The sequence below is a fragment of the Myotis myotis genome, unplaced genomic scaffold (genome assembly GCF_014108235.1).
Source record: "Myotis myotis isolate mMyoMyo1 unplaced genomic scaffold, mMyoMyo1.p scaffold_m19_p_12, whole genome shotgun sequence".
Taxonomy (NCBI): Eukaryota; Metazoa; Chordata; class Mammalia; order Chiroptera; family Vespertilionidae; genus Myotis; species Myotis myotis.
This window is the reverse complement of record NW_023416316.1, coordinates 51,415,876-51,487,964: the sequence shown is the minus strand read 5'-3', so window position 1 is coordinate 51,487,964 and position 72,089 is coordinate 51,415,876. Positions and strand designations below refer to the sequence as shown.

The 72,089-nt window shown below is 38.7% G+C and overlaps 1 pseudogene; it reads left to right on the top strand.

Annotated features, from left to right (window-relative positions):
- The first annotated feature begins 26,365 nt into the window (after window positions 1-26,365).
- LOC118666826 lies at window positions 26,366-35,242 on the top strand (annotated as a pseudogene).
- Window positions 35,243-72,089: the final 36,847 nt, after the last annotated feature.

Sequence of the window (72,089 nt, the reverse complement as noted above, 5' to 3'; positions counted from 1 at the left end):
TTAATTTTATAGGGCTGGTGGCCAGTGAGAGGAAGCACCCATGGATCCATTGACTAACACTGTGCAACTCTGCACCAGTTATTTTGGATTAGAGTTGTGTTCTCAGGCAGCAAACGAGAAATGATGAGTTTCTGGATCCCTGCAAAGCATCTTTTATTTAAAAAAAAAAAATCCAAATCACGGCAGCATATTAAGCAGAAGAATTCATTTGGAAATGTACGGAGACAGTGCTGCATTCTAGGGAAGGCACATGATTGTGTATATTTGGAAACATCTTTTTATACCTAATTGGATTTCTCTGGTTCTTAATTAAATGTTACAATTCAAGCCAGCTATTGGCTGCCTAAACTCTAAGTTTGAGGGAAGTAATTGTGGAGCTATAATTTCAGTTTAGCATTCGTATTTAGTATGTAGGACACTGTCCTAGAACTTGAAATAGCAGATCAAGCTTTTTTGTCTCGTGGTTGTTGTGGACTAACTGCTTAATGTCTTTGAAGCTTGTTTTTTCCTTTAGGAGAGAGAGGGTGTTCAGGAGAATATTAAGACCGAACTTACTGTGACCTCCTTGGAGAGAGACAAGCCTTTGACTGAAATGAGTTTAAATTCACTGGAAAAATAACAAAGCAAGACAGCAAAACACAGATATCAAGGATAAATATACAGGGTGTACCCCCAAAATGTATATACACTATGAAAAGGTATTCATTCCAATGGGTTAAATCTGAAAAGAAAGGAACATCAATTGAGCTATCAGCTGTTAGGTGTGTATACATTTTGGGGGTTACCCTATATTTTCCCCTTTTCAGAGATAATGAGAGAACAGGAAAGTATTCACACATGTGACTGTTCACTGGTTCCTGTGTTCGTTCTCTCTCTCTCTCACTCTCTCTCTCTCCTTATGTATTTAATAATAATATTACCATAGTTTTTGTTATTTTGAGGTTAGTTAGGTTTTGTAATATCTATTATTTAAATTCATTAAACATTTATTGTACAATTAATTAAGTTTCAAGTACTCAATTTTGCCCAGACCTAAGAGATTCCTCCTCTCAAAAAACTCACATAGAGAGTTAGTAATAAATATTTAAATGGCTCATTGTTGTACCCTGTGAGAGGCTTCTGGTCAAGATGGCAGCATGGGTAAATGTGGTCCTCACATCCCCCCACAACCACCTAAAAATGCCGCTAGGGGGCGCTCTCCCTCCGGGGAGCAGGCCTGTGCCTTTCCCTTCTCCCACTTCTGTCCCCCATGTGCCTTACTTTGTCCTTCTCTCTCCTAAGCCCCCAGGGCCCTTCTTCTGCCTCTGTAACTTGTTTTCTGAGCCCATGCAGCCCAGCTGGTTCACTTCTACTACCTCTGGAACTTTCCAAGTCATCCAGAAGCCCCCTTACAAATGGAGATGCCCCTTAAAAATGTAAATTTCTCCTACAAAAGAGTAATTTCTGCTTGAATTTTAGAGCTTCTCCTTTGCGTGCTCTTGGAAAGAATCCTTACGCTCAAGAGTCAGATATTGGGGTGGCAAATTCTGTTCCCCCTCACAACTCTATTGCACTTTATTACTCTTTCCTCTGTGATAGATGCTTTAAAGACACAATTAAACCCAATTTGGTATTGACAGCTATTATTAAATGGAACATTTGTTTCTTCAAGAATGAGAAATACATTTTTTTCTCTCCAGTTGACAGGTTCAGTTTTATAATTTGAGTACCTATGTCAGTGTGAATTTGTTAACACTTTGACAGAAGTGGAGCAGTTGAATTTTGCTGAATTTACACAATTCTTTTCAGTCCTTGACCTTATTACATACAATAACATATCAGGATCCTTGCTTTATTTGCCTGATTGACTTTACATGGTAGATTCCTATGGCACATTTAGCAGAATTTCTCTGCCCTGCAGATAATCTGCAAATGATACTAATGTAGTTGTAGAGATCAAAATATGTTTTAGAATGTAATAAAGAATAAAAACGCATTTTTCTTTTTTTAGCAAAAGGTGCTGCAGCCTGGAGACACAAATTAAGGTAGCGACCTAAATTGGGTTCCATTGAGACAAAGGGGAAGCCACCTTTTATGGCAAAAGTTCCCACCCAGGTTGTTAATTAGGTCCATTTTATGCAAATAAAGTATCCAAATTGTGCAGTTTTGATTGGGTGCAGCAGGTCTCAGTCCATTGATAGAAAGACAAAACCAGGTTTCCCTGCAGTGGTCAACTCAGATGGCATAATCAAGACAGCACAGTGCAGGAAGCTAAGAGGGTAGTCTGAGGCTCTTCCCAGTATACAGATTACATGGCCTTTTGACTCTTGTTATATAAAAAAGGTGGCCCTGCCGTAACCGGTTTGGCTCAGTGGATAGAGCGTCCGCCTGTGGACTGAAAGGTCCCAGTTTCGATTCCGGTCAAGGGCTTGTACCTTGGTTGCGGGCACATCTCCAGTAGGAGTGTGCAGGAGGCAGCTGATCAATGTTTCTCTCTCATGGATGTTTCTAACTCTCTATCTCTCTCCCTTCCTCTCTGTAAAAAAATCAATAAAATATATTTTTTTAAAAAAAGGTGGCCCTTGTTTGACCATGGGGAGTCTATCTCAGCAGATAAATTCCTTCTTGGCATTCATATCAAATGAATTGTTCTTCAGGTCCACAGTTGCTACACTAAAATTTCAGAATACCACCTGGGATCCTATTTCCACAATTATCTCTCAACATACTTATTCTTAGCACATTAAAATGCTCAGATGGTACCCACAAGGAAAACATTATTTAATCTATCTCATTCCCACATTCTCTCAGAATGTAGTGATAGTGGAGGTTAATTGGGAGTAAATCTGAGCCAAGGAGAGGCATAAAAATGGCACTTTGTGTTGAGATGACTCAGAATCCCCAAATGAAAGATTTTTAACCATCCTTAGCTTACAGAGGGACTAAGCTGTCAGGAAAATATATATATAAAAGACTTTGAAATGAGCAAAATAAAAAAATATGCAGGGTGACATAGATTGAGGCATAAACTCAAATAGCGCCCACTTCCCGTCCCACAGCAGAGGAAGGGGTCAGGGCTTTTATGGGAAAAGGGGAGGAAGGTGATGTAAGCTGAAGTAAAGAAGAGTTTATTGGTGCTTGATAATCAGGTAAAAGGATAGGTTTGTACTTCCTTGTTTGGTTAGCAATTTGGTCATCAGTAAAGTCCAATTTCATCAATCCTTACAAACAGGATATTCTTGTTCCTACTGACTTTTTGAATGTGGGCAGTTTGGCGCAGTTCGGAAGATGAAGAAAACAGAAGGCATAGGGCAGTTCCTCTGAAATGACTCCGATGGCTTCATTTTATTTTTTTAAATATATTTTTTATTGATTTTTTACAGAGAGGAAGGGAGAGAGATAGAGAGTTAGAAACATCCATGAGAGAGAAACATTGATCAGCTGCCTTCTGTGCACTCCCTACTGGGGATGTGCCCACAACCAAGGTACATGCCCTTAGCCGGAATCGAACCTGGGACCCTTCAGTCCACAGGCCGATGCTCTATCCACTGAGCCAAACTGGTTAGGGCCCAATGGCTTCATTTTAATCTGACTCCACTAGTTTCATATTTCACACCAATAATCATACAAATGATCCATAGAGAAGCAGATGGATGTGCTTGATGGAATGCAAGTGATTATTGCCCAGAGATGAAGTAGTCTTACATTATTTGTAAGTTTGTTTCAGCATTTTTGATTACCTAGGTATCTGTAGTTATTTGAATTCTCCTTTAAACAGGTTATAACATCTTACCACTCTTCTCATTGATAAGTTAAAGAAATTGACACGTGATTATTTAAAATGGTATGAGATTTATGATTGTATCTTTTTGTCAAAAATTCTTTAACAAGTGTAACGCATTGGTTCCAAATTCTGGTGTGCATTACAGTCCCCTGCGGGGTGAGGTGCTTGTTCAGACACAGAGCACTGGGCTCCCTTTCCAGCGGTTCTGAATCAGTATTCCTGGGTGTGGCCCAAGAATTTGCATTTCAGCGAGTACCAGGTGACAGTGATGCTGCTGGCCCAGAGATTATCCAGCCGTGGGCAAACTATGGCCCGCAGGCCAGATCCGGCCTGTTTGAAATGAATAAAACTAAAAAAAAAAAAAAGACCGTACCCTTTTATGTAATGATGTTAACTTTGAATTTATATTAGTTCACACAAACACCCCATCCATGCTTTTGTTCCGGCCCTCCGGTCCAGTTTAAGGACGCATTGTGGCCCTCGAGTCAAAAAGTTTGCCCACCCCTGGATTATACTATCAGAACCCCTGGTATGAATGTAGTCACCTGGCTGGCGATGACAGTCCTAAGAAACTTTCATGTTACCTAAGCAGAAAGATACCCATTCTAAAACCTCATTTGCAGCCCTAAACCATCTTCAGGTCCCTATGTGAGAAGAATGTTTCTAGTCCTTTCATTGCTTTCCCCCTATGCCTGGATAAATCACCCTCTTAAATTTCCTGATTTGAGCATTAGAAATAGTGGCAGCTTCTATTAAGTGATGTGATGGGGAACACGAAGGTATCATAGGAGACAATATAAGATTCACTCTAGACCAATTAGGTAGTTAATTACTGTAGTGTGTGAACTTAGACTTCAAAACTATCTCATTTGGGCTGAGCAAAAAGCTACTACAGACACTATTGAGGTGTGTGTGGTGTCAGAAAGGGAAGACACAGCTCTTGTTGGAGGAACAGTATAAATGCTGAGCAGTGTAATCTGGTATAAACATAAGTGGAACTGTGTTTTCCCTGAACTGTAGTCTTCATTGCATAATAGGTTCTTCCATTCTAATTTCCATGATTCATTTGCTCATTGGGATGTTATATATATATTTCCTCTTTTTCCTCCTTTTCTGTTGCAAGATATGCATTCTCCTTCCCTTTGGTGGCTGTAGAATTCACTATGTATTATCATTGTTAGGCAGGAGAGTAGCAGTGGAGAGTAATTTAAATCAGCAAACATCTTTTTTTCTGTTTAAATCGAAAGGAAAGCCTGATACCCCTGAGTGGACACCATATACCTGACCTAAAGATGTGACCATTGTTTTTCTTTGTATTCTCACATTCCATAAAAAAAAGTAAAAGCCCTGCCATAGGTATGCTGATAATGGCCAAAACACAGACACAACTTTCAAATCCTTATAAGTGGCTTTTTAAAAAGCCTTTTGTGAACCTGTAAAAGATAAGGTAAAGTAAATCTAATTTGCATGCAATTTGTCATGTATTTATAGGTTGATGGCAATTAAGAATTGTAATTTATTTTTTAACATTGTATTTCTTTTTTATGTCCATTAAAATGCATCAATACTTTTATATTGTATTCATGAGATTACAATGGTGCACTCTAGTGGACAAACTGAACACTTGAAATTATACATTAAATTTTTGTAAGGCTTCCTGAATTTTATACACATGAACTGACCTGAATTTAATTCAAATAGAAGAAACCCAGTACATTGTACTTTGAGTAATAGAAGACAATGCATTATTTTTAAGGGGAGGGAATTTGTGGATGGGAAAATGTCTGAGACAATTTAGATTTAGAAAGTAGGTTTTGCCCAGAAAGAGGTCCCTGGTTCAATTCCCCATCAGTTCACATGCCCAGGTTGCAGGCTGATCCCCAGGAGGGGGTGTGCAGGAGGCAGCTGATCCATGTCTCTCTCCAATCTATGTTCCTATTTTCCTCTCTCTCTCTTCCTTCCTCTCGCTCTAAAATCAATAAAGACATACTTAAAAAAAAATTTAAAGAAAATAGGTTTCTTTTCCCTTATTCTCTCTCCTTTTCATTTTATTTTAAACAGTAAACCCTGGGTTCAATATTATAAAGAAAATTCAAAGTTGGGACTTAAGCTGTGGGCATAAATGAAATGTGTTATCATCATCACTTTTATGGCCATTTTAGGAGTTTTTCACTTTGATGGAGAAAGCTATTTTTGTAAAGACATTATGTAGTGGTACCTGTTCATAGTCATTGAATATAGGTTGTCAGGCAAACACATATCAAAAGCATCTAATATAGGTACTTTATAAAGACTTTTCAATTGGTTGATACTCAACACTTGTATTAGAAGGAGTAAAACTATTTGTGTAATACCTTAAACTTCAGTGTTTTATTTTTCCCTGAATGCATTGATATTTTGAGTGATATATAATATTTTGATATTAAGATTTTGGGCTCTCTTACTCTGCTATCTAGTAATGATGCATACTTTAACATAAATCTTCTAAAGTAATTTTCATATTACTCATATTCTTTAAAAATAGAAACAGGTGAAGTTTAGTGTACTTTTTAAAATTTCTAACATTATCACAGAGTTATTAACAAAGTATTTTTATGTTTATGTTACATACAAATACACAGTAATTTGTTTATCCTCATATCTAATGTTGTACCCACAGCTAAAGTATTAGAAGAAGAAATATTGGAAAAAGAAAAGACAAGGGTATAATCTTTCTAAATTCTAAACACTTAAACTCTATAATTCAACGTAAGATCATACTTCTATGAATAAAACCATTTTTCTTGAATCTTTATTAGTTAAAGGAGCTATCAACTAAGAGGTTATTTATTAACTAGAAGCCCGGTGCACAAAAATTTTTGCACTTGGGGGGTCCCTCAGCCCAGCCTGTGCCCTCTCACAGTCTGGGACCCCTCAGTGGATGTCCACCTGCTGGCTTAGGCCTGCTCCCTGGGGGACCGGGCCTAAGCTGGCAGTCAGACATTCCTCTGGCAGCCTGGGAGCCCTTGGGGGATGTCCACTTGCCAGAGGGGAAGAGGCCTAAGCTGCAGATGGACATCCTTAGTGCTGCTGAGGAGGCAGGAGAGGCTCCCACCACCACCGCTGTACTGGCAGCCATCAGCCTGGCTTATGGCTGAGCAGAGCGCCCCCTGTGGGAGTGCACTGACCACCAGGGGGCAGCTCCTGCATTGAGTGTCTGCCCCCTGGTGGTCAGTGTGTGTAATAGTGACCAGTCATTACCAGTCATTCTGCTGTTAGGGTCAATTTGCATATTACCCTTTTATTATATAGGATAGAGGCCTGGTGCATGGGTGGGGACCAGCTGGTTTGCCCTGAAGGGTGTCCCGGATCAGGGTGGGGGTCCCGCTTGGTTGCCTGGCAGTCTGGGTGAGGGGCTGAGGGCCGTTTCCAGGCTGCCCACAGCCCCTTCAGAGTGGGGGAGTCCCACTGGGGTGCCTGGCCAGCCTGGGTGAGGGCCTGATGGCTGTTTTCAGGCTGGTCACACCCCCTGGGGACCGAAGCTCCCAGCCTCTCCTTTTTTCTTTTTCTTTTTTTCTGGGATTTATTTATCTTCTATAATTGAAACTTTGTAGCCTTGAGCGGAGCCCATGGCCGGCCAGGGCAGGCAGGAAGCTTGGCTTCCTCCATCACCAGGGGCAACCCAAGCCTCCTGCTCCCTCCAGCTCCATGGCCGCCGCCATCTTATTTAGGTTAATTTGCATACTCACTCCTGATTGGCTTGTGGGCGTGGCTTGAGCATAGCGGAGGGAAGGTTAATTTGAATGTTTCTCTTTTATTATATAGGATAAGAGCTATCCAATAAACATAATACACCCTGAGTGACTTTGTGTATATTGTAAGGAATGGTTAAGATAAACAACTGACTTGTTATAATGGAATTGCCTGATAGCTGTTTACACTTTAACTGCCTTTTAGTAGAACATGTCGTGTGTTTATCTTAAATTTCCTTGATGGTTGCCATGCAAATCCTTGAGAAGCCCCATGAGCATTCTTCAATATGGACGTTATGAATATCAGCAGGCTGTGGAACATGAGTGTGTAAAGTACATTTCTAATCAAATCCCTTATTCCAGTTCTGGCTAATTTATGAGACTCAGCTGGCCCTTAAAATAATCTTAAATTTGGACTTACTGCTTCAGGATAATACAGAATACTTTTAGCAAGATGATTGAGGCTACAGGAGTTACCCCTATTCATTTGCTATGGTCCAGTTAGAATTTTGTTACATTCGACTGAGCATGTACATACATGTCAAAGTAAATAAACTTATTTTACTTTAGTCAGTTATTTATTTTTTGTCTTTAAAGCAGCTATAATACTGAAACAGACAAAAAGAACTACAACCTATCATGAAACAGAGAACCAGACACTGTGCTAGATATGGTCTCAAACATTCTTTCATTTCAAACAACAGGAAAAAAAGGCAACAAAAACTTTGAATATCTAAATCCAAAATGAGATGGATAATGGAGTAGCTCACAAATCTAAAGAAAGATGTGCACAATCAATGCCTGGGAAGTACAGGTGTTGTTAATGTGCAGGAGATGTTACAATTATAGATGTGTAGACCTCTCCAATGTTCCATCAGAGAACTCAGCCTAAGAATATTTGATCTGTTGAAAAATTTTAAATTCCCAAAGGAAATAAACTGGCCTATATTTGTTCAAATATTAAGGTTTTACTCAAATCCCTCTGACCCATTTTATAGCAAGAACTTGATAGTCTGCTTCCTGGGAATTACTTCATTCAAAAGGGTACTGTGAGTAGGAGGAGAGAAGGGATGTTGAGTAGCTCAAACAATCAAATATTCATTACATTCTGACTCATCTTCTTAGTCCTACTCACATACCCGTATACTAAAATTTCATGAGTATAGTCTTGTAACAAATGCAATTATCTTACATGTAATGCCCCCTCACCCCACCCCCAAACAAAAACAAAAACAAAAACAAAAACTGACCCTTTCCGAATGAGAACAGACTGAAGTCACATTTTATTTTTACATTTATATCACCAGCATGGGGCATGGGTATACTTCTCCTGAATTATTCTTCTACTTATATTGTACTTTCTTATCGATATTATGCAAGTTGTCAATAATACCCCAAATATTTAGTGAGCAATTGGGATGAGGATTAATTCTGAAATAGCATTGTCCAGCCCATAGTCCTATAATGCTAGTTGCATCTGTACTATGTAATAGGCATTTGTTATTTTTCTAAAATATCTTTTATTTGATATTTACTTTTTTATTATTCCATGTGGTGTTCTATCCCCATTCAGGATGAGCATGAAAACCAGATAAAACAGTAAAGTACATACCCTTGGCAGATCTATTCAACCCTGGATGAAGAGAACACCCAAATAAGGACAAATGGTGTTGCCTATGTTAGGGAGGAAAAATATTATCTCTACCTTTCTAGGTTCTTGGCTGGATCCCCTTGTAATTAAAAACAGATTAACAGGAGAAAACTAAACAGAAGTAGACCTCCTGCGTACATGGGAGATATCCAGGAAACCTGGGTACTATTTCAATGGCTCAAGCCACCACCTTAAATAAAAGATGTGTGTGTGTGTGTGTGTGTGTGTGTGTGTGTGTGTGTGTGTGTGAAGTGGGGAGTGGGGGATGGAGCCAGTTATCCAGAGGAGGCTATCCGGAAAGGCACAGTAAGCAAGGATAAGGTTGTTATTCAGATTGAGGTCATTACCTTCTCCATTGATAAGACTTTTCAGAGATTTAGTCATTCTCCTCTTCCTGGCACAGACAGGGAGACACCTTTACAAATGCAGGTTCCCTTTATGAATACAACTGTCCCTTACAAAAGGGTAATTTCTCCTTGGTTTTTAGAGATTTTTTCCTTTGTCTGCTATTTCTTAAATAACAACCAGCTCAAGACAATCCTTATGCCAAAGAGACATATTACAGAGCAGCAAATTCTATTCCGGTCACCTGTAACAATATCTAGCTTCCTAATAAGATTGCATACCTGTCATTGTGATTCACTGTGAATGGAAAATTTAGAAGTCCCCCATGGTTAGAAAGAGCCCATTTTGTTAACCTTTGCATAGACTTGGTATTAATTAAAGACTGTGGGCTGTAAGTAACTGAAAACCAAGACTTGGATAAATTAAATTAATATGTTCTCTTTGAATACTAGAACATTCAAAGGTAAGGTGTATTTGTGTCCCCTCCCCCCAAAATATATGTTGACATTCTAACCCCTAGTTCCTCAAAATGTAATGTTATTTGGAAATAGGTTCTTTACAGATGTAGTCAAGTGAAAATGAAATTCTGTTATTGAACTAAAAGGGTTCATGTGCTCGTGTGCATCAAAGCCCAATAGCACACAAACAGGAGTTAGCAGTAAAGAAAGTGAAGGTTTGTTTAAGGAAATGGCACCAAAACCAGAGGCACAGGTGAACTAATGCTCTAAAACCTGGCTCTCTGATAGCCCACCCAAGGATCGATTATATATGAGAAAAAGTATTAATCAGGGTGCTTAATGGAATTGGAGTCGGGCTCACTGATTGGTTGGGGCCAGGGTATGGAGTAGTTGATTTGTCTCAGGTCCTGAAGTCAACCATGGCATCATCTTTCTGTCTAGTTTTGTGAGGGTGTGGTTGGTAGGGTTGGTCTGCTTTCTTGGGCTTTGGGCTGTAACACAACTGAGTTCAAGATGTTATCTTTAGTTTGACTAACACCTGCCTCCTTTGATCAACAGACCTGAGGCTTTTTTATAAAGACAATTTTATGCTGACCAGAATCTGAGGTCTCAAGGCTTAATGCTTAAGGAAGAGAGTGGAAGAATAGAAAGGAGAAAAGGTCATGTTAAAGAAAGGCGTTTCTACTGGGTTACAATTATTAGTGTGAGCGCAAATCCAACATGATTGGTGTCTTTATATAAAAGGAAACTTTGCCACAGAGAGATAGACACCCAGAGATGTAAGTAGACATAGGGAAAAGACAACTGTCTACTAGCCAAAACACACTTGAGACTACCAGAATCTGAGAGAGAGGCCTGAAAGAGATCATTCCCAAGTGTCTTCAGAGGGAGCATGGCACTGCCTATGCCTTGATTTGGGGCTTTGGCCTCCAGCAATGTGCTACCGTAAGTTCTTATGGGTTTAAGCCATCCATTTATGGTACTTCGTTATGACAGCCCTAAGAAATGAATACTGGTGGAATCTTCATGTGTTATAATCAGGGCACTGGTACATATCCCTAAAGTTCTCTTGATTCTGCCATCTTTGGTATAGCAGCTTTGAGTGTAGGCTAGCTACATCATGTCACCAAGAGCATTGCAGCAAGATTGAGCCTTTTTATACACAGAAAGGCAAGAAGAGAGAAAGCTTCTCAATTGTGGAGAAAAACAGTTGTTTGATTTGGCTGATAATGTGTCACTTTGGGACCAATCCAATGGCCTTGGTGCCAGATGATTGGATTAAACCTCAGTTCCTGAATCACTCATCTGCAAACTGGGAAGGAAAGGAAGGGGTTACTATATATATCTTTGCCTAATCAGGATCTAACTCTAGAATTCAAATTGGCATCCCAAATTGCATTAATTTTACGGGGAGGGAAGTCTACCTGAAAAGTCCAGTGTCCTTTCAGGAAGGAACGTAGAGGGTGATTCCATGGTTCTCCTGTATCCTCCATCATTTCTACCATGGCAGCCACTGGAATAGCTGGAAACTATAATTGAAAGCCTCATCTATAGTGGAGTCCTTCTGGTGACCATCCAATTAGATGTAAATATTTGAGCGTTGTAGGATCTATTTTAAGAAGTTTTGTCAACATATCCTTAATAAATCATTTTTTTTCTAGGTATCCTTCGATCTTATTCTGTATAAGTCCTTGACCTTGTGCCAATCTTTGTCATTGCCTGGGAGCCAGTATAGATCCTGACCTCAGACCCTATCTCTGCAAGCAAAGTGGGACATAACGTTTATTGCTTGCTGCCTGTTGGGAGGATTTTTTTTCTTCTTCAATGTTCTTAGGACCATGCAAGAGGGCATGTGATCCTTTAGAAGTTCACAGTAGCTGATGCTGACATAAAACAGCCAATGCTTTTGCTAATGTCTTGCCTTCCTTCCATTTCTTGGTTGGCTTTTCCCCTCTTCACCCATTTTGTACCTCTTTTCTGCATTAAGTTACTTCTATAAACTGCCTGTCATGCCCTCTGTGTTCCTGACTGGACCCAGACGGATATAGTGTATCCAGTTATTTGTCATATTTGTAGACAGTGATTGATATCAGTGTAAATGTGCAGATTCCTTATTGTAGGGAGTGGCTCTAGGGCAGGGGTGGGCAAACTTTTTGACTCGAGGGCCACAATGGGTTCTTAAACTGGACCGGAGGGCCTGAACAAAAGCATGGATGGAGTGTTTGTGTGAACTAATAGAAATTCAAAGTAAACATAATTACATAAAAGGGTACGGTCTTTTTTTTTTTTTTTAGTTTTATTCATTTCAAAGGGGCCGGATCCGGCCCTTGGGCCGTAGTTTGCACACGACTGCTCTAGGGTCAAGCCTCGGGCTGACCTGTGGCAGGGCCACAAATAGGTCCCAGCCTGGTGGGCAGAGCTCTCCTAGAATAATTAAGCCTGACTTGTAGCCCTTCCTAATTCCTCTCTAAGTAGCTAATGGGCTGTGAGAGGTGCAGCAAGTGTTGCCAAAACAAGAACATTTGTATACATGTTAATCTACCCTTGTTTTAATCAGACTGTAAAATAAAGCATCAGCTTACAGGCTGAGTCTTTTGTGTCCTCATCCAGGCACAGGAGATCCACAAAGCCCTAGCTGTATTCTCCTATCTGTCTTTTCTTCAATCCTTCACTGCCCCTCCTCAGATTCATCCTTGGCCATGCTGGTGTGGCACACCTTATAATTATTGTACAATCTTTAAGATCTTTCTGACTTAAATTACAGCATCTCAGAAATATGAAAACTAAATTGAAGAACATTTAAGGGGCTCACCCTAGTAATATATCTGAGGATAGAGATTGAGCTAGGAATCAGCTCTCCTGACTTCCTATTGAGTATCTTTTTATCTTCACACTAGAGACCCAGTACACGAAATTTGTGCACTCGGGGTGGGGGGGGGTGTCCCTCAGGCTGGCCTATACCCTCTTGCAGTCTGGGAGCCCTTGGGATGTCCAACTGACGGGTTAGGCCCCCTCCAAACTAAGCAAGCAGTTTGGCATTCTTAGCTCTGAGCAGAGGCAGGAGAGTCTCCTGCCACTGTGGCAGGGCTAGTCAGCCATGAACCCAGCTTCTGTCTGAGCAGCGCACTGACCACCAGGGGGGCAGCTCCTACGTTGAGTGTCTGCCCCCTGGTGGTCAGTGCGGGTCATAGTGATCGGTCATTCTGCTATTCAGTCGATTTGCATGTTAGCCTTTTATTATATAGGATTACTTTATATTTTATATCTATTTCTGCTTATGCTCACAATTCTCCATCAGATACAAATTCACCTATGTTTATGACCAGAAGTAGTATAATCCCAAACTGAGCACCTAGGCAAAATTTTCAAGGTTCAATAATTTATAAATTTTAAGAGAGATTGTCTGCAAGGCACTACTTTAGTGCATTAAATAATACTCAAGTTAATTCAGCCTGCAAAAGAGCTTAATTCATTCCTAAGGCATAGCCCATAGACAGGGAGAATACGGCCCATTAAATCCCTTTCAAAGACTCCAATAGAGAAGTGTGTTTTTGGATCAATATTATGTTTCCATGGACTTAACTGAATCACAATTACTCTTGGGAGGAGGCTAGCTTTACCTTTGGGGTTTGGAACTTTTCAAAGATGGATGTTGTACCTGTGGTCATTCAGAATTCTGTTTAAAAAGTGAACTGAGTTACTATTTTTATAAAAAGACTAAGAATTATGTAATTCCTTATTCAATAGTGTTGTTGTATTTTTGTTTGTTTGTTTTTTCTTTCCAGCGGCCAATAAAATAGGTCACCCTTCAGTCGGTGTTTTGTTTTGTTTTGCTCTTTGCACCTGCAGACTTCAGCTCGTCAGATTCTCTAATAAAAACATCGTACTGCAGGGCGCTCTCATAGCAAGTACTTCTCAGGGGTCAGAAACAGCAGCATAAGAAGATGTTTCCTTCCTTAGGTGGTTCTTTCCCCACATTATATACATGCTACATCTCATGACAAAGCAAAATGGTGTGTATATGATGTTGGGCAATTGGATGAAATCTCAGAAGTTATGATAGTTCTGCCATATAACATAGTCAAATGATTAGGAGTGAGGACTTGGAATTAGTTTCCTCGACTTAAATCCCGGCTCCGCCACTTATGGCCACATGCATATTACTTGAAGTCTCCTAGTATCAGTTTCGTCATCTGTATACTGAGTAAAAAAGTAGCTTCCTAATTAGAACAGAGGTGAGTGGACTTAATTAAGTGAAAAATTATATGCTCCCTAGACAGTTTGGCTCAGTGGATAGAGTGTTGACCTTTGGACTGAAGGGTCTCGGTTCAATTCTGGTCAAGGGCATGCGCTTCAGTTGTAGGATTGATCCCCAGCCCTGGTCAGGGTGCTTTCGGGGAGGCAACCAATCGATGTGTCTCTCTCACATCGATGTGTGTCTCTCTCTGTCTCTCCCTCTCCCCACTCTCTCTAAAAATCAATGGAAAAATATCCTCAGGTGAGGATTAACAACAAAAACAAAAATAGTATACGTGAAAGTCTGATATTAGTAAGTATTCAATAAATATTAGCTCTAATTATTACATGATTATTTGCAAATATATATTATTTTTAAATATTCAAGTAGAAGTTTAAAAAATGTCATTGCCCAATATTATCATAGTTACCTCATTTTTAAAGGCAAATCTTGCATATCTTAGAGATTGTAAAGTCTTTGTGAACAGAGACACATAAAATGTCTGCCAGCATCTATTGACTATGTGTTCAAATTATTTACAAATATTACCTATAGATTATTAAGCACAACATCATATGTATGATCCCTATGTATCCATGAAATATTTTTCTCTCACTGCTAGCTAGGAGAGTTTCTGGTATAGTTCCCCTGACTGGTTTTAAATGGAGTAGACTGGAGATAAGCTTATACTTTTGAACAGTTCAATAAACCAAGGAGTTTCCAAATTATTCACACCCAAATTATTTTCAGCTGTATGACATTTGTCCTATGTTCAGTAAAAAGGCAGGGATAATAACAGCATTTTATTATGTGCTCTGGCTCCTCTACTAAGTTCATGAATTAGAATGGTAAAATGTATAAAGTATTGCTGTGATGACCAAAATATATATGAGATACTACCTAAAAATCTCAATGAGGTGTAAAAAAAGTGGCCACTGCTCAATTGCTATTCATTTAAAGAGTCATTGTTTCTGTACAGTGTACCCAAGCATGTTTTCTTCCTATATTCACCCACAGAGAACATCCGTGATTACAGCCTCCTTTAATTACAGTCCAGTGCATTCACAATGAGATATTCAGACACCTGGCCAGAAGCTTCAGTTCTTTCCTCTTCCTTCTGAAAAGCCACTGGTGTAGCATGAGCAGCAAAAATAGCCTACTAAGGACTAAAGGGGGAAAACTAATGGTAGAGAAATAAGATATTGAGCTGCCTTGTTTTCTCACTTGGGCAGCTAAAATATTAAATGTCAAATACCTTTTAAGGCTTATTGTATATTTAAAAGTAAGTTCAGCTTTGGTTAATTAAAAACAAATCATTTTAAGCACACGTAAGTCATAAGGCAATCATTTTCGAGTTTTATGTAGTTTGTTTCTTGATATTTTGCTTAATCATCTGAAGTCAAACAATGTTTGCTTTATCTATTTTCTTCGCAAGGAAACTTATTAATATGCCATGCACTCTCACTCATTAAACACACTATGCACATTTTATGTTGGTGTAAGATGTAGGCAGCTATGTAGAAGTTAGCTGTAAAGTATGGTTAAAATATAGTATGAAAAGCAAAGTATATACTCTTCAAAGTTAGTAACATAGTTCATTATTCTAGAGATCTCGCATAGTGATTGGTACAGAGTAAATGCTGAGTCTGTTTATTAGAGGAAGGAAGAGGAGGAGGAGGAAGAAAGGAGGAGTAGATATCTGGCCAGCTGGATGAGGAAAGGAAGAATTTGGAAGAAAGAAGAAGGCCTGTGATATTTAAATAGGAAAAACATAGACTTCGAGTGAGAAATATTTGCTTTAGAGCCCAGATCTTTTTAGCTGTGACCTTAGTGTTAGTTCCGTACCTGTAACAAACACAAAGGAAAAAAGAAAAGCAGGGGGAGGTGGGTCAGGGAATCCCACCTCCCTGTATGTTGAGAATTAAATCCAATAACGTGTGCAAAATGCTTGCTTTTACAAGACCTGCAATGTACTAGGTGCTCCCTAAGTGCCACTGCCCTCTCTTTTGCGCAGCTGGCCTGATCTCACCTTAAATGCATGTTTCTCAGTGTTTTCAAGTGAGAGTGGAGCAGATGATTTGAAGGTGGGGAATGACACCGTTCCAACTCTCAGCACACCTCCCTCCTGTGCCACTTCTTTTGGGAGCTTGCCACTAAGCAGGCTCCGTTTTTAACCTCACTCTGAATGAGCTCATCCTTAAAGAAAGTTTCCTTCTTGTGCTCGACTTTATTCCATCAATAGGAGCGATTGATTCGCGAGGCCCGGTGGAGCAGCCCGGAGGCATAGGATGATACCATCTGAAGATGGCGTTGCCATGTGAATAATCTCAGAGAGAAGTCTACGCAATGAACTAAGTACAATATGTGTTCACCGTGCTATATCTTTAGGCTACGTGTGAATTTCAAAATTAGAATACTTTCAGCGTTTCTTGTGTGAATAAAAGGAGAATTAAAACAAATCTATTTGAAAGGGAAGAAAAATTGAATGTGTTCACTAACGGGTAAAAGATTATTCTCTTTTGACTAGAGAAAAGCAGTTACAGGGAACCTGGCACGGAAGAGACAAACAGCGTCCCTTGACAAGGGAAAAGAAAGATCCTAACGTCACTGGCATCATGGAGGAAAAGTCACATTATGACTAAAAACAGGAGAAGATGAATTAAAATGTACTGCCTGGGAGAAGGCTCATGGTGGGAGATGGATGAGCACTGGTTAATATTTCTAATACTTTAAGGGGAAGAGTACAGAATGATAATTACCAAATTATAATGAAGCGATGTTTTCCCGAAACAGAACTCTTTTCTTCCAAATTATAAATATTCTTTTCCTTTGTCCTAATATACAAAATGAGCGCTTTGCTTGAAAATATAAATGACTTCATTCTGTGCTTGTAGAGAATAATACACTAGGCACATAGCGTTCAGTGGCTTTTGCATTTTTCCTCTTTCATGTGGCTGTCAAATCTGCTGTGAGAATGTAGCAGATTTTACTATGCTTAAAGTACATTTAATATAGCACGGGATGATTTACACTGATTTAGGAAGTTTTAATATTTATGAAAAGCAAGCATTGCATAGGCTTACCCTTTTCTTAGAGTTGAAGCAGGCAAGGAAGTGAATCAACGTTTGACTTTATGTAATTTTCCAATCAATAGAGCATTATTCAGAGTTCAGAATTCATGATAAACCACAACTCCCCAAATACTGAATAGGAAGTTTAAGGTTAAGACTGAAAAATGAAATAAAATAAAAAATAAAATAAGGCAAGAATATGCATTTGAGAGGATACCATAGCGATTTTTTAAATTGTTGTTTTATTAGATCGCTATTCATTGAAAACATAATTTTACTTAATCAGAACATTTCTGCCAGGTTTTGCCAATTTATTGCACCAAGAAAAGTTAATGTTTATATTGACACAGAGTTATAGTTTCTTTAGTGTCATTGCAACAACCGATAGTGTGGCCAAGAACATCCCACCATTACAGCAACAGCCCATACGTGTGGCCAAGAACCTCTCCACCCTTGCAGCATAGCCTGCCGTGTTTGCTACTCTTCTTACAGCCACCTCATTCTTGGGAACCTAGCTCAGACCCCATGCTACAATCTTCTTGAATTCCCATTGTTCCTCTGGTTCAACAGGTATTTATTTAGAAGCTGCTATTCCAGATACTTGGAATGAAGACTGGACTTAACACATGGTATGTAAGTCTTCACAAGAACCTACCTTCTGATGGACAAGTAAATAAGTAAATAAGAGTATATGATAAGTGCAGTAACCAGATTGTGATAAGGGCCAAGGAATTTACTCGATTTTGAGACAGGTCATGTACTATAATAAACCTTGACTAATTAGTTCACTGAAACAGCTTCATTAGCTGTAAACATTGTGCTATTTTAAGTAAATATATAGACTCATTCAACCAGCCTTTCTTCTCTTCTATAATGAAATCGACACTAGGTTATTCACATGTATGCGATAAAAAGTACTTTATATAAAACCACCCCTTCTTGGAACATACTGCTTTGTTGTTGTTATTTTTCCTATTCAGAGTATCTGGGGATCCATACATAACTGTAGGAAATTACTGTTGGAAAACTGAGTATCCCTCACAATATGTAATAACTTGACTTTCCGTTCAAAAGATTTTCCTCATATCTCTGACTATGAATATAGGACCCAAAAGCTTTGGCAGCATTGCATCACTGGATATAAAAAAGGGAACCTGGCTTAAACTGGGAAAGGAACAGATGGCAAAGTGTATTCCACGCACACACATGTAGGTTTTTTTGCTGTGGAAGCTGCTTCTCCTTTTAAATCAGCTCAGTGTGTTCTAAGGCAGCTACTATTTCTGAAAGCATTGAACATGCAGGGCAAAAGTTTCTAAGTACGGACCAGCAAGAGGCAGGAAGGAAATGATGCATGCTAAACATCTTGGAAAAATGAGGAGGCTACCATAGACGGTTGCAAAAATCCCACAGTCGTATTTTAAAAAGTAAAAAGGAATCATATGAAATTATTTTAATACACAATATTTATTAAATTCAATGTATTAAAATATTATTTTGACATGCAATCAATGTAAATTTATTGAGGGTTTTTTTTTTAAATCCCTTCCATCTTAGACACCCTGTGATTCTGTCTTCTTCACATGAAAATGGTATCAGAACCTCATTGCAATGCTTTACTTTCCTCATTTCTTTTTGCCACTTATGTTATACACTTGGACCTACTTATCAGACCTCATCCATGTCCTGTTCAAGGTCTGCAGCTCTCTCTTGCTCTTGAACTGACATACTGTTGAACCTCCACCCTAATGACTCAAATGGCTCCCATTCTCTGGATAATTCAAGGCATCCTGACCCTAAGTAATCATCCCATGACCATCTTTTTGCTTTCTGCCTACTGAATGCGACTCTCTTAAAAAGTAGAGATGCTTTGAAGATTTACTATTTAAGTTAATATAAGTTGTTCATATTTTAGTAAAAGGAACACTTGAAAATAGGGCTTTGGGGGGTGAAAGGTGGATATTAATGGTCACTCCTAGTTTCCTGGTGCCGTGGACCTCGTGAGCTAAGAGGGTTAACTGTGAGAACCGGTGATTATGTGAAACTCCTTTATTTGCTTTTGCAAATGCTAATCAGTCCTAGATCCCACCTTCTTATAATAAGCTTCCCAAACACACACCCGTTTCCAGTGTGGCTATAAGTAATGAGTCTCAATGAAATTAAGAGTATAAAAAATAAGAATCAATCAATGATAGAGTGAGGATTCAAGATATGCAATAAAACTGGAAGCCAAAACACAGCAGCGGGTGCAAAGACGAGAAGACAGCTGGAGTAATTCCAAATGGCAGAGGTCAGGCAGCAGCACAGGTCAAAGATGGCAGGAGAAGCCTGAATCCAGAATGTAGATAAAAATCAAAGGCCCCCCTGAGGCCATGAATGTAAAGTAGATAAGGAATCAGTCAGCAGAGCTGAGTACTGAAGCCCAGAGGATCCTGAGTGCTTGTTGACCAGATGAAATGGAGGTTGTAATAATTTAAGAAGCTGAGGGCAGCAGGTCAGGACAAGGATCATGAAGAGATGAGGTCTCAGGTAAGGAAAACAGTACAACAAATAGGAAGGTCAAGAAGGTAGCGGCCAGGAGCATGTAGAAAACACAGCAGCACGGCAAACATCTGTCTCACCAAAGAACCTTTTTATATATTTCCTAGCTGTAGCAAGAGATAGATCAATTTAGCAGAGCTACCACACAACCTGGAGGCAGCTAATGATTGTGTTAGGAAACTAGGACGTTTACTTGGTTGTAATAGGAACTATCAGAAATGAGGATTATTGGGCAATTTGGCTGGGAAAACACAAAAATAAATAGGATAAAGTAGGTGGTGAGAAGGAGCTACATATCTGTGCTAGGCTTTTTACTTGTATTAGTTCGTTTAACCATTCTTGCAATAATTTAGAGAGATTGACAGTAGTCTTTGATAAATGAAACAACTAAGTACAGTTAAATGAATGGCCCATGGTCAAACAACAGATCAAGTACTCAGATTAAAATACACATGTTGACAGTGTTGAATAAAACCCAATTGTCCAGTGTTATCCTACTTTATATTAAAGCCGTGTGCCATGTGAAAAATGAAATTTCAGTGTTTTCATGCTTATGGCCAAAACAAGATTTTGGCGGCCAAAACAAGATTTTGGCAGTGGTGTAAATGCGGGGACCTCAATAGTGGGGGGGAAAATGTATGTGTGCAGTGTTAAGACAAAAGTCCAGAGATGCTAACTTGCAAACATAGGAGGATGTTTTCTTGGGCTGCATTTTATAAAACCCGATTTTCTCTGAGTAATTTTATTTCCTCAAACTATTACATGAAATTAATAATAGTAATGCATACCCAGCAGCCACTCCATGTAAAGTAATTGTTTGGTATGCTAAATGTTTACAGGCATAATCATATCTATAATAATAAAAGGGTAATATGCTAATTAGACCAGACATCCTTCCGGACATCCTTCCTTCCAGACAAAGCCACAGTGGGTGGGGGCCGAGGCTGCGGTAGTGATGGGTGGGGGCCGCCGCAAAGGCTGCAGAGGCCCCCGGTTGCAGTGGCAGTGGGCGGAGCCGAGGCCAAGGCCCTTGCACGAATTTTGTGCATCAGGCCTCTAGTTATACAGATACGTTTCATAGGAACAGTGTAAGGTGGTTACTCTTATTATCATCATCGTATTTTATAGAGGAGGAACCTGAGATACAGACAGTTTAGAACATTAGCCCAGGCCCACATACTTATTAAAAATTTGGAGCATGGCCCTAGCCAGTGTGCTCATTGGTTAGAGCGTCAGCCCACCCACAGAAGGGCCTTGGGTTCTATTCCTGGTCAAGGTCATGTACCTGGGTTGCAGGTTCAATCCCCATCCCCTGTTGGGTTGAGTACAAGAGAAAGCCAAATTCTCTCTCTCTCTCTCTCTCTCTCTCTCTCTCTCTCTCTCTCTCTCCTTCTCCCCCCTCCCTCTTACTCCCTCCCTTCTACTCTCTTAAAAATCAATGAAAAAAGTATCCTTGAGTGAGGATTAACAATAAAAATTGGATAAACGATTCACACATGAGTGCCACTCTTCCATGTTTGTAGTCTTCAGACATTCTAATTTTATGTTCACAAAATAATATATTTAACTTACATGTGTTATAGGCGGCTATATTCAAACTGCTGCTGTCATAAAATTATTTCCTTAAACACATTATTCTGCCTAAACAATAAGTGTTATTTCTTATACATCATAGCAAATTCTGTTTGAGTAGTAAAACATCCATGGCAACAAAATGTCCATGGCATTTAATATTGAGTTACAAATTTTCATGTATATTTGATCAGTTTATTAACTACAAGATATTCTGGTTTGTTTTTCATTGAGCATGCAAACAGATTTTTCTCTTTTTTTAATTTATTGGGGGAGAAATTGGTTCATAAGACCATACTGGTTTCAAGTGTACAACTCAAGAAAATAGCATCAGCACACTCATCATGCTCTCACCACGCAAGCGAAGTCTCTTCCATCTTTTATATGCCAGTTGTACAGGTGTTTCGAGACTATTACAGTTTTTGTGGTATTTCCACTTTTAAACAAGGTGGGAGTTTAGTTAAATTATCTTGCTTTCAATATAGAAATATTATCCATAATAACAGCATATACTTGTTCATCTTCACTAATTGAGTGGGAGATATTAATTGCTCTCTACATGTAGTCATCCATCATATCTTTTCAGATAAATGGTGCATATTCGATGAAGTACATTTTTTCTCTGGTACAAACCATTGCACTGTTACAAACAAATAACCTCTATATTTAGATCTACTTTGTTTTCGGAGGAACATTGAAGCATTTTTCGACAACTTTTGATACACTTTGACCTTTCTCATTCTGATTTTCAAGGTCACGTACTTAGAGAAATCAATTTAGGGCACTTTGAAACAGCATTTAGTAAAGGTACAACAGAGTTTACAATATTGCTTTTATTTGGAAATGTCATTTTCTCCAAATTCTGAAACAATTTTGAGTGTTGTGCTATAATGTAACAGTTCCTCAAATTTCTCAGTGAAGTATAAGAAACATGTTGAAGATAAAATGCAAAGATATAATTGTGTTTTGACAAGCAAGACTGAAAACATTATGGGTAACTGAGAAAACAATTACATAAAACAATACAATATAAAAATATCACTAATGTATGTACTTTAGCCTATTTATCTAAAATCTCTAATGAGGCCATCTACAAAGCTATTTGTGATGGTTTATGATATGTGCAGACAAATTATTGATCATTAGCAAAATCCAGCTGCTAGAACACTTTTGTATAGCACATCCAATTAAAGGAAGCTGTTATTTCATATCTTAATATACTTCATATTTCATCAATTATCAATAGATTAATACTTAAAATATTAAGTCCTTGAATTTAGAAAAAGAGAGGGAACCACTGCCTTATACAATTTTAATTAAATATTTCCCCAATATTGACTTGTCATATCATATGTTACAGAATATTACGAGTATGACCTGAGATACGATACAATTGTTTCTTAACACACACACACAAAAAGGGAGCTAGCTCCTTTTAGAAATAATTTAATGAAAATAAATATTTCTTATGCAACAGCACAGACTAGTGGCCATGTGTTTAAAGCAAATGTTTGCCTTATTGTGGGACATGTTATTTCAGGTAGTGTATGTATTATGAAGTCTCATTAAATAAACTACATATTTAAATAGTAATTATAATACAATATAGTCTAATGGAGCTTAACAGTACATTATCCACATCTTTTTTAATCATTCTATTCTTTAAATTGCCTAGAAATTGTTCTTAAAATGATAGATAAAAAATATACACATACATGCTCTCAGAAATGATAAATTTAAGAATATCTAGTTATTGAAATGAATATTTCCGTTATCTGTATTTTTTGTTTTAAGCTTACCAGGTAACTAGTCCTCTATAAGCAAGGCTATATTCATTTAGGATATTGACATTAATAATACTGTAGTCACTCTTCATAAATGCTAACTCACTTGTCCCAAGAATCTCCATTTACATGAATTCATTGAATAATATGGTGTTCATTTTATATTTAAACATTATTTCTTAATTATAAGTGTTTTTCCAGTTATTAAAATGTTATTCAAAATTCTACTTTTTTATTTCTAAAATTTCTTAACAAATTTGTCTTCAGGTAAACAAAAAGGTGCTTCTTGGGCCAAAGAAAAGTCATGCATAGTTTCTGAACTGTCTCTTAATAATGTGTGTAGAAGAAAAGGATGAGAAAATTATTTCAAATACCTCATTTTGATCTCTAAATCTTGATAAATGTACTACTTTCCCCTAATACATAGACCTTCCTGAATTGATCGTATCAACTATCTGCAATAGTACAGAAAGAGATAGGAAACTTCACATTAAGATCTGAAGCAGATTCTGGAACATAATTATTAGTTGGCTGTTACTGAAATGTCTCAGATCGATAGCAAAAGGGGAGGTAGAATATTGAATAGCCCCAAATAATCAGTATAGTGGATAATAAGCCTGAGGTAATTTAAAATCCTGTCTATTCCTTTAAAGGCATAAAACCTTTCCTAAAATACCTGAAAGGTTGCCCAGCCGGCATGGCTCAGTGGTTAAGCATTGACCTATGAACCAGGAAGTCACAGTTCGATTCCGGTCATGGCATATGCCCGGGTTGTGGACTCCATCCCCAGTGGGGGACACGCAGGAGATAGCCAATCAATGATTCTCTCTCGTCATTGATGTTTCTATCTCTCTCTCCCTCTCTCTTCCTCTCTGAAATCCACAAAAATATTTTTAAAAATATCTGAAAGGTTTACATTGGCCTGTGATTTAAAAAATATCAATTTGAATTCCAGTTCCAGCTCTATTATTTAGTAGCTCTACAAACTTTGAGAAAATTTGTTAGTCTTCTGAGCTTTAATTTATTTTTTAATCTATAAATTGAGTATTAATGATCTAACAGACTGATGGACAAATGAGATAACATTTTTGAACATTGAGAAATGCAAAACAAGAGCAAATTATTTGAGTATTCCAATAATAGATTCTCAGTCTGCATTTGTGGCTATTTTGGGTTCGTTTAGTTATTTCTATAACCATTCTTTAAACATCGCTCTCTAATCTCTTTTATAAGGAAAGATCATAACTATTAATCAAGTGTGATTCTATTTGTATAGCTGAAATCATATTCTCCTTGCATGTAGAGCTAACGCAGTAATTTAAAACAAAGACTTCATTATTGTACTTTTTTATTTTGTAGCATAGTTTATATTTTCTAAAGTTTGATGACATTATGCCTTCTTTATTTTTCAATCAAAAAGTGTTATTTTAAGGAAACACTCTTAGACACTGTTCTTTTATCCCTGTTAAAATATATTCATAAGCACCATTATAGCAAAAATATCCATTCCATAGTGTCAAAATTTTGATGCACTGTAGATATTTTCAACAGTAGATGGAGGTTGTTGAGTAAGAAAGAAGGATCCCTAGTACCTTCCATCGCTTTTCTGATGACCCCTGTTTCTTATTAAGGACTCTCTCTGAAAGAGAGATGTGGGCTTAAATATTTGTTGCAAATTCGGTATCCGTGTCACTGTGATTGATATAAAGCTTAAGAAACAACTAGTCATCAAAGTAGGAGAGTTAATTTAAGTTTCTATGGTCTTAGCTTATGATCAAATATTTGTTTTGGAACTGCAATCCAATAATTGAATGTTTGCCTCACCTAAGACTAAGCAGGCTTTGGATTATGCAGACGTGACCAGGTAGATCCTGTGTACCTTACCTAGCATGTCTCCCCAGAAACAGTGCAGTTGGTCTTATATCTTTATGCCATGTTGATCTTGAGGTGAGAACCATCTGCTCACCTTATTTTTGCATCATAAGCTAAATTGAATTGCAGATCTAGGCTATGAAGCATCTCAGAAAAATGTACACATGCATTTCACATAAAATTTTACAGACATTTTTAGGAAGCTCACAGGAACCCTGAGGTTAACTCTCGCATTCCATAGAAATTATCTGAGAGAAATTAAAACTCCAGTCCCAGTCGGTGATGGCCAAGCTCTGTTTTCTGCAATTTTTCCATGGATACATTAAAGAAAGGATTTTATGGTTGGAATATACTAGTAAACACTTCTTTCCTTCTTAAACTGAATCCTGATTTCCAGGTAAAGCAAATCCCAAGTGGTGTGAGTCACTGTGGGTGGGTGAATAGCGTGCATTGGTTTTATGTGTAAATGGCAGCTTAGTGGCCAGAAGGAATCTGATGTCCAGCCCTAATAGAGAGGCAGGAGAAAAATTCTTATTTCCTTTCATCTACAAGCAGAAAACAGTAGAGCTCTGTGATGTCTAAGAGTGATTCCCACCTCCTGCCCTCTTTTGGACAGATGAAAAACTAACTAAACCCAGAAATAGTTAAGAAATGGCCACATTTGGTTTGTGCCCAAACAGATTAGAATTAAAATATTCTCAGTCCAAATTCAGTGTTGTTGTTTTTCTTCCTGAGTCTTAGGTTAAACTCTTCAATTTTTCACCTATTATGGGGATTGAAAGACATTATCAGGAATACATTTGTCTTAGGTAAAGCGACGAACTCTCGGAAACGTGATGTTTCTTGTTTGAAGTAAAATACTGTGAATATTTTAAAAGCGCTGGGTGGTAACCTGTTCTTCAGATTTCCTTGAATGAGATTGGCTAGTGAGAGGAACAGTGTCCTCGGGGCGAGTGCCAAGGTCGGCATATCCAGTTCTCAAAGTCTCCCTCTTCGGAGTTGTTCTCTACTGGGTCTCGAGCCTCTGGATTTTGCTTTCCACAAACAGTACTGCCTTTGTCAGTTCCTTCATCAATACTAATGTATTAGTAGTGCTGCTAGTAGCCCTTCCTGTTACCTTTCCTCAGGGTAACTGCATCTTATTGAGTAAGGATGCTTGCATAAGGCAGCAAGTCAGAGCTCTTGGGATTCTACCCTAGCGCAGGAACAGTAGCATGTTGAGTTCTCAGAAAATGGCCTGGATAAATGGCTTCCTCCTCCGCACTCTATCTGGCTACTTTTAACTAACTTGGCAATCTATGGTGTTTAATAAATTCCATTGAATTGACTAGTTTACTTTGAGGATGGATCTCCGAGTCGTCCACCTCCCCAGGCGTCTTAATGCTGATTCTTCAGAACTGCATCAGGCAGACACGGAATCAACTTTCAATAACACACAGCGAGGTGACCCCTGTAGCAGCCGAACAGGTGAAAGGGGGGTTAAATGCATTCCAGCTTTTATATGCCTTCAGGGCCTGATTTGCTGGTGTTTAAATCTCTGGGAAAAAGCAGTCAGAAGTTTAAGCATTCTGCTACCTCTGCTGCTGCGTTCCCATGGGGGCAGTGCCCTATTTCTTACCATTATTCATAGTCGTTCTGCCTCTAAATAGCGATACTTCTGAGGAGGATTGTGCAGTGCTGCGGATGCTGTTTTGCTTGAGCTGGGAAGACATTCCAGAAACGCTGTCACTGAAGATATGCTTCTAAGAAGGATGCTATTTTGCCATGAGCAGATGAGATCATACATTATATTTAGGTTTCATAGGGAAGGCAACTGCTAATGGTTACAGTCTGGTTCTAAACTTTATGTTTTATTTAAATTGCATTGGCTTTAAAAAACAGCAACTCTTCTTTTTTTGTAGATGATAAAAAAACATTTTAAAGTGCATTTGATTATCCAAAAAAAAAAGTTTGATAAGATTAAACCAATTAGTGGCATTTTCATATCAGTGATACCCAGATTGCTGAGATTTTTAAAGCTATGATTCATGCTCAGATGGAATCTGTAGTCCTAGAGAACCTCAAATATAACAAGACCATTGGGGATTATTTTGCCCTCTCCTTGCCCATCAATTTTATATAGCATTAAAAAATTGGCTTCAAATAGTTTCTCCAGAATATAATGTGCTTATTTTCACAGACATTTTAGGTCTCTAAAAAGCGGGATATTGAGCTCCTGAGGAAACTGTTTTCTATCAATAAGATCCAAAAATCTGGTTAAGTCTGACTTTCCTAGAATTCAATGCTATTGAATTTCACATTTCTATTTATTTTATTTCTAGCACATTCAAAGTTAAACCTGGAAACTTTTCAATGATATCATGTCAGTCTTTCACATAATTTTAAACCATCTCAGCATATAATTCTATATTTCTTAAACTGTAACTTTTTGTGTGTGGGGGTGAAAAATAATTAGCTATCATTTATAATAATTACTTTTAAAAGCTATTTATTTTCACTAGTGGCACAATGTGGTTTTGTTAGTTGTTTAAATATATTTTTCTTCTAGAGAAAGCATGAGCTTTTTTATGAAAATACTACATATTTTTACATTCTTGTTTTTCAAAAACATTGGAATGCATTTACTTAAAAACAATTTCAAATGCGCCACTCTCTTTGAAACAACAAATAAAAATTGTGGAAGAAAAACAATCTCACCCACATTACAGTAAATTTGGTTAGCAGGAAGATGGAGTTTTACAGTAATAGCTTTTAAGCAGATTATCTAATTTTAAAATAGTGCATATTGCACTCTATGTGAAACTGAGATGGAAGAATACATTTCAGTTTGTGCAAATGCCTTTACCAGTGAGGTTTATGAGTGCTCAATTTAATTTTGCATTTAATACCTTTTGGCTCAATTATTTCTTCTTTTTTTCTTTATCTTTTTTTTTTTTAAATCTCATTTTGCAAAGAATATTTCCTTGCTAGGGAAGACGATGTTTAAGTCATCTGAGTGTATGACCACAGATATGGAAAGAAGTTCACTATGTGAGCCCCATGAGCAAGCCTATAGAAACCGATCTGGAGGCTCTGGTTGCTAGGCAGTTTGCCGCTGCTTCTCCAAACAGCCCTGGACAGTTGCTAAATTGAGAGGCTCACTAATGCTTATTTGGGAAAAGCAAGGGTGGGTAAGCAGTAATTGCATCCCACATTCAGGGGAGTGGCAATTAGGTTGTAGTGATTTGGCTGCCTGGATAATTGGAATTCTCAGTATGTGGCTTGGACAGACGCACATCTGTCCCTAGGAATCTCTATTAGATGTATCTAAAGTGTATTGGCCAATTGTTGAGAGGTTGGACGACTATTTATCCAAAGGTACATCCAGCATGCATAAAAATGCTGTGTGTGTTCCTAATTCAATGACATCAGACTCGCAACAAAATGAGAATAAATTTGGGCTCTTTGGTCAGAAATATTCCACTAGTGCATTCATTTTTATCAAGTTTTTGAACCAAAAATGGTTGTTCATCTCACTTTTTCCTCTAGTTTGAGCTTAGTTTTCTGGACAGAGTCTTTTTTTAATAACTATGGTTGCTGTTGTCATCCACTATTTCTATTCCAATTATATCCTTAGTTTGAAACAAAGCCATTCACTACTGAAAACAATATATATGCCGTCATGATTCTGATCCAGTGCACATTATCTAAAGGCAATTTAGGGGAATGGCTTTACAGCTTCTGGTTTTTTTCCTTAGAAATTAAAATAATTCAAATTGTGAAGCTCAAATTTTAAATCACAAATGTCTCATATTCTTTGTTCTTCAGGCATAATATTTTGTTGATTGTCCACATTTTGTCCTTTCTCTAATTCACATGATGATACCAAAGCAATTTTATCCAATTAGAGAAAATTGCCCTAATTAGAAAGATGGAGCAGAGAAATATCTTAAAATCCACGCAGTAAAATCTTCCCCCACCATCCTTCCCTCTCTCTTCAGTCCCCACAAGATAATAAATCTGAGGCCATAGGAGCTCACTGACTTTTCCTAGAACACTTGGAAATGGCATTTTAATTCAGGAGTTGTAGTTGTGTGTTCTTTATGTGAGAAAAATTTCTTTCAGCTGGAAATTAAAATAAAATATTCTTAAATTCATGATAGCAATATGGCTTTCTTGTGGGACTCTCTTCAGTTTTCAAATGCCACTTCAATTTAATTTCAGTGAAAACCAATACCGTTGCTAGAGACTGGTAAATGTTGCATTTTGGTAGCCAAGACTCATATAGACCCTTCTTTCTCATAACTTACGAAAATATTTGGCTATGGGGACATGGGCAATTTGCATGTCTTGGAGTTTACATGAGAGAAAAATCATGGTTTTTAAGTTTATTTTCTGTGGATGTAAATGAGAGCATTAAGTTGTCAACATATCAACAGAATGGTGATTTATATTTCATAGTTTTTATCAGTTTTCAACTTTAGACAGTTCCATTATATTTTTGATGATGGAAACTTTCCCCCTTATCTTAGGAAACTGAGCTGTACAGATGGGAAGTATTTCATGCTCATCATACCTATGGACATCCCTTTTTTATATAAAGCCAATAAAAAAAAACAAGGTCAACTTCTTTTACAGTCATACAAGTTTCCCCCGCATACATAGACTAATCATAAAATATAGCAGAATACTGTGTTTGGACCCAAGACCAGAGATTAAAGTATATTGTCAGTGTAGGGGCTGGTATAAAGAACCATGATTATTAAAATAATTGAAGTAAGAATTGAAGATCTAAATTAAAGTCAGACACATAGGAATAGAGAAGAGGAAATGGATACAATAAATATTGTGTGCCCTTTAATTTAGAGACCTGAGTGACCACAGATCTTTGAGGTAAATAAAAAAGAAATCTAGGCTGACTCTAAAGAGTCTGATGTGTGCAACTGGGCAAGTACCTTTGAAGGGATAGTGGTTAACTGGGTAGGCAATGTGCTCCCATCCCAGCTCCAATTTGTTTTAGTTGTGTGAATTGAGGCAAGTAACTTGACCTTTTTGTGTATCAGTTTCTTCATCTTTAATATATTTTTTTATTGATTTTTACAGAGAGGAAGGGAGAGAGATAGAGAGTTAGAAACATCGATGAGAGAGAATCATCGATCAGCTGCCTCCTGCACATCTCCTACTGGGGATATGCCCGCAACCCAGGTACATGCCCTTGACCGGAATCGAACCTGGGACCTCTCAGTCCGCAGGCTGACGCTCTATCCACTGAGCCAAACCGGTTTCGGCAGTTTCTTCATCTTTAAAATGGTAATAATATGAATACTTCCCTTATGAAGTTGTAGAAAGCTTAAATAAGATATTACAAGTGTCAGGTTCAGAGTAAATATGGAATAAATGTTACCTGTTAGTATTGTTCACTGAGATAGAGGATGCAGGAATAGACTGACGGGAAGAAAGGTGATTGAACATTTTCACAAGTTGAATTGGGGGTGTCTTTGGGACATTCATTTTTAATTGGCTAATAGTAAGTGTGATGTGTGTACATTTGGGGCTTATCAGTAATAAGTTTTGTGTTGTTGTTTTTTTTTGTTTTTTTTTATTTTATTTTTTTTTTAGTACCAGTTTTTTTTTTTTTAAATATATTTTATTGATTTTTTACAGAGAGGAAGGGAGAAAGAGAGAGTTAGATGCCGGGAGCCGGTCCATGCTTGCTGTTTCAAGGGACCTGGCACATATGGCATACTGTTCTTAATATGTTTGCTCACCTTCTTGGCACTATGTGTTTTAACCAAGGTCTCCTCTCTGAGAAAGGTTGTTTCCCCAGGTAGGGATTTTCCCCTGAAGTTAAGGTGGGAATAAAACCTCTTAACTAGTGCCAGGTGGGTAATTAATCACTTTAACTAGGAACAATCATGCTTAAGCTACATAATCTTTACTCCCTGGAATGAAGATAAGAAACGCCCTAACCTTTGTAATAGAGATTGATAGGATTGAATCAACTGGTATAAATACAGATGCAATAAGACAGCAAGAGACAGAACTAGAGACAGAAGAACTTCGCTGGAGAGAACATGGCAAAAGATCCTGGACTGAACCTGACTACAGAAATGGGCAAGAGAACCTGACTAGAACCTGGTGACTGAACCTGGCTGGAGAACCTGGACTGAACCTGGCTGGAGAACCTAGCAAGAGAACATGGACACAGAACCTGGCTGGAGATCTGAAGCAGAACCTCTCTGGAGATCCAGACCAGAACTTGGCTGGAGATCCTGGCTGGAGATCCTGGCTAGGCTGCTGATCAACTGAACACTGCCTCCATGTCATTCCTTCTTTGCCGACTCCGTCCACACCTTTGGGGACCCCTGGACCCGCTGGGGTTGGACCCCGGCATATGGCGCCCGAACAGGGACCCCTAGGTAAGCGCCCCACTCTCGGGATGGATAGGACTCCACCGTAGGAGAGGGTGGATAGTCTTCGCCGACTCTGTCCACACCTTTGGGAACCCCTGGAACAGGATTCCCCTAGGTAAGGCCCCCCCCCATTGAGAACCCCCACACTCGGGACGGATAGGACTCCACCAGGGTGCTACAGACCCCCCTATTGAGGATAAGTAGGGTAAGAAGGTGGATAGTACAGAACTTAGATTGAGAAGATGTGCCATACTGAGTCCAAAGAAAGAAGACTCTGTATTGATCTTTAGATTAAGAGGATGTGCCATACTGAGTCCAAAGAAAGAAGACTCTGTATTGATCTTTAGATTAAGAAGATGTGCCATACTGAGTCTAAAGAAATGACTCTGTATTGATCTTTTAACACATATGCTTGCTAGCAGAGGAATTAAGGTTACTCCCAGTCAGACAGAACGTTTTATACAAGAAATATGTCCATGCTTTTCTGAGGAAGGAAAGGTAAATGTAATGGCATGGGAGAAGGTAGGCCCAAGGAGCCTTATCCTTAACCCCACTGCAGCCTTTCCACCCGGTAAAGTGCAGGATTGGCAAGCTCTCCCTGGGGTGATAGATCAGGACTCAGGTAATAGCGGAAAGCGCCAATCCTACTCTTAAAATGGATACAAGAGAGCATTTGGGGTTTTTCTTTTTAATGCCTGCTTTTAAAAAATAAAAAAGGGGGAATTTTCCGGGAGCCGGTCCATGCTTGCTGTTTCAAGGGACCTGGCACATATGGCATACTGTTCTTAATATGTTTGCTCACCTTCTTGGCACTATGTGTTTTAACCAAGGTCTCCTCTCTGAGAAAGGTTGTTTCCCCAGGTAGGGATTTTCCCCTGAAGTTAAGGTGGGAATAAAACCTCTTAACTAGTGCCAGGTGGGTAATTAATCACTTTAACTAGGAACAATCATGCTTAAGCTACATAATCTTTACTCCCTAGAATGAAGATAAGAAACGCCCTAACCTTTGTAATAGAGATTGATAGGATTGAATCAACTGGTATAAATACAGATGCAATAAGACAGCAAGAGACAGAACTAGAGACAGAAGAACTTCGCTGGAGAGAACATGGCAAAAGATCCTGGACTGAACCTGACTACAGAAATGGGCAAGAGAACCTGACTAGAACCTGGTGACTGAACCTGGCTGGAGAACCTGGACTGAACCTGGCTGGAGAACCTAGCAAGAGAACATGGACACAGAACCTGGCTGGAGATCTGAAGCAGAACCTCTCTGGAGATCCAGACCAGAACTTGGCTGGAGATCCTGGCTGGAGATCCTGGCTAGGCTGCTGATCAACTGAACACTGCCTCCATGTCATTCCTTCTTTGCCGACTCCGTCCACACCTTTGGGGACCCCTGGACCCGCTGGGGTTGGACCCCGGCAGTTAGAAACATCGATGAGAGAGAAACATCGATCAGCTGCCTCCTGCACATCTCCCACTGGGGATATGCCCGCAACCCAGGTACATGCCCCTGACCGGAATCGAACCCGGGACCTTTCAGTCCACAGGCCGACGCTCTATCCACTGAGCCAAACCGGTTTCGGCTGTTTTTTTTTTTTTAAATGAGGCTATGAAGAAGCCATTGTGACAGATAATACAGAAAGAGATGGTCAGCATGGCAAAGATGAAGTCCATGAGACACTTGATTAATTAATTAAAAAGAAATAACTAGAGCAAGAAGAACAAAACTAGAAAAAAGCAGTGTCATGGAAGTTACAAGAGAAGTTTTAGGTGGTAACAGTAGTCAACTAACCAAATGTTAAATAAGAGCTAAAATAACTGAAATTTAAATTTATGTTGGCATTGTCCATATGGAGGTCATTGGCAACCCTGGGACAGCAATGTCATTGTAGGGATCTCTAAGAAAGTATATGCCCTGTGATGAAAAGGTTTGGGAGTAGAGTGCGTGAAGTAAATGACTTTTTTCTTTGAGAGGGCATTACTGAGGAGGGGAGATTGGAGAAAAGTAATCCTATCTAATAAAAGGGTACTATGCAAATTAACCATCATTCCATCACAAAAATGGCGGCGCCCAGTCCTCTCAGCCCACTGGAGTCCTCCAGTCTCAGGGGGTTGGCCACTGAGAGTGGGCAGAGTGAGCAGCCTGGTGGAATGCTTGCTTTGTCACCGCGGCAAGTACAATAAAAGTTGGCTCCAAAACAGCCTGTTTCTTGGTGAGTCTGGGCAGGAGGGGGTCCTGAGAGCTCTTCTGCTGGCTGCTCAGGAAACAGCACTGATGCCACCGAGGGGGCCATTGGGGAGAAGGCGGTAACCGTCGCTGCAGAGCCAGAGCCGAGGAGACGGGGGAGCTGGAGCGGAGGAGGTCAGGAAGCTGAGCAGAGGAGGCAGGCTGCCACGGGAGCTGGAGTGGAGGAGTCGGGGGAGCCGGAGTGGAGGAGTCGGGGGAGCTGGAGTGGAGGAGTCGGGGGAGCTGGAGTGGAGGAGTCGGGGGAGCTGGAGTGGAGGAGTCGGGGGAGCTGGAGTGGAGGAGGTGGGGCTGACTCTGCTCCCATGGGGGTGGCGGGTGAGCCGCAGTTCAGGAGCCTCCGGGAGTGGCGGTGCCAGGCCATCCAGTGCTGCATCCAGTCCCTGGGGCATGGCCACCAGGACCACAACGCCAACTGCCCGCGGCTGTCCTGCCAGAAGATGAGGTGGGTTGTGCAGCATACCAAGGGCTGCCAGCGCAAGACCAATGGAGGTTGCGGAGTGTGCAAGCAGCTCATGGCCCTTTGCTGCTGCCATGCCAAACACTGCCGAGAAAACACATGCCCTGTTCCCTACTACCTCAACATCAGGCAGAAGCTCCACCAGCAGAAGACACACCACCACTGGCAACACGCGTAGCTCATGTGCCAGCGGATGCCACCATCAACACCCACACCGTGCTTTAGCCGAGTCTGCCTTCCCCTCCTTCAGCACCACCCAGCCCCCCCACACTGCATCCCAGCACACCCTGGACACCACAGCCCCCAACTCTGCCCCAGACCTCACCTGTGAGCACGTCACTAGCCGGCTTCTCCAGCGTGGCCAGAACTCAGCCCCCCACCACAGTTTGCACTGGGAAGCCCACTAACCAGGTGCCAGCCCCCCCGCCCCCCACCCAGGCCCACCTGCAGCAGTGGAGGTGCCTGGCAGATTGCACGTGAGGCACAGCAGCAGCAGCATCTGTACTGGGTGAGCACCAACAACAGTATGCCCCTGAGGCAAGGTGACCCCTGAGAGCCAGATGGCCCCCATGGACCTGAATGTGACCCAACTAGGTCCATGGGCCTGTTATTCTGCCCCCTGAGCCCCGGCAGTGGCAGCCGGCACCCATCCCCCAGCAACAATGTGAGGCATGCCTAGACCCGTGATGTCTATGCAGACCCAAGGTGCAGCCACCTCAGAACATCTCTCCAGGTGCCCTGCAGGACCTGCTGCGGACCCTGAAGTCTCCCAGCTCCCCCAGCAGCAGCACATGCTCGACATTCTCAAGTCAAACCCTCAGCTGATGGCAGCTCTCATCAAATAGCACATGGCCAGGTAAGTGCCCAGCCAGCCTGGCCTTCAGCTCTAGCCCAGCCTGCTGAGTCTGAACGCCATGCAAGGCAGTGGGCCACGACCTGCTGTACCTCCACAGCAGCAAGCAATGGGAGGCCTGAACCCCCAGGGCCAGGCCTTGAACATCATGAACCCAGGGCGCAACCCCAGCGTGGCGAGTATGAACCACAGTACAGAGATGCCAGGGAGCAACAGCAGCAGCAGCAGCAACATTGCGAGAGGCAGTCTGACTGTCAGTTGTGATGGGGCATCACCTTCCCCTGATCGCTGGGTCACCTTCCGCCCCTGAGGGCTCCCAGACTGGGCTGAGGGACCCATGGCTCCAGTGCATGAATTTTCGTGCACTGGGCCTCTAGAAGCTATATAGGATGCAAAGCTTAGAAAGGTTTTGTTTGTTTTTCCTTCTCTTTTTCTTTTCTATTCTTTTCAGATGATATATTTGAGCTGTCTTTCAAGTTCCCCTTATAGAGTTATTTTTTTGTTACCACAATTGCAGTTTGACAAAACAAAATACCTTGTAGCATATAAGATAAATGACATGTTTTTCAACAAAATGTAGATCATTGCTCTCTCAAAAATTAGTCTGTTTCCATGGGAAATTTGTCTTGATTAAACCATCTATTAAGTGTAAACTGAGTATCTGTTTTCTATTTCAAAAATAATTTGAGCAGTTTGTTGAATCCTGGTCACTTTTCTTAAATGTGTGTGTGTGTGTGTGTGTGTGTGTGTGTGTGTGTGAGAGAGAGAGAGAGAGAGAGAGAGAGAGAGAGAGAGAGAGAGAGAGAGAGAGAGAATATGTGTGTGTTCTGTGTTCTGCTGCTATTTGATATCTAAGTCGTCAACTCACATTTTATGGTGGACTGTTGTATGGTTTGATGCTTAAAGTTCAAATTGGTATTCAATAGGCCAAAGGGCCTTAGTGTATTTAGCCACCCTTATCAGTCAGAAACATCACTAAATTAAGCATGGTGGGAACACTTTAGTCAACATCTATCTGTCAACAAGGTGCCATTTGTGTGCCTCAAATGTAGATGAGAAAAGGATGCAAATAGGCCTTAGAAAGCAGAGATATCGCTAATGTATGCACATGTTGGCCCTCTCCTGCCCTGGTTCATATCAAAAGAATTAGTGATTTAGTATGTGTTTTTGAAATATCTAATACTGGATGTGTTTGGAAGATAAGCACTGTGAGTAATGATGGGTGCATTGCCAGCTGCCAAGTTTGAATATATAACAGTGAAGCTTATTTTAGATTTACTGACTAGCAATAATCTAAAGTGATCATTGATAAAGCATATTTCTTCCTGTGATTTAGACAGGCATGCATATATTCCTAAGCACAAGCAAATGAGGATATAAGTGTTCTGGTTCTTGGACAACATTCTACATGTAATTATCAGAAGTATGCTATCTTGATACTATTTACTCACTAATATTTTTCCATCCCAATTGTCTGGAGAAAGTAAACTATTATTATTAAGACTGGAGCCGTTAATTAGGATGTTCACTGCTAAGGAAACTCAAGTTGTCAAGTTGGGTAATACAAGATTTGAAATGGAGGAAATGGACTCTTGTGTGGGTCAGTTTTCAATTAGAAGAATAGAGACTGGAGGAAGGCTGGGGTGATGAGGGTCTTGGATGGAGGGTATAAGAATAGGTTGACCTGGGATCAACCTAGATAGGGAGTAGAATAATAGGAGGTTGTTGTAAGACAGATAGAATTTCATTAAGATGTAGGGTTAGTTTTGGCTTAACATGTGGATTGAGGTCAGTTGTTTGCATTATTATATTTTATGATCTTTTATGAAATCACTGCATATTACATGTATCTCTTTATTATTTGTATCTTTTATTAAGTAATATAAGTTTAATATCTGTTTAAAGAACATGGCATTTAAGTACATATTATAAATGTAAAAATGTTTTATACAAGTTATAAGGCATAATAACTTGTGATTCAACTTTCAGAAAGCTAGGGTAAGAATATTTTCATGCATAAGTTTTAAATACCACCATGATTAAATATTGCATAGGAAAGAGAGCTGGGTTAGGGAAATGTGAAGTTCACAGATCTAAAAGTTCAAAATTATACTCAGTTGTTACAGATGCTGTATTTGTTAGTAGTAATATAAAAATATTTCAGATGTTCAAGAATAGAGAGTTAAAGGTACAGATCAAATTTTAAAGTATTTTAAATCTTAAAGTTAAGTTCTACAATTTAAATTCCAATGTATTATAGAATATGTTTGATAATGTTGAATGCCCATGTAAATATCTAGAAAATAATCTACTTTATTTTTAAACTCCTAAATAAAATCTAGGTAATGTTTCTATAACTTTTGCCTCATTTAAATAAAAACAGTAATTCTAAGACTGCCTGGGGTTCATTGTGGAAGGGGTGTGAAGAGTAGAATCCTTTAGGAATTGCTACTGGCTTTTTAAAAAATGTCAGTTACACATTTGACAATTTATAAAATCTTTCTCAGTCCTTCCTGTTGCATTCTCTTCCCCTTTATTGAGTATATGTGATTTGTAGACATGGGTAGCATATTAGTGTAGTGAGAATAAAAGGCTCTGAGTCAAACTGCTTGCATTTAAATTCAATCTCTATCATTTACCGACTAGGAGGCTGTGGGGCAGGAACTCAATTTTTATTTTTAGTCTCAGTTCCTCCTCATATGAAAAAAAGGGAGATCAGACGTGGTTTCTACCTAATTAGTTTGCATTTAATCATGCAAAAAAACAAATGATCAACATAATGTATGTGAGGTATCTGGCACATAGTAACTAATCAATAAATGTTGTTTTACTTAGGTTCTGAAGAACTTAAGTTCTTTGTAAGTTCAGCAGAAGGTTATTGCAATTTTAAAGTTATTCATTAGAGTGTAGAATACAATAGTTCTGATGTAGTTTTCAGTTAGTCCTGAGACAGAACTGTTTTAGACAGAATAGCCATTCCTTCCTTTCAAAACCAGTTATTTCTTGGTCAGCCAATGGAGATTTTGGCATTCACCATTTCAGACACAGTGTGTAACACCATGTCTCTCTTTTTTGCTACATAATCAAAGCCCATATCTGTATATCTATATATCTGTATGTCTGTATGTCTGCATGCTTGCATGTCTGCATGTCTATATATCTCTATATCTATTTGTCTCAATGTCTCTATATCTCTACCTATATATCTATATATACCTATATATATATATCTATATATCTATTTATACACACATATGTGTGTGTGTGTATATATTTATTTATATTTATATTTATATTAAAAGGGTAATATGCTAATTAGACCAGACAGCTGAATGACCTTCCGGACATCATTCTGGACGTCCTTCCAGACAAAGCTGCCACAGTGGGGGCCAAGGCAGAGGCAGTTAGGTGTGATCAGGCAGACAGACAGAGTGGTTAGGGGCAATCAGGCAGGCATGTAGAGTGGTTAGAGGCGATCAGGCAGGCAGGCAGGCAGGCAAATGGTTAGGAGCCAGCGGTCCCGAATTGCGAGAGGGATGTCCGACTGCCGGTTTAGGCCTGATGCCTCAGGGGGTCCCAGATTGCGAGAGGGTGCAGGCTGGGCTGAGGGACCCCCTCCCCCCCGCCCACACGAATTTTGTGCACCGGGCCTCTACCTCTAGTGTGTGTGTGTATATATACCTATCTATATAGAGTTTGCTTTAGAAAGAATGAATAATGTTAATAGGTAGCATGGGAACTTTCTAGGAAGAGGGAAACATGAAAGCTTGGGTGTTTTGAAGGGGCATTTGGATCTGGTATAGGAAATCATGGTGAATTATAAATGCTCACTCTTTGTGGTCAGTAAGTGTCAGAAATTTTGCAGATTTATCTTAGGACGTCAGGAGCAAAGGACAATTAAGCAGTTGATGGGATCACTTGATCCTTGTCACCAATTCAATTCTATGTCATTAAATGTGTGACTTTTAAGTCAAATATTTAATTACATGTGATTTTTCTTTGAACTGTGCTCATTTAGTAAGTATTCAGGTATTGATGTGCATATTTCTATCCTGATACATTAAAGGTTTTGATTTGCATTGTTTACTACAGCTGGGACCTCAGGTATTTTATGTTTAGGACTGTACTATTAATTTGAAAGTTGCTGACTCTTCTGGAGTGCAGCAGTTGCTTGGATGTCGGACAAGGGCTTTATAGATAGCAGGCATACTTTAATAGGTAATGCTTTCTGAATCTCTGAGAATAGCTGAAGATTGAGTAGTATAATAATTAAAAATTCGAGTGTTTTTTTATGCAAAAACAGATTTACGTATACATAAACACAAATTATGTTTTAATAAAGTAAATTATCATTTAAGAAAAGAAAGTGGGGTTTTGGTTAATGAACATGTTAATGTCCCATAGCATGAACTTTTATATCAGAGAAAAAATTATGAATTATATTTATTCTGTAAATATTATGGATTGTGATACTTTTACATCAAGGAATTCATATAAAAACCCTTTTGATGATATTATTTCTTAGCATCAATGAGCCAATTTTATTAATCTATAAAGTATCAATTATAGCTCTCTTTTTTCATCTCATCTATTGATTTAGATTTGGCATCACATAGTTGGCAAAAGGTGAATTCAAAATGCGTTTCCCATTTTTTTCTTTTCAGGGAAATCTTGAGGGGTTTAATACTTTTCATCCTCCAGCCATCAATCATCTTGTGGGGGAAGGCTACACATCGGTGAGTCTCACTCATTCTAATTGTCCTTTTGGAAATTCAGTTTAATAAAGTTGGTGATCGTAATATGAAATAAGCAGGATTAAAGACACCATTGCTTTGCTAATTATAGAATGACTTTTTTCTATCAAAATTTATATCTTTAGGATTTTGTTATTGTTTTTAGTTACTCTACTAAAAGAAGAGTGCAAGTAAAATTAAAATTATGTGGAGAATGGAAACTATTATTTTTCTTAAAAATCTAAGGTTGTGGTGGTATTGCTTATAGGTAATTTTTAAGATGTTTTATTCCTTGGTGCCATGACCATAAGCAATAGTTGAATGAGCATCCATGAAGATGTCTGAAGCTTTAATCAAATAAAAGCTAATACATTCTATTAGTTCTGGTAACACATACTACCTATTTTTTATATGGAAATTCAATTTTAAAGTTAAACAATTCTTATGAATTTTTTTGACTTTAAATCAAATGCATGCCTTTTTTGCTTCAGCTTAGTTTTTTCTGTGTTATCTGTAAATAGCGATAGTGTATCCTCATATCATTCTTATGAACAACCCTCCCCTCAATATCTTTCTCTTTCCCTCTCTCTCTCTCTCTCTCTCTCTCTCTCTCTCTCTCTCTCTCTCTCTCTCTCTCACACACACACACACACACACACACACACCATTACTCATTCATTAACACATTCATGTCACCAGTAGTTAATTTGAACTTCCTAAGCTATAGTTTTTGAAGCACTTCTCACACTCTTACATGCTTTAGTGCTATGATCTTCATATGTTTTTGATGAACATTCCATCACTTAAAAAATTAATATGTGCTCAGCCCTGGCCAGTGTGGCTCAGTTGGTTGGGCATTGACCCATGCACCAAAAAGTTACTGGTTCAATACCTGGTAAGGGCACATGCACAGGTCACAGGCTTGATTCCTGCTAGGTGGCTGTAGGAGGCAGCCTATCAATGTTTGGCTGTCACATCAATACATAGCACATGCAAACATTATTTTAAAAAAATAATTTAAAAATTAATGTGTGTTCAAATATATATAAATTATTTATCAATTAAGTAAATTCACTGCTATCCTTATAGATAGAAAAAAATAGCAAAATATAAAATGTAGATAATACAAATTTTAAAAGATACAATAACAATATATATTAATAAAAGTTATAGTGGAATTTTGGGAACCACCATTTTAGAAATCTTTTGTTTTCTCTGATTTCTATTAACTCTCAGAAGTTGTATTGAACACTCAAAAACTCTTAAGAAAACTCATTTTAATTATTAGATGGAATAGATGTACTTACTTCACGTGCAATTCAGCAAGTGTGATTTTAGGTAGATAGATAGATAGATAGATAGATAGATAGATAGATAGATACATGTGGTTGATGGGAATGGGATTGGTTGGATCAAGAGTTTAAGGTGGCACCTAGGGTTCTTATCTGAATATTCCCCCTCTGGAAAGCATAAGGAGTAAAATAATTCTGAGGGATTGTTGTAGGAAACCAAGAAGCCAAACTATTAGAAGTTTCACCTTGTGTTACATGGAATACCTCCAAAGATGTCTTGCCAAGTTGCTATCTTGGCAAAAGTAGATCCATACCATTTCTCGTCACTGTGTGATAGAATCCCTCAGTCATACATATGCTTGCCACTTGTTTTCTCAATAGGGGCCTCAGTGGTGGGTCCCCAGGTTTGATAGAGAAGCGAGGGAGGCTGAATGGTTTTAGTAAAAATTATTTACCCCAAATTGTTTCTGCTTGTGTGAACCAATAATCCTATAAGAATTGTTTTTCAGTGTATCAGGTAACTTCCTTTCACTGTTGAGTAGAAGCAAGAGTTCCCCACCCTTAAGCCTTCCAATAGGAGCTCACATTTAACTGGAGCAAAGCCTCAGTTCAGTTCTGAAGCCAGACAGGGAGGTGGTGAGATGCTAAATGACAAATTCAGGACTTTCCAGACAAGCTCACTTTCATTAAATCTTTAATATAAAAGCCTTTGCAATTGCTGATTCCACTTATTGGAGGCCTTTTCTAATTCAAGAACCTAATACTCATAGCTAAACCAGTTAGGAATCAATTTAAATGCTCTGTTATCCTGGAACCAATTCTCCATCTCTTATTTGTAAAAATCTCCTGTCAAATACCTTGCTGAAATACAGATATAGTGTATCTACATCATTCCTTTCATCATCCAGTCTAGTAAACTTTATCAAAAAAAATTTTTTTTTAAAGTGGAATAAAGTGATACTTATCTGGCACAACTCAGTAAATCCTTAATTACCCTTATTTATTATGGTTTTCTCTATGGGTCAACCAACTGATAGTTCATTTAAATTTAAGGATATTGTGAGGATCAATTTCTACCTCACCAAGTCATAGCACACAAAATCTAGCTTGTCTTAAGACAACAACAACAACAGACATTATTTTCCCTAGCATTAACCTCTTTGTACGTGGATCCTAGAACTTGCCCATGATTTTGCTCTTGGCAAAGACAAAGACAAGCAGAGCAATCATTTTTGCTGTTTCAGTTTGGATAAAATATCTCCTTCTCTGTGCTTTGTGTAACCATCTACTTAAATGTTTCTGAGTTGTCTGCTTTAGAAAAAAAATAGTTTGGTATCTTTCTAGAACACAGATTTAAGATTTAAGCAGCTTTGTACTCAATGAAATGCCACAGAATCTAAATGAGAAAGGCGAGAGACTTTTCTTGGGACCATAGGCACAAGATGCAGTGTACAGATGACATTTTATTGAGTTGTACACTTGAAACCTGAGTGATTTTGCAAACCAATGTCACCCCCAAGCGATTGGTGTGTCTCTTTACTGAATAAACCATGTGCCATGTTCAAGATTCAGGGACCGACTGTTTAAACATTCAAGATTTTTCTCAATTGGAATTTCTCTGATTGGATGAGATTAACCATGGGAACTCTCTTTTCTTAACCATCACTAAGCTATTAATACATTTAATTATTTTCTTTGCTCTACCTCAGGGGTGGGCAAACTTTTTGACTCGAGGGCCACAATGGGTTCTTAAACTGGACTCAGAAGGAGCTGCGGCCGTGTTTCCCCACGTTGCCATGTTAACACTGCTGCTGGTGAAGGAGCGGAGGGGGGAGCAAGAGAACCCTTAGCTCTTTCGGCTCCGCGGGCCGGATAGAACGGGCGGGATCCAGCCCGCGGGGCCGTAGTTTGCCCACCGCTGCTCTGCCTAGTCTTCTCTTTTACAAGATAACTCTCATAAGAGTTAATATTAACCCTATCACCTCTGTATGGAAACATAGAAGGATCTCTTTTTAATCTGTAGCTTTCATGGTTGAACTCATGTACTCTTGTAACTTCAAGGTTGTTTATATCTAATGACATTCAAATTGATATGTCCTCTTTGGATCTCATTCCTGAGAATCAAATCAGCATTATCTATTAGATAACAGAGTAATCCCTCCATTTCTCATGTATTAAATTGGAACTCAAAGTGTTTTCCCACAAACCTACTTTTGTCCTTCACAAACCAGTGAATAGTAGTACCTTCCATCTAGTTTCCCAAAAAGATATCTGGGAAATATGTTAGATTCCTTTCTTACCTTCTCACCTCTCTTATTATATCACTCATGTAGATTTGTCAATTATAACTCTGGACAAAGAGGAAATAGTACAGGAAGTAAGAAAAACTAATAGTAAGAACAAACACCATAATATTTTATCATTTAGTTCATTGTATTTTTACTATAAACTGCATTCCAATTTCATTTTATTTAGAATTTTTTACCCATAAAAAATATATGCATGCATATGTGTAGAACCATTGTATCATTTTCCAATAATCCTGGCATGTTTAATGTTCCCAAATCTTTATTGTGTGATAATATTAGTAAGGAAACAAACAAACAAAATCCTGTGCCATATATTCACATAACAAATGCTTTCACATTAGTGATCAAACATATATGTTCTTCTTTAATTCTTGTTAAATTTAATAGAAGTTATTACATACACTGACTGATAAAACCATGTTTTAATGCTCTTGTACACAAACTCAGAATGGCCAAAATATTGTTTGAAAATGCATATGGGCATGCTCCCCCCCCACACACACACACACATTACTGGGCTAAATTTGTGAACAAGGGGGTTGTTGTCCTGACAAGTTGGGGAAGGACATGTCTCATCCATCTCTTTCTACCCCCCAATTTAATGCTTATACTTTTAGCTCAACTATTTTGAACATCATAATGAAGATTTCATCTATTTACTCAATGTTTCCTATTTATTACTGGAAGGAAATATTTTGATTAACCTGAGGATATATCTTAACATTTATCAGTCATATTGTTCCAACTTCTATTTAGATATAGTAGCCTTTTTCCCCCAAGTGTAAGATTTTCAGGAACCTGACTCTCTATTCCTATCAATGGCCAGAGTGAACTGAATTAATAGAAGGAATTGCCCCATTTTATTTATTCTACCAAGGCCGAATCTCCAGAGAAATGCTTCATTGTTGCAGACAACACATTCTCTGGTTTGCTGGCCGGCCTTAATGGGATGTTAAAATCGATTGGAGCCATTTCTCTGTCGCCTGAGAAGCACTGTAGGTTTTGTGGTGCATTGCAATTTTATATCCTTCTCATGTCTTTTTCAAAACTTTACATCACCAAACCAGTGTCTTCCTTTGCTTCTGAGACCACAGCTTCCTTTTTCTGAGGAAACAGTTCTTGTAAATGTGTATTATACCTGGAATCCAAGCAGACCCAGCACAGTGGTGGTGTCAGAGCCGTGACAGATAATATTGCCTGTGGTAAGAACGGTACTGAGAGTGTGAGGAGGCTAAGTCCGCAGGTGTATTTGCATTTCCTAACAGTGCTGCTACATTGAGAAAACAGTGCCCCCTTGTGACAGCAGCCTTGTTCTTGTGAATGCTGTTCCAAAGTTTAAGCACAGATGGTGGGATAAAATAAACAAAAGCAAGTTTATTTTCATTGACTACTGTCTGTTTTAATCACTATCAGAATAGTTACTCCCCTGCCTCTTCAGAAACTCAGGCAGGCCCCCTGACTTTCTGGTAACTCGATCACTTCAGAAGTTTAAAACACTGTGTCAGGCCCTGGCCGGTTTGCTCAGTAGATAGAGTGTCATTCTACAGACTGAAGGGTCCCAGGTTCGATCCAGTCAAGGACACATGCCTGGGTTGCAGGCTTGATCCCCAGTAGGGGGTGTGTAGGAGGCAGCCAATCAATGATTTTTCTCTTATCATTGATGTTCTCTCTCTCTCTCTCCCTCTCCCTTCCTCAATAAAAATGAAATGAATAAAAAAAAATATATTAAACAAACAAAAACACTGTGTCAATTCATGTCCAGTCCCAGGACTTATGGATAAGATCTCTCTCCTCCTTGGCAGCTGGGGCCATCCCCATGCCTGTAGTCCAGAAAAGATGGAGTGATCCACTTCTTTCCCGTTCTTAATTCAAACCCTGAGTATTCCTCCTCCCCCAGCTTGCCAAAGGCAGTTTCAAAATGCTTAGCTTTGGGACATGGTGAGAGAGAAGAGGTCAGGGGAGAGGGGTCATTAAAGGTCTTAGTTAAATGATACTGGCCTGCACTGGTATTTGAAGCTAATTTTTTCTTATTACCTCTAATCACCTATCCATGCCCTCTCGTCTCCCTTCTGTTACTATCTTTATCTCACCCTTTATATTTCTCAAGTGGGGAAGTTGCATTGCCCCCAAAACTGCAGCCCAGCATTTTAAGCCTTAAATTGTTTCTTTAGAGTTACTCTCTTGACTTGGGATTAGTAGGTTTTGCTAGAAATTCCAGAAAAGTTAGTGGGGGAAGCTCATAGGATAGCTATCTCCAAGGAAATCCTCTTCATATAGATCCAATTCCTTATCTTCTCGGTGTGGGTGAGGGATTTAAAAAATACCTAAATTTTAACTGACCTAAAATATATTTATTTGGATATGCTCAACCAAACATCCATTCTCTTATATGCACAAAGAAAGTCTGAGAGAAATATAAATTCTCCCATGATCAATATTGACTCTTGAGAAAATCGAGTAAGCCAGTTCAAATCTGGCTGTCACATAGTTGGATTATAATTACGTTCAAATATACATGTTTTCACATTTATCACACTCAAGTGAAATTGCTTAATAACTATAACATTCCTATAAGGAATTGGAGAAAAGTGGAAATCTGGGGGTGGATCACAAATGAAACATTTAGAACTGGTGATTTGGGACATCTGATTGAAGTGCTGAATATAATACAACATTTTATCATTTCTTTAAAGTATTACATTATGAGAGTTAATTACACAATTACTATAAAAGTGTTGAGGGTTTAGAGGCATAAAAGGCTTAAATTGTAAAGGATTCTATTTTCTCAAGGCACCAGGCAGTCACAGGGAGTAATAATACATAATAAAACAACAAATAGAACTTTTCAGGGGGGAACTGCCTTCCTGGTTTGGAAACAGAATATATAAACCTCTATTTATAAAATCTTGTGCAAACTGACTCTGGAATAAATTTTAAAGGCATTGATTAAATATAAATATTAATACTTTAAACAATGATGACAGATGCTTATTACAATTTAATTACATATTACTAAAACATCTTTCATCAATTATATCTCATGACAGTAAAAAGCAAATGTTACTTTCACAAAACATTTGAAAATTAATTTAAGATGCTCAGACAGACATTGAGTTATCAATATAAAATTAAAGAAAATATACATGACTGAAAATAAATTATATACGATTTATTTAAAACCACAATAATTAGAACATACAAATTAAAGCTCTCATTATGAAAAATGTATATTTGAAACATTTCCTGATCATTATTTTGCAGTATTACTTTGTGGCATAAAAAAACTAAAGCAATAGTTTGCTGAGGAATGAGCATGGGTATTGCTAACACTCCTCCCCTCCTTTTCAGCTCTTAAGTACATCTTTAGCATTTTTACTTATGACCTAACTTTCTATGCAAAATATAGTAATTGAGTGGCAGTGGCTAATGAAGCAATATTAGGATTTAAATAATAAGAATAATAATATTATTTTAGATAATAGATAATTCTGTAACAACTCAGAGTTTATCAGAAAAAGAAGACATGTTCAGTTAGAGGTCTGACAATAAAATACCCAAGGGGTCACCTGGACAGGGTGTAAGGAAGAACAGCAGTGGATATGCAGGTTTGTGAAATATGCAGAGGTAAAAACATAAGAGTTAGATTTATTTAGAAAAGAGATAGTGCTTTTCTTTTCTTCAACTGCATGGTAGAAATTATGAGCCATTGGATTTTGTTTCCCCTGAGAAGGAACAAGAGTTTTCATTTTTAAATGCATGACCCCCGTCCACAGACACAGGCACCTGTGCCAGGGCTGGGGGTAGCAGGGGTAGGGAGGGGGCCCAGGGTTCTTTTTCAGGGGATGTCCTGGAGGCTCCTTTACTGGACAGGTTTTCAGGGAGACTGGGAGGTAGGTGAAGTCTGGCTTTTCTTCTGCACAGAAACCAAGAGATGAAATGTTTGTGAATCTCTTTTTATGGGATCAGTGTGTAGCGTATTGACTCTGTAATAAAATAACCAAACTTTTAATGTAATGAAGAGCTTTGGAAGCATTGTGGTTTCTGAACTCTGAAGAAAATTTTAGAACTATATATTTTGTTTGCTATACATTTAAAATGATTAGGCTTAACTAGCTTAGTTATAACAGTAAGCATTTACATATATTTTAGTGAATTATAAAAATATAATTAGGGTTTCTTTCTCACTAATGTAGGAATTTCATCTATAAATAAATAGGTTAAATATTATTTCGATTTTATTTTAACTTTTACATTTTTAGACAAAGTATACACTTCTGGAACAATATTATTTTCTGAGAGAAAACACCATTCCATCCAAGGACAGCTTTATATAAAGCCAGCATCACATTGGGAGTGTGCATAAAAAAATACCGAGGCATAAAACATGTTAAAGCAGTGGTTCTCAACCTTCCTAATGCCGAGACCAGTTCCTTTTGTTGTGGTGACCCCCAACCATAAAATTATTTTTGTTGCTACTTCATAACTGTAATTTTGCTACTGTTATGAATTGTAATGTAAATATCTGATATGCAGGATGTATTTTCATTGTTACAAATTGAACATAATTAAAGCATAGCGATTAATCACAAAAAAATACGTAATTTTATATGTGTTTTCCGATGGTCTTAGGTGACCCCTGTGAAAGGGTCGTTCGACCCCCAAAGGGGTCGCTACCCACAGGTTGAGAACTGCTGTGTTAAAGGAACAACCTAATTAAAATCCTATAATTCAATGAGCCTTCTGCTCTATAATAGTGAATTATTGAGAACAGGAAAACAATGAATGGAAGAAATCGCTTCTAAAATCAGAATTTGGTATTTGGCTCTAGTTTATTTTATTTTATTCATTCTAGTGGCTAAAATAAAGCTTAGTCAAATAAACCTTAACTGCTGTGCAGTCTGCATAAACTGCAATAAATTAGTTTAATGATTTTACCTATGGTTTAAAATTAAATGCCCAGCATGTAAAACTCATCCAGAGTAGTTTAACCTGTGCAATGCTCATGCCTGTGTCTTTACTCCCTTCCAGTTATTTCCTGAAGTAGGTAGCAGTGTTCTTGTCAGGCAGCATCCAGATAGGAAAGGGAAAATAATCCTCCATCGCTTTCATTCAACAAATACTTATTCATTGTCCACTACACATGCCAATGCTAGATTTAGGAGTAGCATATCAGAGCTAAATAAGAGACATGAGACCAAAGTTGCATTAAAAAATAAGGGTTTATCATCACACATAGCAACAAGGAAGGAGTGCACATTTCTAGGTTTGTTGAATTCTGTGACACAAGTCATGGAAGAGACAGGAAAGTTCCTTCTTGTAGTTCTGTCTTCTTGAGTCCACGGGCTTTCATTCTCAAGTTCATTCCTTCAAGGATATAAGTTGACGTATCTGTGCATGTCTGATGTTCTAATGCCTGACACCTTCTCTAGAAACCTCCCTGTAGACTCTGTCAAGTGACCCTGACCACATTTGGAAAGCAGCATTGCAAGGTAAAGCACCTTGCATCTTTATATTCCACTAGAGGCCTGGTGCAAGAAATTCGTGCACAGGGGTGGGAGGTTCCTCAGCCCAGCCTGCACCTTCTTGCAATCCGGGACATCCCTCTTGCAACCCAGGACCACTGACTCCTAACCGCTTGCCTGCCTGCCTGCCTGCCTGATCACCCCTAACCACCTCTGCCTCGGCCCCCACTGCCACAGCTTCATCTGGAAGGACATCCAGAATGATGTCTGGAAGGACGTTTGGCTGTCCAGTCTAATTAGCATATTGCACTTTTATTATTATAGATAATATGAGGTGCATCTGTCAGAATACATGTGTCTATGTGGAAGAGCAGTGGCTGCAAGACGAGCAACCATCAATGTTTGATACAAGAAGCATAAACAGATTGCTGTGTTTACAGAGTTTATAAGAATAATATTGGTGTGTATAAGTTTAGTAAGGCTTCACAGAGGGAATAATATTTGTGATAGAAAGGATGATTACATTTTCAGATAAAGCAAGTGATTCATATGTGGGTAGGGATGACAAAAATCATAGGCTTCTGCATTTATATTGACATTTAGTGACTCTCATATATTTTTCAGAATATTATTGTGGCATTATAAATGTGAAAATAATACAGATACGTTTCTAAGCTAGAGGGATTGGGCCAAAATCGTTGTTTCATTTTAAGCAGAGTAAGAAGAAAGCCCTCATAAAGTAGGAACATTTTTAAAAAATTACAGAATGCTCCTTCTTTTAGAATAGGAAATATTTAATCTTATAATAAACCTTTAACTTCTTCAGATCACAAAATTAAGATGATTATACCCTCAGTCTTTGCATAGAACATCTAAAACTGAACTCAATATAAAAACATTGAAATTATTGTGAGAAGCATTGTTAAAAATCCTCCATATGTACTAGCCTTTAACTAATAGTCACACTAAGAAGGTACTATAGTTTTTTCCTATTATACTGATTAGGAATTGCAAAGCAGGGCTTATCAGTAATTGGGCACTTGCAAATTTTTTAGTTTTTAATTTAACTCTTACCCCTTAGGAACTATAGAGAGAGGTATCTGTGATTAGGAGTAAAACTGGCCTTATAGCCTAAATTACTTAAAATACTCTTTCCTTTAGGGAATTTAATACTGCAAAAATGTGTACATTGCCCTAGCCGACTTGGCTCAGTGGATAGAGCCTTGGCCTGCAGACTGAGGGGTCCCAGTTTCGATTCCAGGCAAGGGCACATGCCTTGGTTGCGGGCTTGGTCCCCAGTGCGGGGCATGCAGGAGGCAGCCAATCGATGATTCTCTCTCATCATTGATGTTTCTGTCTCTCTCTCCTTCTCCCTTCCTCTCTGAAATCAATTAAGAAATATATTTTTAAAATGTGTATAAAGCTAAATATTTTTTGTAAAAATAATGCCCCTAATAGTATGATGACTGCCAGAGGGAAAGGAAGGTGGGAGGAGGTGGGAAAAGGCCAAAAGGGGCATAAATGGTGGTGGTAAGAGACTTGACTTTGGCAAAAGCTATATACTATATGATTTCAACTATATGGCATTCCAGCAAAGACAAAACTTTGGAGACGAGATGGAGTAGGAAGAAGAGGTGTTAAAGCTGTACCCCTGAAACGTGTGCAGTTTTATTGACCAGTGCCACGCCAATATATTCAAAATAAATTTTTAATATAAATTGTGTCCCTAAAGGGATTTGCATACTAACCGTGTATACGTTGAATATACAATTCTTGAAACAGTTATTTTCTCAGGCTAGTAGTATTTGTAATAATCATTTTCAAAAACTTAGAAATATAAACACTTGTCTGATATTTTAGTTATGTGAGCAACAGAAACGCTAATTCATTGCTGGTGAGAATGAAAAATGATGCAGGCCACTTTGCAAGACAGTTTGGCATTTTCTTACAAAAATAATCATACTCTTATATGATCCAGCAGTCATACTACTTGGTGTTTGCCCAAAGGATTTGAAAACTTAAAGACTTATATCTACACAAAAACCTGTATGAGGATATTTATAGCATCTTTCTTTATAATAGCAAAAACTTGAAAGCACCTAGATGTCCCTCTGTGGAAAATGGAGAAAGAAACAGTGGTATAGCCAGGCAATAGAATATTTTTCAGCGCAAAAAACCATCTCTTAAGTGATAAACAGACGTGATGTGAACTTAAATTCATATTACTAAGCGAAAGAAGCCAATCTGAGAAGGCTGTATACTATACTAGAGGCCCGGTGCACAAAAATTTGTGCACTTGGGTGGGTCCCTTAGCCCGGCCTGTGCCCTCTCGCAATCTGGGGCCCCTTGGGAGCCCCTTCCCCTGGCTGCTGGCACCAGTTTTCCTCCGGCGCCTGGAACCCAGGCCTTCGCTCTTCGCCAGGAGGGCTCGCGCAGTGGGCGAGGGGCTTAGCTCTTTTAAAAATACTTCTGAATGTTTGGTAAATAACCCTGTAGGAATCTACTTTCTGAAACATGTTGGTTGTTAAGGGCTGATTTGGGTAATCAACAAAATGTATGTTAAAATCCTAATCCCCCAAACCTCAGAATGTACCTGTATATAGAGATAAGATCTTTAAGGAGGGGATTACATTAAATTGAGGCAGTTCCAGTGGGACCCTTAGCCCATCTCACTGAAGTCCTTATAAGAAGAGGAATGTTGGGGTCCTGCCTCAACAGGTCCAGGGGTTCCCAAAGGTGTGGACAGAGTCGGCGAAGAAGGATGACACAGAGGCAGGGTTCAGGTGATCATCATAGCCAGGTTCTCTTTTTATTGTCCTGTTACATCTATATTTATACTATTTGATCCTATAAGCATGCCTCTATAAGCTTTTTTTTGCCGAGGAGAGCATGGGGTCCGTTTATTGGGGGGTCAGTCAAATGGGGAGCTGGCTAGGGTGGGGTAGGGCAGCTACTTGTCTGGCCCCCAAGAAACCCAACTTGAGTCCAGAGCCTCGACCGCTTTGAAGCCAAATTCTTCCTCCACCTTTATCCGCACAGGGGCCAGCTCCAGAATCAGTGGGACTCCCGCCCGGCCCCCTTCCGGTGGCACTCGCTGCCTCTTCCAACCGCTGGGCCGCTCGCCAGGGGCCGGGCTCCTGGCTTCTTTGGGCACTGGTGTCCTCCTGGGTGGGGACAGCCCCTCTTTCTCTGGAGGCTCATTCTCAGCGTTGCCTGGGGTGGGGGCATCTGTGCCCTGGCTGCCCTCGTCCTCCAGTAAGATGGTGAACTGGCTGGCCCGGTAGCTGTCGCCATAGGAGTCCAGCACCTTCATGAGGAACCTCTGCTCCTGCTGGAGTCTCCGTGTTATCCTCTATATCTGATGGAGCCTGTTCAGGACCCGCTCCTTCGCCTGCTCGATCTCCCTGCAGCGCTGATCCAGCATTGCACATACGTATGCAAATTAACTGCCATCTTTGTTGGCAGTTAACCTCCATCTTGGCTGGCAGTTAATTTGCATATCACCCTGATTAGCCAATGGGAAGGGTAGTGGGCATATGGCTAATTACCATGTTTCTCTTTTATTAGATAGGATAATTTCAACTATGTGACATTCCAGCAAAGGCAAAACTTTGGAGGCAGTGAAAAGATCAGTGGTTTCCAGGAGTTAGGAAGGAGAGAGGAGAGAATAGGTTGAGAATTTTAGGGGGCAGTGCACATATTTTTAAAATCCTCACCCAAGGATGTGTTTATTGATTTTAGAGAAGAGGAAGGGAGAGAGAGAGGGAGAGTAACATCAATCAGTTGCCTCCTGTATGCGTGCCCCAACTGGGGATCAAACCCGAAACCTAGGTATGTGCCATGACCGGGAATTAAACCTGCAACCTTTTGTTGTATGGGATGATGCTCCAACCAACTGAGCTCCCCAGCCAGGTCTGCTGTTATGCCTCTCCTCCTCTTCCTTTACCTGTTATTCTTCCCCATTCCTCCTCCTCTTTCTTCTCCTATTACTCCTACTATTAAAATAATAATTTTAGCCAATGCCTCATATGAACCACTTGGTGCTTCAGACACTGTACTATGTGCTTTTCCTTATTATTTCATTTTGTTGATGTAAGAAATGTCTAAACATGTAGAGGATTTTTATGAGTTTACTTGAGCCAAACTGATGACATATACCAGGGAGCAAATCTCAAATGCTCTGAAGAATAACGGTCTTGCAGCTTCATTTATGCATTTGAAATTAAGGAGGCAATGTAAGGAAGATTACATGAAGGTGGGAGAGAGCAAGGTGAGAATTGGATTACAAGATAGTTAATAAGATAATATGCTTTCTTGAGGATGGTTATGGCTTATGTCAAAGGTGTGTTAACCTAGATGCACAGAAGCAATGGGCAGAGTTTCTTCAAGGCAAAGATAAACATTTTACTAAAAAGTGTATGCCTTCCATGGTGGCTGCACCAGTCTGCATTCCCACCAGCAGTGCACGAGTGTTCCTTTTTCTCTGCATCCCCTCCAGCACTTGTCGTTTCTTGATTTGTTGATGATAGCCATTCTGACAGGTGTGAGATGGTACCTCATTGTTGTTTTGATTTGCATCTCTTTGATGATTAGTGACTCTGAGCATGTTTTCATATGTCTCTTGGCTTTCTGAGTGTCCTCTTTTGAAAAGTGTCTATTTTGGTCCTTTGCCCATTTTTTGATTGGGTTGTTTGTCTTCCTTTTGTTAAGTTGTGTGAGTTCCCTATAAATGTTGGAGATTAAACCCTTATCGGTGATAACATAGGCGAATATGTTTTCCCATGCAGTGGGCTTTCTTGTTGTTTTGTTGATGGTTTCTTCCTCAAAAAGTTAAAAATTGAACTCCCATTTGACCCAGTGATCCCACTTTTAGGAATATATCCCAAGAAAACAGAAACACCAATCAGAAAGGATATATGCACCCCTATGTTCATAGCAGCACAATTTACCATAGCTAAGATCTGGAAACAGCCTAAGTGCCCATTAGCAGATGAATGGATTAGAAAACTATGGTACATCTACACAATGGAATACTATGCTGCTGTAAAAAAGAAGGAATTCTTACCATTTGCAACAGCATGGATGGAACTGGAGAGCATTATGCTAAGTGAAATAAGCCAGTCAATGATAGAAAAATACCACATGATCTCACTCATTTATGGATAATTAAGACCATTATAAACTGATGAACAAAAATAGATACAGAGGCAGAGCAACATTGAACAGACTGTCAAACTATAGCTGGAAGGCTGGGGAGGATTGGGGGCGGAGGGTAAGAGATCAACCGAAGGACTTATATGCATGCATATAAACATAACCAATGGACACAAGACACTAGGGGGTAGGGGAGGCCAGGGGAAGGTCAAGGGGAGAACAAAAAAGGAGACATATGTAATACTCTTTGTAATACTTTAAGCTATAAAACAAAATTAAAAAAAAAAAGTATATGCCTGGGGCGTGACTAACCACCACGACCTGCTCAGTTAGCAATGTATCAGATCAGACCACTCTGAGAGGTTGCTTTCCATAAAACCCTGTTTTTCATATACAATTTAATGCTTATAATAATCCTTTGATACCTATTATTTTTGAGATACCTATTATTGAGATACCTATTATGTTTTACCATTATACAGTTGAGAACAAGTAACATTTAAAAAAGGTTAAATGACTAATAAAATGTTTGCCTTCCATTAATTTATTACATTTATACTAACCACATGACATTCTGGTCTCAGATATCTGTCTTTCCCCAAGTCAGAGCTCATATATTCTGCTTCGCTTTTCAAGACATTTGTCCACTGGGCTTGTCTCTCTTTTTAGTTTTATCTCCTACATCTCACTTCAAACTTTCCTAATTTCATTCTCCTCTATCTCTTATAAGCAAGATGAGCTTAGTCCTTCCTCAAAATCTTCTATCACCATATATTCTTTCTTATCTATAACTAAAGGCCCGGTGCATGAAATTTGTGCATGGGGGGGGGGTGTCCCTCAGCCCGGCCCTCACCCTCTCCAATCTGGGACCCCTTGGGGGATGTCTGAATTCCAGTTTGGGCCCGATCTTTGTGGGATCGGGCCTAAACTGGAAGTAGGACATCCCTCTCACAATCCGGGACTGCTGGCTCCCAATCGCTCGCCTGCCTGCCTGCCTGCCTGATTACCCACTAACTGCTCCCGTGCTGGCCTGGTCGCCCCCAGCTGCCCTCCCCTGCTGGCCATTTTGTGGTGGCCATCTTGTGATGATGCCGTGCATGACACCACCTAGGCTTTTATTATATAGGATAATGTTCATTTCTCCATCTGCCTATCCAAATCATATCTGCCCTTTAGATCAAGCTTTATACCCCTTCTTCTGTGGAACCTTCCTTTTTCTTCCAGAAAGTTCCCTCTTCTGAAAACTTATCACTAAATATTGCTAGAAAAGAGAAGAGAGCCAAAAGCTTACAATTATTGAGTATATGTCATTATTCTAGTGTGTTGTTTAATTAAGATATTTGACTCTCGAATCAAATGCCCAAGGCAAACCCACATATACACAAACAAACAAACGAAGCTTTCCACTACTTACTGTCAGTGTGAATCTGCGCAATAATCTCGCCTTTCTTTGTATCAATTTCTCATCTGTAAAATGAACTAATAGTAGTATATACCCTATAGAATTTTGTGAGCATTAAAAGACAATGTATGTAAAATACCTGGTATTATAATGTATAGAAATTATACAATGATCCTCATTTTAGGGTTGTAACTAGGATTTACTTTATTTTCTATATAAAAAATCGAATCCCCTTTATATTTATACTATGTCCTGTGAAACTTCAGAGCTCAATTGTCAGTTGATTGCATTTTTAACAGTCCTCAAATGATTTTTTTCCACATGATTAATGTATGAGATATTTTTACATAGATACTTTGATTTTGTGTTACTGTGCATGACTTTGTCCTATTGCCACGGTTTTCTTAACTACTTAAATATTTACCTAGCACAACAATAATTATAACATGTAAGTCAGAAGCTATTAGAACACATTTTTGTTTCTGACAAATTCAATTAGATGCATTGCCACCTAAACCAATAAAAAAACAGCTAATTCTGAAAGGTCAATTCTGAATTATTGTTACTCATAATCATTTCCCAAGCCATTAAGCTTATGAAATCCAATTGAAACTGAAAGCCATAAAACTAAATTATAGAAAAGCTGCCCAAGTAGGTCCTGAGAGTTCCATACATGTGAGCAAGACACTTGTCTACAGAAATTACTTCAACCAGATTACCTACAATAGGACTGCTCTAGTAACTGTTATGTGGCCATTATCATTTATAGACTCCATATCACAAAGACATTTTAATTAATCAACCCCAAACAATCTAATGAGGTGAAGTACTAGCTGAAGCAGTTTTTAAATGCACCCATAAAATGGGTAGCAAGTCTCTTGAATTATAAGGGGAAAATAACACAAATATAGACATAACTATGTACTTTAATCACAACGGATGTTTTCTGTTACAATGAAGATTGATGTGAAAATCAATCAACTATTAGAAAACAATTCTATATCATATTACTCTAATTGAGGATTAAAAATTTATTTAAAATTTATTAAATCAAATTTTATCTCCTTTGTTCCATCTTTATCAACATATTTCATGTCTTATTTCTCATCTGTAAAGTCAGATTCCTTTTGATATTTATGATTTGTTGAAGCTGTCCCTTTTTAAGTGGAATATACTGAAATAATGCAGATGGCATATAAATAAAATTTAATGTCATAACACAATGTATTATTTCTAGAGAAAATAATATTGTATCATACTTCTAAGTCTTTAGAAAAATAAAGGTCTAAATACATGATTAACTCTAACAGTTAAATCTAATATAGAATGATTTTTGTGACTGGATTTGGTATACAACAGTTTGCATTGGAAGTGTGAAAAGTGAATGTGGAATTCCTTCTGGAAAAAAGGGAAAAGTGAAAAAGCAATGGGCTTTGCAACCTAAACACCTGATTGGAATTTCAGCTTTGGGAAATTACTTAGCCTCTCTGAGTCTTAATTTCCTTACCTGTGAAGTAGGAACACCATTTTATAATGATGAAGGGATAAATCCTTAGGGAAAATATAGCAACTATCAGTTATATGTGCATAACAACAGAACACCAAAATGCATAAAGCAAAAACTGACAAAATTGAAGGGAAAAATAAACCTTTCAATATTAATAATTAAAGCTGTCAATACTACATTTCCAGTAACAGAAAAAGCAACTGGGAAGAAAATCAACAAGGGCATAGAAGACTTGAATTATAATGTAAAACAACTAGATGAACAGTTATCTATAGAAAAATGACATCTAATAATGCCAAAATAGAGACAGTTAGTGTTTCCTATATATAGAATTAATCAGTTAAATATCAAAGGCAAGATTTAGGTAGTGGGTTGTGACCCTGTGTGAGCATGACTATTCAAAATAAAATGCAAATAAATTTTAGATTTTAAATAACAATCAGCAATTTTTAATTACCAAAAGGAGTATTTGATCACCATAGAACATTTTAAAACATAGAATAGCTTACAGAAGAAAGTAGACATCACACATACTCTAATGTTAAAGATTTATGTGTTTTTGATGCATACTTTGCTATTATATTTTTCTTTAAAAAATTGGACATACTTTTAGAAAATAAGTTTACCCTTAAAACATATGGTAGATAATTTCAATGTTATTAAATGTATTTCTGTAGCAAATTTTTCACTACTTTAGAGTATCCTATCAATAATCTACTCATTGTTTAAACATTGTTTAACACATGTAAGTTGTTTTTACATTTACACAGTAGATTTTTCTTGTTTATTGTCCTTTAATTGATAAAAAAGATTCCATATATTTCCCAAAGCATCATGAAAATGTTTAAAATTAAAATTTCTAATTCAAAAATGACAAAATAAGATAACCTCAAATAAAGGAGAAAAGTTGAGAATCATGTATATTCTGATAAGTTTAGAAATAACAGACTTGGGAATTTCCTGTCATACATTCATAAGGTTTCCATTTATTGAGTCATTAATTAAAAAATATTGAAACCTATTATGTATCAGGCAATTGGGTAGATGTCATCGGGGTACCAAAAAGATCTGCCGGTACTCGAGGAAGAAAAGAATATAGGTAAGATGTGTATTTAACAAAGAGATGTATTCATCATGCAGAGAAGGGAATAGGTAATGGTGGACAACAATTCTCCAAAGCAGAATAATATTTAGATGCCGATGAAATGAGTTCTACAAATGAAATAATAGAATTGACAAGCAAAATATCTGGTTCGTGACCTGGACTATGCTCGTACTAGCCTCTTCTGACCTTAACTAAGGCCTTAATTCTCTTCCGCACAAGCTGATTTCCTTCGTGGTGAGAGCATGGGTTTGGAATTCATGGCCACTGAGGATCATTCATCTCGAAATGACAGACCTTTCACAGTAGAATTATTTATTTATTTTTACCGTTGGAAACTACACTTGCAGAAAATAATCACCGAACCTCTTTGAACAAATGTTTTTCCCTTTCCAAGCGTTTCGGGGTGAGAAACTTTGATGTGCAGACCTTGATATGAACTTCAAATTTTTTTGCGTGTGATTTGTTTTTAAAATTATAGTTTTAGGGAATGGGTCTCTGAATGTATGCAAATTACTTAGTCTAAGCCAGTGGTCGGCAAACTGCGGCCCCTTGAGTGTGGCTCTTCCACAAATTGCGCACGTACAGTGCGATTGAAACTTCGTGGCCACTCTCAAGAGGCCAAAGAGCCGCATGTGGCTCGCGAGCCGCAGTTTGCCGACCACTGGTCTAAGCCATCTTCTAATCAACTGTAAAACATGAATAATAACAATGAGTGTCCCTCATAGAATTACTGAAAGGTTCAAATTTGATATAGAGTGGGGCCTTGACTTATGAGTTTAATTCGTTCCGTGATGGAGCTCGTAACTCAAATTACTTGTATGTCAAATCATAAAGTGAACGAGTGAGACACATGGGTTGATGTGGCTTTCACTGTGATGTTAGCTGCGCCAACTAGCGGTGGGGTATCTGAAGCTGGCTCGTAACCCGAATTTTAGCTCTCAACTCAAAGCGAAAAATTGGCCCAGAGACGGCTGGTATCTCAAAAAACTCGTTAGTTGGGACACTCGTAAGTCAAGGCCCCACTGTATTTAAAACCTCTAACATTGTGCTGTCACACAGTAGGCCATGGTAAACCACGCATGGGCAGATAGGAACTTCTCTTGCTTCCCTCACTTATCTTCCTTCTAAATCAAACACAGATTTAAAAAATAAACTATGTATTATACCACCAAGTACAGATTTAAAAAAAAATAATTATGTATTTTACTTTACCAGTTAGTATACCATAAATTCTACATGAGTATCTTTACTTTTGATTTACTTACTATGTATTTGTAAATTAAGATTGTATATTTAAGAAGCTACATTATTAAATAAAGTTCAAATGTAATTCTTTAAAATTCCCAGTGCTACTATTGAGCAAATTTAGTCTTCTTGGAAGGTAGAATCGCATGGCCCCAGGAGCAATCGGGCTCCCTCCTCTCTGGTTTCAGGGTGTGTCACCCAAGAACTGCCTCTGCTAAGTTACTTCAGTTTGGCAGCTCCTGTGTTGAGTGTCTGCCCCCTGGTGGTCTGTGCACATCATAGCAACTGCCTGGCCGGTTGAACACTTAGCATATTAGCCTTTTATTTATTTATATTTATATTTATATATAAATATATATATATTTCCAGTTGGCAATTTAAAATTCTATGTAATAAGGGGGTAATATGCAAACTAACCCTAATAGCAGAACAACCAGTTGCTATGATACGCACTGACCACCAGAGGGCAGATGCTCAATGCAAGAGCTGCCCCCTAGAGGTCAGTGCGCTCCCACAGGGGGAGCTCCACTCAGCCACAAGCCAAGCTGATGGCTGTTGGTGCAGCGGCAGTGACGGGAGCCTCTCCTACCTCCTCCACAGCACTAAGGATGTCCAACTGTGGCTTAGGCCTGCTGCCTGTGGGGAGCAGACCTAAGCTTGCAGGTGGACATCCCCCGAGCGGTCCCAGACTGCGAGAGGGCTCAGGCCAGTCTGAGGGACTGCCCCGAGTGCATGAATTTTCATGCACTGGGCCTCTAATCTACACAAATAAAATAGAAACATGCAAATTGGGTCACTCCACTATGCTCACCAGCCAATCAGATGAGTATGCAAATTAACCCAACAGAGATGGTGCTTAATTTGAATACATAGGCACCCAGTGGCCTGGGTCCCAGGAACATCATCGGCACCCAGGTCACTCTGAGGTAGGCCCCATGTGGGCCCTGAGCAGCATAGGAAGGGCCTGAGCCGGGGGCTCCTGGGCAGGGGCAGAGCCAGCCATCGGAGCTGCAGGGAAGCCCCTGCCCAAGCCTAAAGACTTGGCCAGAGGCATCAGGCCTGGGCAGGGGGCAGAACCGGTGATCAGAGGGTGATTGGGATCGATGCCTCTAGCCGAGGCATCACCATGGGCGAGGGGCAGAGCTGGCGATCAGAGTGATCTGGGGGTCCCCTGCCCAGGCCTGACGCCTCAGCCAGAGGCGTCAGGCCTAGGCAAGGGGCTGATCCAGCAATCGGAGGGAGATGGGGGACCCCTGCCCAGGCCTGACACCTCTGGGCAAGGGGCCAATCCGACGATTGGATGGTGATGGGGGTTGACGCCTCTGGCCGAGGCATCAGGCGTGGGTGGGGGGTGGAGCCAGTGATCGGAGGGTTGTCGGGGTCACGCCTCTGGAGGAGGTGTCAGGCCTCGGCAGGGGTCCGAGCTGGGATCGGTGTGAACTATAGAGAAAACACCTTTTCTGACCGTTCATTGGCTAAGCTCCCTGTATGCCACTGGTAATATTCTTAGTAACTTGGGTAATAAGATTCCAAAAAGATGATCTAGGGTTTTTCACCACTCTCCTGACAAAAAAAAATGAAGGTCCGCTGCTGGAGGGCTAAGAAGTGTCATATCCTGCCCTAGCTGATTTTGCTCAGTGGATAGAGCCTCAGCCTACCGACCGCAGGGTCTGGGTTCAATTCTGACCAAGGGCATGTACCTAGGTTGCAGGCTCCTCCCTGGCCAGGGCCCAGGTCAGGGCTCATGCAGGAGGCAGCCAATCAAAGTGTTCCTCTCACTTTGATGTTTCTCTCTGTCTTTCCCTTTCTCTTCCACATTCTCTAAAAATCAATGGAAATATATCCGCAGGTGAGGATAAAAAAATCATAAAGAAATGTCATATCCTATGAAAGACACATCTTGAAAATGCCTAAAGAAAGTTGTCATGTTTTCATGGTGAAGGTACTGGAGTCCATGTTGATGAAAAAACCTTGATGGCTGTGGTGACTGGCAATGGCTACAGCAGCCGGGTGATGGGGCTGCTGCCTTCCCCTGATCAGCCCAGTTGCCTCCCACAAAGGGAGGCCAGACTGCGGCTTAGGCCCGCTACCCAAAGGGAGCAGGGAGTGGGCCTAAGCCGTCAATAGGACATCCCGTGAGGGCTCCCAGTATCCAGTATGTGAGAGGGGGCAGGCTGGGCTGAGGGACCCCCCCCGCCCTGCCGCCCCGCCGCCAGTGCATGAATTTCGTGCACCGGGCCCTAGTCTATAATAAAAGAGGTGATTTATGTGAAGATTTATTGACTCAGAAACTCTGAATACTTTGAAGATAATTTTGGACTAGAGAATAAAGTAAGTAATACGTGTTTGAATTATATTTTTGTCCTTTGTTTCTCTCCATGCTATTAAGCAGAAAGATGCAAAATCTTAACTTTTGAGAGCTGTACCCAATTTAAAAAACAACAAAACAAAACAAAAAGAAAACCAATGAGATGGCGCTTTAAGCTAGAGGTTAGAGTCTAAAGTTTTTCTGTGCTCCTCCTACAATCTTGTATAAATCAGTAAAAAACCTCTGTGTGTCTTTTTTTTAAATAAAATGATAACTATAAAGACTTATTTTAGCATCGTGACAACATAATGTTGTAGAAATAACATTGGCTTTAAATTTGTATAACTAACATTCAAATCATGTTTTGGTCACTTATTATTTCCTGTGTTTGGATATAATACTTTAGGTCAGTGAACTTTAATATAGCTGATAAAATAATAATAATAATAATAATAATAATAATAATAGTAATAATAGTAATAATAGTAATAATGGCATCAGACTGCTGAGAATTGAAGAAGTCTCCTCTGGAGTGGACATACGACTCTCACTCATCATATTTTGCCCAGCGTACCCATGCTGTCTGGATACACTACCCACCTATTAGTTACTGAGTAGCATTCTTGGTTATCAGATCAACTGTCATGGTACTGGAATGCTTGTGTTCCGGTAACTCTTATTTCATTTAATAATGCCGCATTCACATACATTTTATCACACTGTATTATTATAATTGTTCTAGTTTATTATTACAGTTTTTGTTAATGGTTTACTGTGCCTAATTTATAAATTAAACTTTATCATCGGTAAGTATGTGTAGGAAAAGATATACTGTATGTAAGGTTTGGTACTATGCAAGGTTTCAGGCACCCACTGGGGGGAACTACTGAAATACACTTTTAATGATGGGAGTTTTAGGTTTTAATATGTGAAATAAAAGTTAACAGATTGGAACACTGACAAGGGTCCACTAAATCTTTTAATCCAGAAAATATAACCTAATATGTGTGATTTCTTTTTTTTTTAAATAATTGCTTTCCAAAATTATAAGGGACCGATTGAGGGATTGAGGAGAATAATTTTCTCTTATTGCAAGGGTTGATTTATTCATTTATTTATAATTGTTTAAATAAAATATTTATAGAATTTGCAAAATGTGCAGTGCATTCCATGTGCTAACCAAATAAAATATTTTGTTATAGGTTTCTTATCTATATCACTTTAGGATATAATTTCCCTGGTAAATCTGGAGTATTAAAAATGGGAACCTATATTAGATAGAATTTTCTTTTGATTAGAACAATTATTGCATTGGTTTTTATGCAATGACATACATAATAACTCTCGAATATGAAAATATTATTAGTGTCCTATTAGTTTCACTGCAGAAGTTTCATAACATTTTCTTTGGTCTCCCATAATGATAATGATCTAGATGAGTAAATCTAAAAAATCAATCTTTTTGTTTCATTGCTTTCCCAATAGTTTTACATTTATGTGTGTTTGTATGAGAGGGAGCAGTAGGTCCTTAATGATCACCTCTGGCTGGAAAATCCAGTTGCCCTGCATATGGATATCCAGTCCAGCATGTGAATTGCTCATTCCTGTGTGTGCCAGTGAGGTGGTACATCACACTGAGCCAGGCGTGGAACTCATCCCTTCCCTCATTTTCCACCAGGAAACCTCTGAACAAACAACTCCAAACTTTCACATGAGCCACAAGAGCCATTACTGAATATTTGAGGGGCAAAGTGGGCATTATATGAACATTATAGAATAATTACAGACACGTCATCTATGTATATTCTTGAGAAAATTACTAGGCAAATATATTGCATTTTAAAATAATTCAAAATCCATGTTCCGTCTCTTTTATTTCGGAGGTGGTCATGATATTTGAATACTCATGGATTACAGTTCAAATGCTGTTTTTTCCAATTTCTAGTTATGTGAATATGGGCAGGTTTATTTCTTAAGTTGGATTTCTCAGCATAAAATGAAGATAATAATACAAATGGATTAAGTTGTTCCAAAGATTAAATAAATAGGATATTTCAAGTACCAAACAAAAGGTTTAAGACTCCAAAGTCCCTCAATGTTAATAGAACTGCATTTACTTATTTTTATATGCTATTAGATAATTGATCTTTTTAAAGCAATTTTTCACTAAATAAGTTTAAAGCCCTTATTTATGCTTTATTCTTAAAGAAAAGGTTTGGTTTGTCAATTGGTAATTGTAGAAGAAAACATAAAAATGAAATCAACTATCCATTGTTTTCTATTGGTTAATATTGATTTTTAAATATTGTTGTTTATTACTTGTAGAGAGTTTATTCACATATTTGTTTGCAATCACAATATTTTTTAACAGGGGCATGAGCCATCTTCATTTTGTTTTTTTATGAATTTGTCATGTAAAATTACTGGTTAATTTTAAATTAATCTTTTATCAAATTCCTAATACTATCCTCCCCAGATTTTTGGTATTGCAATAAGAGTGTTTTTCACAATATAGCTAATTTACTACTTTCCTTGTAGACTTACTAGGATTTTTGAATCTTATAACTAAAATATGTAATTATTATGATGAGAAAACATATTTTTCCTTAACATGGCATTAACCTTAAAATATCAACCAAATTTTGGTAAATTAAATACTGGCTAACAAATAAACTTTGGTTGTAATGCTCAGATTGTGTACAGACTTTATTTCAAACCAATTTTTAATCTGGACAGAGAGCTAAGATCTTAAATATCAAATTACATAATGAAAATCTCTAACTTTATTTGCTATTTTAGCCAAAACATTTTTCATATCCATGGCCATTTAGATGGCTTACTAAGAAAATTTTTGTCTGTGTCATATACTTCTCTTGAAAAAGCATTTTAGGCATGGAAGAGATGCATATCACTGGAATGGAGCCCTATGACCAGAAGCAATTCATGTGATTATATGTTTCAGCTCTAATGCAATACAAATTAATGCCCAAACTGCCCAAACAGATGGCCTTCTGTCTCACTTAACTGGTCGCCAAGGACAAATAATTCAGAGCAATCCTTGGTAGCCTATTCTCACTATTAAAATCATCAGAAAATTGTTGGTTCTTCCTCAATACTGCTTTTATTCTAATTTGTCATTTTTCTTTAAGATTATCTTCCATAGAGATAGAGAAAATAAGGCATCTATCATTTTTTATATTTAAAAAGCATAATCCGTGTCTTTCTTCCAATTTTCTTCTATTTTTCCAAGAAGATAAGCTAAAAGGATAATAATAGTACAAATAAAGTAAGCTGATGTGTTTGATGACAGTGCATTAAAAGTTTATATATTTGAGGCAGAAATATGGATTTTAAGGCCAGACAAACCTGCATTTGAATCTTAGACCAGATCTTGTCTGACTATAAGTCTTTAAGTAAGTTAAACTCCTTGAATTTCAATATTTAAAAACAGAAATGATTACCTCTATCTTAGAATAATGTTGAGAAGATTAAAAACAATAGCTAGTATATTGTGGGTATTTATTATATTAAAAGTGTTGCTATTATACCTAATATATCAGCAATAATATCATTATTTTGGAAAATAATTTAGAAATAAATAATTACCACAAAAAACAAAATGCAACCTTTGACAATGAAAAATTCCTTTATTTATTTATTTTATAAGCTATTAGGAGAATATTAGCAAGTCTTTAAGAAGTATGATGTATTTTTTGGACAGGATGGAGCTATACTGGGGATGAATGGTAGGAAACATAGAGGAATTTCTGCTTACTTCAGTAAAATTTTTACTCTGATTATTGGTTCTATGAAAAGGAAAATAAATAGTGCTTGACATAGGGACACAAAGTTATCATAATAGTAAAATGAAGATAATATACAACATTCATAATTCTACAGATATACAATTCCATGTTGAAACTTATTATAATTGACTTTGTAATTGAAATGGCTTTGTGGCAAACATTACTCTAAAATAATTCTAAAACATAAGTCCAAAGGTAGTTTTTACTTATTTACACACAAAAGATTATGCAAACATTAACCTTAAAAAACAACAACAAAGTGAATTAAAAACTGACAATTCCTTTTATTTCTCATCCTGATTTTATGTGGTTTGAGTTTGATATCCTTACCAATTTTATTCAAATCTTCGTACAGCGTATGGATTAAGCTCTCCATTCCAATACTTCTCCCTCTCAGGTATGCAAGGCAGCAAATGACAGAAGTACTTTGACTATCTCAGCTTGTATTGTAGGAGAAATTCTGTGATATTTAATGATGAGAAACCTTTCATAATTCTCTTATAAGAAATAAATCCAAAACAATGACCCAATAGACATAATTACTAATTCCCATGTAGGTATCTCTGTTGCAAAAGAAAAAAAACAAAAAATACGTGCCCCAAGAAACATTTCAACTATGAATCTACCCTCATTAAAATATACAGTCCACAAACTGAGATGTGTCCATTTGACAAATCTAAAAAACGCTTTAATTGGGCCGTTTATTAATATTCATTTGTTTGTTAATCCTCACCTGAAATATTTTTCCATTGATTTTTAGAGAGAGGGAGAGGGAAGGAGGGGGAAAGATGTCAGTGCATTTGTCTATGTGAGAGAGAATCATTGATTGGCTGCCTCCTGCATGTCCCCTACTGGGGATTGAGTCCACAACCCAGGCATGTGCCCTTGACCAGAATCGAACCCCTGATCTTTCAGTCCGCAGGCCAACACTCTATCCACTGAGCAGAACTAGCTAGGGCATTTTGTGTGTGTGTGTGTGTGTGTGTGTGTGTGTGTGTGTGTGTGTGTGTTTTAGATAAATTTGAAATCAAAACAAAATTAATAAGAGAACTTTAGGGGCAGTGAGTATGCTTATTTCAGTGATGGCGAACCTATGACACACGTGTCAGAGGTGACACATGAACTCATTTTTTTGGTTAATTTTTCTTTGTTAAATGGCATTTAAATATATAAAATAAATAACAAAAATATAAGTCTTTGTTTTACTATGGTTGCAAATATCACAAAATTTCTATATGTGACACAGCACCAGAGTTAAGTTAGGGTTTTTCAAAATGCTGACACGCTGAGCTCAAAAGGTTCGCCATCACTGGCATATGTCCTTCTAAAGCAGGGGTTTCTGTTAAACTGCTAGTTTGCTGCTTTTTAATGACATATATACTAATCTAATCTAATAATAGACAAACATGGTAATTGACCATATCTCTGCTGTGCGTCCCATTGGCTAATCAGCAGAATATGCAAATTAACCCAACCAAGATGGCGGCCAGCAGCCATGCAGCTGAAGTGAGCAGGAGGCTTGCTTGCTCCAGTGATGGAGGAAGCCAAGCTTCCTCCCTGATGCAGCCGGGCTCTGAGCTCCACTCTAAACAACAAAGTTGCAATTATAGAAGCTAAACAAACCCTGGATATCTGCTTTCAGCAGACCCTGGCCTCAGAGCTGGAGTGGCAACAAACTTTCAATTATAGAAGGTAAATAAATCCCAGAATAAAAAGAAAAAGATAAAAAGGAGAGGCTGGGAGCTTCCTTCACTGGATTGGCCAGCCTGAAAACAGCCCTCAGCCCCTCACCCAGGCTGGCCAGGCACCCCAGTAGGGACCCTCACCCTAAAGGGGGTGCGGGCAGCCTGAAAACAGCCCTCAGCCCCTCACCCAGGCTGGCCAGGCACCCCAGTAGGGACCCTCACCCTAAAGGGGGTGCGGGCAGCCTGAAAACAGCCATCAGCCCCTCATCCAGGCTGGCCAGGAGGTTTGCTTGCTCCAGTGATAGAGGAAGCCAAGGTTTCCCGCCTGCTGCGGCCGGCTCTAAGCTCCGAAAGCAACAGCTCTAAAAGCAACAAAGTTTCAATTATAGAAGCCAAACAAACCCCAGATACCTGCTTTCAGCCAGCCACGGCCTCAGAGCTGGAGCGAGCAGGATGGCAACAAAGTTTCAATTATAGAAGGTAAATAAATCCCAGAATAAAAAGAAAAAGAAAAAAAGGAGAGGCTGGGAGCTTCAGTTGCAGGCCAGCCTGAAAATGGCCCCCACCCTGAAGGGGGTGTGACCAAGTGAAAACAGCCATCAGCCCCTCACCCAGGCTGGCAAGGCACCCAAGCGGGACCCCCACCCTGATCTGGGACACCCTTCAGGGCAAACTAGCCAGCCCCCACCCGTGCACCAGGCCTCTACCCTATAAAGTAAAAGGGTACTATGCAAACTGACCCTAACAGCAGAAAGTCTGAGAATGACTGGTCACTATGACACACACTGACCACCAGGGGGCAGACGCTCAATGCAGGAGCTTCCCTCTGGTGGTCAGTGCGCTCTCACAGCGGGGAGCTCTGCTCAGCCACAAGCCAGGCTGATGGCTGCCAGTACAGCGGTGGTGGTGGGAGCCTCTCCTGCCTCCTCAGCAGCGCTAATGATGTCCGACTGCAGCTTAGGTCTGCTCCCCGCTGGCAAGTGGACATCCCCCGAGGGCTGCTGGGCTGCCAGAGGGATGTCTGATTGCCAGCTTAGGCCCAATGCCCTGGGGAGCAGGCCAAAGCCAGCAAGTGATCATCCCCCGAGGGTTCCCAGACTGTGAGAGGGCACAGGCCGGGCTGAGGGACCTCCCGCCCCAGGGCACAAATTTTTGTGCACTGGGCCTCTAGTATATATATAAAAGCCTAATATGCTAATTAGACTGGACAGCCAAACCCCTTCAGGATGAAGCCGGGGCTGCGAGGGATGAGGGCCGAGCCCCCTTGCATTGATTTTGTGCATCGGGCCTCTAGTATATATATATACTTTTTTAAACTATCATTTCCACTACATACATGATTCATATGCAGCTTCTTTTCTTTTGTCATCCTAGAAATGAAATAACATATTAATAGCTTACTCTTCACTAAGTTTTGTGACTGGCTTCCATACATTACCTCATTTAATCCTCATGGTCATTATACCCCACCCCGTATTACTGCAACCTGTGCAACTATTTCCCCAGTTTTACAGATGGAGAAGCTGAACTTCTGTGGGTTTTAATACCTAATCTACAGTCATCCAGCTTGTAGGATTGTACTCAAACTCTGATCTAACTGACTCCAGGCATCATACTGTCATGCTCTTTCCAATGTACCCTATGGTTGTGTTTGACTGTATACACTATTTTTTATATATGCCATTTCTATCTCTAGGAATAAAGTTTCAAATAATACTGTTTGCCACTAAAATATAATTGCTTTAATTATAGAAGTAAATGTAGTCTCGGTCAATAGTTCCATTTAGAATATATTTCCTGTATTGTTTTCTGTATCAGTTACATTGTCCATGTACTAAAATGTGAAAAAAATGTGGGTGAAAATGTAGGCTCTGAATTGAACTTTTTCATTTTGGCAGAGGACATAGCCACTAGCTAGAACAGTTCCTCAGGTGTGGCTGTGTGGGGTTACTCATTGCCAGCAAAAGTAAGGAAGAAATAGCTTGAGCCCCATAAGTAGGTATAGAGTGACATTTACCGAAAAGGGACCATCTGATAGGGGAGGAGGAACACTGAGAGCGGCTACATGGCGTAGGTATCAGTGCGGAAAATAATAGGCCTTATTTTGATTTCCGCTTTATGAAGAAATAATAGGTATAACTAGTTTAACATTATAAAATCTAATCTATGAAGTTATTCATTTAACGTTAATATTCAGTATTAATTAAATATTTAAGGCTGGGGTTGGAGGTTCATTATACTTATGAGTTCTATTAATATTCAGCCTACCCAGAGAAAAGCTTGTTCATTTGAGTAAAGATTGCAGAATTCCCTTGAGTTACATAACTTTCTCAGCATTCCCACCATCCCACTGTGTATACGTACGTATATTCCCCCCTCTCTTCTTCCCAAACTACTCTCCTAGATTAAAATCCCCTTTGCTTAAAACCCGCTTCAGTTAGATGTCATTGCTTTATAGCAATAGGGGCACATGTAACTTTTTCAGAATTTTAGGGCATGTTTTTCATGACAAAACACATAACATTGACCTGATCGACAATTTAAATGTATATACAGTATTGTTAACTTCATGTGTACTGTTGTACAACAGATCTCCAGAACTTTTCCATCTTGCATAACTGAAAGTCTGTACCCATGGGACAGCAAGTCTAGGAATCATTTTAATCACAAACCAGAAAGGATGCTTCTGTAATTGGTAACATTTTGAAAGTACATGTGTTAACCCGTGTGTGTGAATGCTTTCTTCCTTAACATAAAACTGGTCTTTTTTTTAAATTACAAAAGTAACACCTGTTAATTCAACAATTTAGATAATATAAACACATTAAAAAGATAAGAATAGGCTGACATAGCCCCAACCTGTAATAAAAACTTGTTTATCCTTTTGAGATTATTCTTTGAGGCTATTGTGCTTATTATGTGCATAAATTCTGTTTATAGCAATAAGATTACATTATAATTCTAATTTTTATTCTTATATCACCAGCAACTGTTCAAACCCAAATCATTGTTCTACAAAATCAGTTTAATGACCTGTAATTCAATTTCCTATTGATAAGCATTTAATCTGTATCCATTTATCCCTGTTGTACTGGTACTACCAAACAAAAGCTGATGTTTATACCTTTTCACACTTTTCTAGTTATTTTTTGGATGTAGGCTATCTGGTTCAGAGATATATCCAATTTTAAAGCTTTGAAACTCTGAAAAAATGCTCTGTCATATTTGGTACTGGTTTGTATTTCTTAGCAATTTAAGAGGGAGTTTGTTTTCCTCAAAAGGGGCTAACACTGTATATGTTCATTCTTTGTAATCTCTACCTAATGAACCAACTATTAATTAGTAAAAATTTAGAAATTAGTAAAAATTTTGAAATTGAAAATAATTTTCAATTATAAAACTTGTGGTTCCTATTGCTGATCTCCCAATCTCCCCCTCCCCCCAAATTAACTAATCTTCTAGGGAACAAGGTGAAATATTTAGTTATTGTTAGAGTTTTTAGTGTATGCACTTATACTCTACCTACACATTATTTTTCACTATGACAAACAATTACATAGCTTGTTCTGTCTATAGGAATTAGGAGAGGGGGGAAATAAGTATGAATTATAAAATATTATTATATTTTTCCAAATGAACCATTATTAATAAATAAAAATAATTATATATTTGTCTTACAATCACAAATTAATATAGTAAATAATATATTGCTCATTTTTTCAGATCATTTATTATATTTATATCATGTAGATATAATATTTTTGAAAAGTAATTTTCAACTCTTTTCAATATTTTGGGATGAGACCTGCATCCACCTACATGAAACCTAACTATTAAGACTGAGAATTGAGTCTACATATTGTCAACATGACAGCTGTTCCCAGGAAATTTTTGCCAGGAAAGATAAAACTATAAATAAATAAAATTACTGCTTGCTTCAGAAAATACATACAAAAAATTTATGAGACAACTGTTAGCAATTCAAGATCTTCACTTTGTTATGTCTACCAATCTGTAGGTCATATGTCACAGACTTTTTACAATTTTAATTAGTCCCCTGACTTAAAAGACTTAGGTTAAAGCCACTGTGCCAAGACTCTGATGCTATAATATCCCACTTCTGAGTTCTACCTTCTGAGTCATTGCTGAGATTTTGCTTACTAAAGTGGTGTTTTCCCTTACTGTGGTGACTTCTAGTAAGTTTAGCTTTTTTTTATTAGCAGGTTGTCTGGTGATACTTTGGGGAGTTCACCAAGCTCAGGGAACTTTGGGGAATCCCACTGAGATCCATTAAGACTTCCTCTGTACTTTCATCCAAAAGCCTTGATTCAGAAATAGTGGCTTCACTGGGATGCACCTCTGACTCAGGGCTCTCTCCAAGCAAGCTGGTCTCAGTAGACACAGGCACAGATTTCATTTCTTTGAGCTTCAAGTGTTACGTTTATTTTTCACCCCAGAAAATAGAATGCCTTTAAGGAATCTTGGTTTTCTGGTCAGATTTGAAATCTCTCATTCTTAGTTGAAATTTACCTTGTGACTACAAATATGACTGCTTGTTTTGTCAGTCCTTGACAATTTATATTGCAAATCTCTAAGAAAGTTTCTAGAGGACAGGGGTGGGCATAAACTCAGTAAATCTGTCCTCAAAATAAGTTCTGTAAGTCTCTTCAGGAATCTCTTGGGTACACATTTTCAAAAGTTATGAGTACTTTCCTCAGTTGTCTTTTTAACTGATCTTTTTAGCTTTATCTATCTGCATTTGGGAAATTTGCAGGGCTCTTGATTGGTGATGGGCAATCTGTTGGCTAATTTCTGAAGACACATCCTTGTATGGACACCAATTTTTATGACTGTTTAAATCATGATGTGTCATTCACACTTAGGTCTTTAATCCATAGAACTGTTTTTTATGTTGAGTGTGAAGCAAATATTTAATTTCATTCTTCTTCCATGTGTACACACAATTCTCCAGGACATTTACAGAAAACTGTCCTTTCTCACTGATTTGAAATGCCATTTTTCTCATATATTGTGTCCATATTTGTGTGGTTCAGTTTCTTGGCTTTCTTTTATATTTTTTTGTCTATTTGTCTAGCTTAGGGC